Genomic DNA, 72,089 nt, shown 5'->3' with positions numbered 1-72,089 from the left:
ATGAACTCAACAAAACTCCTCAACTAGTAAAAATAGATGTTCAAACAGCATGAAAGATATAAGGAAAACATAGGAAACACTTATAAGTTTACAATCCTCAAATAGTGGAATGTCACAGAGCCGAAATCCAAAAGCTTATTTCACATATTAATCACAAGGTAAAGAATAACACCATCAGTGGTCGTCTAGTTTACATAATATCAATGTAGAGACTTTATATTAATATAACAAACAATAAATGGATGATAGCTGCTAGGATCTATTTATCCACTGTTACTATATACATATATATTCTTATTACATGTATATTCATATTCCTTTTATTATAAACTCCCATTTGACCTATTGACGATTCTGATACAGTTTACTATTCTTCAGTTATGCCCAGTTTATTAGTTACAGTCTCTCACAATCAAAAACACTTTCTGGTTTGATCTTATACAAATATCGTCTTCTATTTTATGATATGATAAGGTCTGATTTACTTGTATATGAACTATGTATGTCCGAAATACATAATTCATATAACGGAGACTGATATTAGTGTTCTGAACTGAAGCGGTTTGATTAGACGAGAAGTTACTATCTCGTCAGAGGAGCAATAATAACTCAGAGTTGACTATGAGTTGCTCATACTCGTTTATAGGTCTATGATCTGTACACCAATTCTATGTTCTCATTGGTGACTTATATCACGTGCTATATACTCTGAGCATAAGGACATGATATAAACCATCTTTAAACCATATGCCTCTACAATTTGGAATGAAATACTATTCGAAATTTATCTTTAATAGTATAATATGTCATAGAGAATTGTCATAGATTCCAAGAAATAAATATAAACTATTTCACTTAATAGTTGATTTCATGAGTCAATTAAAACTAGACCACCATGTAAAACCTGGAAGAACTAAATGACCGTTTCGTCCAAGTATAAGACTCCTCAGCAATGAGCATCCACGATCCCGCTCACGGGAAGGTAGAGCAACTTCGTCGATTGGTTGAAGTTAGATATTTGAACGCTTTATTCGTTTCCTAAGCTATTCTGGTAACCCGCAAGCTAGAACTACGCAGCGACCTGAATTCGAGAGAAAAGGCGCAAATTAAGCGAAAAACACTTTACTTCAAAGGTTCATTTTTGTACAGAAAAACACGGGTATTTATAGATTATTAGCATTTGTCAAATCAACATAATATTTTGACCAATCCGCTAAGTGACATATTATGCTACTGACCAATAGTAGCATGCCACGTTAATATTCTAGAAAGCTCCATCATGCTCTGATTGACTGAAACTCTTCGGCTCCTTTAGGGCCACTGGAGGCTCTATTGTCGTTCTCGGAAGCCGACTCAACATATATCAACACCTTTGCATGCTAGTTCATTCGTCTAGGGGTTAAGCGTTTGCGCACGAGACCAATAGGTCCCGGTTTCGAGTCCCACGAGCGGGATCATGAATAAGTGCTGCTGAAAAGTCCCATGCTTGGACGAAACGGCCGTTCAGTGCATCCAGGTTTTCCATGGTGGTCTAGCTTTACTTGATTCATGAATTCAACTATTAAATTACTAAGATCTCCACAAAACCTCTTTGTGATAAACTATTTATTTTCAGATTAAAATCTTGAATTTAATTTTATTATTTGTCAAAAAGAAGTCTGCAGAAAAATAATTGGAAGATATAATTTCAAATTTAATATGATTCACTGATAATAGACTTATTACTACTGAAGTAACTATTCCTATGTATTTGGTGTTCATCTTATTGTGCCAATGAGGCATGGCAACTTCGACCGACGCATATATATGTTTGGTGCTACGTTGTAGATGACTGGTTGAATTAACTATATTGGAATTAAAGCTAATTGGGTTTAAATATAATTCAATGGATTGAGATGGTTTAACTAAGGCATAGACTTGATGAATTTCTATTAATAATGGTATTGGGTGAAAATGAAGTTTTCGTTAAATTTGTAACATCTTACAATGACACAATGAGAGAGGAGATAATCAAGCCAAAAGAAAAGCAAAATATGAGAAATATATCGAAAGAAGTTAATAAGAAGGAGGAATTAAAAAGGAAAGAATAACAACCAGTTATACTAAGCAATACCAAACGCTTAAGATGTGCTTCGAGAAGACAGAGTGGAATATTACGTATGAAGGAATACTGAGATTCAAGATTTAGTGAAAGATAAAGAATGAATTAATTTGTACTCTTTTGAGTGATTCTGATTCATGTCACACAATATTTTTAACCATTTAAAGCGATTATCATACTGGCACTAACAAGCTGGTCTGTATCTACCAATATGGTTCAACCAGATGGATAATGATTTCACAAACTGATGTCACATTTTGGTTTGTCCACTCAATCCATTAGCGCTCTTTTAAGTTACTTCTGCATCAACTAACACCTCTTATCCGTACAGTAGATGGCTAGACATAAATAAAACATGGCCTAACTGTCTCGATCAATGAAGATGAGCTATCTCATCAACCATTATCTAATACTGTTATGATTTTTTTATTAGGGCTCATCTAATATTATTGCTTGGTAGTCTTGGACACTACTTCACTCAACAAGTCCTCGAATAAGAACATGTTTGAACAGGAACGTAATTATAGTCAAAACAACAAGGTTGTATGAAAGTAGGAATCACAATAAGAAAAATGTCAGTATATTTATAATTTTTACTTGAGAAGATTCCAGAGTCTTCTTCAGTTATCCTCTAGCTCTGATTCCTTAAGAAATAGCCAATCAGTGTGCATCGACAAAATCCTTCACGGAGCATACTTTAATTCAATCTATATCCCGCTGACGAATGCCCTAAACCGAAGCTCAACAGAAAATTCAAAATTATCATTCTTCTTCAACCAAACTTGTTTACAAATTACAGATTTTATACTTTTAATGTGATTAAAGATTTGGGTTAACATATAAGTAATATATGTTAATTTATTGTGTGTTGTTTCATCAGTTCCATTCATGAGACTCTTTGTCCAACGGTTTATTTCATATAAAATAACTATGATGGAAAAGCACTGACAATTAGACGCTACATATTTAGAAATTTCAACATCTGATTTATGATAGATGGATTTTAGCATAAATTTAATACTTACAAGTATAGTACAGTCTCCAATGTTATTATACGCTGACGATGTAAAAATTTGGCGAGTAATAACTAGAGACAAAGACGCATTTACTCTTCAGGCGGACTTAAATAATATGATAAACTGGCCTAAAGAGTGGCTAATGCCTATAAACTCGGAAAAGTGTGTCTACATGCACTTGGGGGATTCAAAGGTTAATACGTACAGCATAGGGGATGTGTCATTACCCGTAGTCCGGTCTCATAAGGACCTAGGGGTGACAGTGAGCAATGATCTTAAGACGACGTCCCATTGCTGGGAGGTCGCAGTTAAGGGGTTTTGAACCCTCTGGGCTTTAAAAAGGACATTCACTAAGCTTGATACTACCATGTTCACCACAATGTACACATCCTTAATGAGAACTAAGCTTGAGAACTGCTCTCAGGCTGCAAGCCCCTGTTTAAAGGGTGACTCGGATATACTAGAAAAAGTACAGACGGCCGCCACCCGTGCAATTTCAGAACTCTGGGGTTTACCATACAAAGAGCGGCTTGAAAAGCTAGACCTCTTTACTCTGTCCTATCGCAGACTAAGGGGAGATCTAATATTGATGTACAGAATACTGAGAAATGATTTCGGACCTAACTTATACTCTCTCTTTCTTCCCACTAGATCGGGACACCTCAGAGGACATAGCAGGCGAGTAGAAAAGCCAAGAACGAACAAAATACCCGTGGCATACAGGTTTTCACACCGAGTCATCAATACTTGGAACCTGCTGCCTGAAGCAGTGGTGTCCGCACCTTCAATTGACTCTTTCAAGAGAAGACTGGACACTCACAGAAGCATACTAGAAGAGGAATAACATAGGCCGTAGGCCTTCTCTCCTTACTACACAAATCTGAATCTGAAATCTGATCATTAACAATATATGTTAGGCAGTTGGAAGCCATAGACGGACATTCTCATGACGAAAGTTTTATTAAAATCAAAAACGATCTAAATTAAACCACCATTGGAAATCTTGAGACATTGAACTACAGTTTTGTCCCAATATTGAACTTCACAATAGTATTCACTCATGACATCACCGAGGGTTAAACCCAGGATCTTAGGTCTCACTTACGAACTCTAACAGGTTTTTAATTGTTATCTAACATGACTCAGGTTGTAATTTTAATGATATATTGAGGTAAGTAATGCTCCCTTTGACTAAAACATCGATTGAAATCGGTTTAAGTAACACAAATAGTACCGGCACTGTCAATATTCCAAATATACCTCCACACAATAAATTAACTGATCAATACAATGAACCAGATCAATAGAAGACTGTTAAATGATCACTGAATAGTCATTATAACTAATAATGTACAAAATACAACATTATTAATTATTGATATATGTTAATCATTTAATATACTTTACTAAACAGATCGAGTATATATCAATTCAACCAGGCATTTATTATCATTCTGTACCGAATATATCAAATAATGAAAAGTCTCATCAACTTATTCAATTTGACCGAATTGAGCAAGCTTCATCAGTAGATGAATTTTATTGTCAAATAATAACGGCAAGTTTCTTAAAATAGAAAAGGAAAACTTTTGACATTTATTTATATTTTAATTTAATTTATTTGATTATATGATATACTCAAACTAATTAATCCAACTATATTAGAGTATGGGCATCAGTTTGTACTTACCCCCGAATGCACTGGTACGGTCAAGGGTGAAAAGAGTCCGCTCTCCCTTGCCAAATGCTTTCAAATGACCACGCGTATACAGCCACTTCCGCAAAAGTCCTACTCACTGCCTTCTCGTGGTGGGAGTGTTTACAAAATTAAGAGGATGAAAAGCGAATATCCGGCGCTTTAACTGGGATGGTGGATACGAAGAGTTCACCTAAGGGAGTTGAAAAACCCTGATTCCGAACCATTGGTGCACATGGGCTCCAGGATTCTGATGGAACAAAAGGCGCATGAACCCACTGTTGGCCACCGGTTGCCATGGGACTGCATCTCCCGACGTTGAACCACTGCTTTGTGGATCAGACGTTTAAGTCGAAGGCTCCGTGTGTGGCCTCCTAAGAAAACTTGTCAAAAGTGAGACAATATCCCATGATTAAAACAACGACGATGCTCCATTCTGAATACAATGATATTACATACACAGATCATTATGATCTGATATAGTTCTCCCAAAGTAATGTGTTTTTCATGAGACTTGAACGTTAATGATGCCTGAATTCTATGAAAGGGAGTGAAAAACTACTTTGAAACTAGTGTTTAATTAATTAAAATGCTTGACTAAACGCTTTCCGAAATACTTAGCAAAGATTTTTCAACGTTTCAACATTTCCTAAACAAAATATTTCCAGTGCTTTTATAAAACTCGATTTATTTCTTCATTGCTCACACATTTTCGCTTATTACACTACACTACTCATCATTACCCAGTAGTATAGGTTTTTTTCAATCAATTCTAGGATCCATATGATCATCTATCACATTGATCAGCTGCAACAAACTAGATATTCAATCTATCCATGCTCTAATTCGACTGTTCCACTTTACTTTTCTGCTTGTGTCGGCATTTCATCCCCTCAGAATCACATATATAGATATATTTTGAATTTAACCTTCGTTAAATCATAATTTTAAGTCTTTTATTAAATTTAATGAATAGGAATTATTGAAATCACATGCAAAGCAATACTTTCAACATTATGAATCAGTGAATGGTTCAATTTCATTAGATTTCTATAAGTTTGCATTGAATTCATCTAATCTAACAATTGGAACACGTTTATCTCTTAATAGTCAATTAAATAAACATGATGGAGATTATCTGATAAATTGTATTCAAGTATTTTGGAATGAAATTGCACCACGTGTTATTGCTTGTGTTGATAATAATAATCTTGAACAAATTGTAAGTATTTTTTGTGTACAATAATATGTGTATACTCATGGAGAAAGTATAGTTGTTCTCGAGTGGAAGCCTGCCTTTTGGCGAAATTCTCCAGTTTTTGAACAACGAGAAGCGTATTACGCTCATATGATTTTGAGATGGTGGAGAAGATTTGTAGCTCAGGTAGATGATTTTGGTGGAGTTTTGTTCTCTTAACTGAAGTTCGTGCTGGTGATGTCGTTCAGAAGAACGATGAAAGCTCCACGACCAAACCATCCAGCTCAGAGAACAAAACTCCACCAAAATATGTGTATACATTATGATGAGTTAATTACATGTACACTATCAAGATAAGTTTAGAATACGAATTTCCATAGTTGGGTCCAACTGAGTAGAAAGAGGAATTTAATTCACCATTTTTATCCCGAAGGATCAGGTGAATATGTTTAACTGATACAATAGATGAGGAACTATTTTAACTTTGACAAACTCTTATTAAGAATAGTTATCCAGCTAGATTTGTTGATAACAACTTAACACTTAGACATCACCCTGAAAAAGCACTGATAGTACAAAGGAAAACTCTTTTTATAAATATGGAATTTAAAATTGTTGAATAAAACGTTCTACTCAGCTAGACTTCGAATTGTTTTCTCAAGCCGGCCTACCATTTATGGATATGTTAAGGACAAACCTCCGCTTTGAGCTAGATCAATGTGCATCTATAAAGTTACTTACTCCTGTGGGAAGGTTACATTGGCCACACAAAGCGATCACTTTCCAAACACATATCAGAACACTATCCGGCATGGCTTTTAAAAGGAGAATGCAAAACAATTACTAATTCAATACAGAAGCATTTAATCAACTATGGACACATAGCTCCAAAGGAGTCTTCTTTTAAAGTAATTAACACAGTCAAATGGACTGGATCAAAGAGAAGTCAAATCAAAATCTTATGCACTGCAGAGGCATTGAAAATCCACGCACTTAAATCTGAACTTTGCGTGCAAAGACGATTAGTCCAACTTCCGATCATTCCTTTCGTAGAAAAGAACATTTTCTTCGCTGAATCCTCTTTATTTTTATTCAATGACACAATAGGTTATATTAAAATTAGAACAACCAAAGTTCAACTATTGAGTAACTTTGAACCAAAGTTTGGTTTATTATAGATGATTGAAAAATATATCCGAGGTTAAAATTTGAAAGATTTAACCGACCAGCAAAATATATGTACAACGTGATAACAATCTTTTTCAGTATGAGCAAAGATGGATGGTGACTGACATATGCCACATATGCCAATAAGAAACTAATCAATTGCAATCCTACACTTCATTTGGAAGATGCAAGTAAACAATACTAATGTGTGGACGAGAATGATAATAATTGGTTGTTTGTTTAGTCAGACTTTTAGATAGTCTGATAGGAATTAAATGAGTTATACATTCTCCTATCCTCATTATTATTGGATCGTTGTTGGATTGTGTCGGTTTGTTGTCGGTTTTGGCTGTGGAAATATATTTACGTTCTAGTCAGGCTAATCACATGTTCTTGATTTGAGTTGTGTTGAAGTCCTTTGGTATAGACACTGGGAGGGAATCTAGTGTAGATATTCGTCTAAAGAAGATTAACATCCCATTCGTAAGACGAAGAAAATCTGAGCGTTATAACAAATACTTCACCACATCGCACAAGCAAGTGGCTATCGGGACTCAGTAGCTAAGTGGATAACGCGATCTCTCTTGACGAGAGTGGTAATGGGTTCAAGTCCCAGGGTGAACATTAACTCAGATGTAGGTATATCCAGCTGATGAGTCCCAAATAGGACGAAACGCGCATCCTGGATTCCACCACTAGCCATTATCCATCTTTGCTCAGAATGCTTTTGAATTAAGCCAATATCGAGACAATTTGCACAGAATGTACCTATTACCAATTAGAGACTGATCGATTGCAGTCCTAAACATCTATGGGAATTTAATGATACTTGAAGCTTTTCCTGATCATCATCATCATTCTTTGTTCTTTTTTGTTTTGTTTAGTGCAATACAATCATATCAAGTGAATTAGTCAAAAATAATAATCTCGAATTAATATCTCAATTTTACTGGGATAAAATTAAAACAAATTTGTTAGATGGAGGACTCAGTAGAAAGGTTAGTTATATTGATAAATAAAGAAAAGAAAAAGAGATTTTCCTTGATTTCTGTATTCATTTGAATATTTGTGAAATATTAGGTTGACTAGTAACTGCATGACTTTTGATTGACCAATTGTGATTAGGATAGTTTTCATATAAATAGTTGCTTAATTCCTTAATATGCATTCACATAGTCATTTGGTATTTCTGAGTTCCTTGAGCTAGATGATTTAAGTGGAGAGCTTTCATTGTTACTATGACTTTACCACGTGATTTATCCGCCAATCGGAACACGATTTATACAATCTAAGCACTGTACCAAGCCAATGATGTTGAACCAATATGAACAGCCTAGCTTCCTTATTGTTCCTTTGTTCTCCAAACCCATCCAATTGAATCCAGAACGACAATAACAGTTCGCACTGAGAATCATTTATTCCAAACATATTTGGTTTTTATAGCAGTCAAACAGACCGCATCAGACCATAAAATAGTAAATAACATTTATACACAATAAAGCCGAAATGTGACTGTGAACGTGGGAGACGGTAATCAATAAACTGAACATAACTTGAGAACAGTAAATCGTATCATAATAATCCATAGGTCAAAATGAACCTTATAATAAGATGAATATAAATAAACACAATCTAAATACTGAATAGTTATACCATAGGAATATATAGATAATATTAGTTCATTAATAGGTCTCAGAAGTTACTCGTAATTTAATCTTCGCTAGGATATAACAATTGTCATTTTGGATATTTTCAGAGACTACTTCATATAAAAGTGGACTTTCTAGTTATTTCATAAATATTATATTGTATCATTTTGATGGCCTTATTCATGATTGATTGTCTTCATTTACTTTTAGACTTATGTTGATTATCAGTATTGGTTTACTTCTGGTTTTGTAATTGATTGTGTATAATATTGATTGTTTATTGTTATCAGTAAATGACTTGATTAGAATTTGGATGTTGATTGCTTAAACGAAACTATCAATTCTGTAGCAGTACTCATTATAAAACTTTATCAGAACAATAGATTATGATGTGTTATATTTTCTGATTTTAACAAATCCCTTACCCCCTTCATTCATATACCAGTTTTAATAATATCAGCTCATTCACCTACTCGTAACAGTAATTTTCATTACTCAATATTTATTTTCATCCATTATTTATACTCTTAGTTGATACAATTGTTTTTGATGGAGTTTTGTTCTTTGAACTGAATGGTTTGGTTGTAGAACTTTTATCGTTCTTCTGAATGACATCATTAGCACAAAGTTCAGGTAGAAGTGTGTGTGTTACATCGGATTTCAATAAATATTCCTATTTAAAAACAATAAATATGAATTAAGTTAAGAAATATTGTTTTCAATTAAGTCATTTTCATGTATTTGACGTGTTCTTACGACCTGAGAATATATTACGTGATAAAAGTCGCCAATGAGAACATCGAATTAGTGTCCAGATCACAGACGTATAAACCAGCCCACAAAGCAGCCCATAGTCAACTCTGAGTTATTATTGCTCCTCTGACGAGATAGTAACTTCTCGTCTAATCAAACCGCTTCAGTTCAGAACACTAATATCAGTCTCCGTTATATGAATTATGTATTTCGGACATACATAGTTCATATACAAGTAAATCAGACCTTATCATATCATAAAATAGAAGACGATATTTGTATAAGATCAAACCAGAAAGTGTTTTTGATTGTGAGAGACTGTAACTAATAAACTGGGCATAACTGAAGAATAGTAAACTGTATCAGAATCGTCAATAGGTCAAATGGGAGTTTATAATAAAAGGAATATGAATATACATGTAATAAGAATATATATGTATATAGTAACAGTGGATAAATAGATCCTAGCAGCTATCATCCATTTATTGTTTGTTATATTAATATAAAGTCTCTACATTGATATTATGTAAACTAGACGACCACTGATGGTGTTATTCTTTACCTTGTGATTAATATGTGAAATAAGCTTTTGGATTTCGGCTCTGTGACATTCCACTATTTGAGGATTGTAAACTTATAAGTGTTTCCTATGTTTTCCTTATATCTTTCATGCTGTTTGAACATCTATTTTTACTAGTTGAGGAGTTTTGTTGAGTTCTTCCATCCAACCGATTCACCATGAACGTTCTTATCTTTTGATTAACTAGCAATATAGATAAAGCAAACTAAGTTTTTAGGGTAACTTTTATTTTAAAAATCCAAATAATCTTATTTGTAAATTGTCTGCATGTATAATTGTCTTAGATATGGACCCTTGAAGGATGATGTTGACAGGTTGAATATTTAATCTATTCACAATAGCTATCCCAAACATGTTTCTTACTTATTTGTAACCATGACACAGTATACGATTTGTCATGCTTTACCAACTATGCTAGTTTCTGTATATAACATAATCACTGATTACGAATTTTTGTGTGGATTCTACACATGACCTAAATTCCTTTAATCTATTCTGTTGAAAATAATCTGTTGAATTGAGTTATATTGCTTTGTAGAGCTGAAGGTCTCATATGAGACTGGAGGTTCATCACTGGTATTGTGGATGATTCGACATTACTTTGGCAAGTTTCGCTAACTGTTTATAGGCAAAATTGGTTTGTTGGTTAACCGATTTCATTCATACTAGTGGTTGCTTTTCAGTGTTCTCAAGGGTCACTGTCATTGGGACATTGTAAAGCATATAACCATTGCTAACATTAATGAGTTTGCCTGTTGTGTAAGCGAAATATGTCAACTTTGGCCTGTTCATTCTGTGCATAATTGATTGACGCGATCAATGGTCGGAATAATTATACATGTGATGTAAATGTATATATGAATGATGCGAATAGTACACCAGGGTGCTAGATGCATGTGTGGTTACGCTACAGGATTGAGCTGTACTATTACAATTATAGCGTTAAAGCCTATACGGTGTCTGGCTCTTCTGCGAAACGGGATAGAGTTGTACCGTTTGGGTTGTCACGTGAAAGTCTGGATAGTGTCCGGTTCTCATGGAAATCAAGATAAAATTACTCTGGCCCACAAGGGTTTATTATAGAACTGTGAACATGTTTCAATGTTTACATTTTTAGTTGATTTCATCCCAGAAATATCATATGCATTACTTGTGGTTACTAATATGTAAGTACAGATTTTCGTTTCTTTTCTTCTCTCTTTTCATCAAACAAATTACAGAATATGTTAAAAAGAGAAATGAACCGAGAGAAATTACTAGAATATTTCCATAAAACCTATTTAAATCCTATGAAGAAAACTACCATATTTATTGACGTAAGTTGTACTGATGACATTTTTGTCATAGAAGAAGGGTATTATCTAATTAAACGAATATCAAGGCATATCTTAAACTTCAGTTTCGTTAGATTTTCTATTGGTCAATAAACTTAATCTTTAAAATTATGAAGGTTAATGCTGCCCCCCCCCTTCGACTAGAACTTTTATTACTAAGAGTCAAAATTAGAAACATAAGTTGGGTAAAATATTTCAGTAGTGTTATTTCTGACTAGGATATTAGGTGAAAGGGATTCGAATCACACAGAAAGTATAGATGGTGTCAAGATTGTAGGGAAGATTTGCTGGTTAATGTTAATTTCAATGAAACTTTGATAAGACCTCAATACAGATTATAATTAATTATCTAAATATGTGGAAGGCGAGTAATAAATCAAACAATAATAGTAAAATGATGGATTGAATTAATTAGAAAAATTAATTATGAAAGAAACGAAATATGGTGTTTGGATGATACTATAGAATCTCATATATTGAGCGCTAAAAGTTAATGTGAAGATATTATATTTGTATGATAATGGAATCCAGAATGCACGTTCCGACCGATTCGGAACTCATCCCAGATTTGATGTTCCGACTAGAACCAAAACCCAATATCATTCGCTCCAAACACCCAAACGTGTTATCCATTGAGTTACCGAGCTAAGATACTCATAGGCTTGATCAACCGGAATGAAAGTATCAGGAAGAGTTTGTCTTTTATTAATTGCCAACCCTATATCAAATACACTAAAGCTTATAACATGACCCTATACCGAGGCAATCTTCTCCGGATTCCTATATGACAACATGGGCTGTTTAGTTACAGTGCTGAATATCAATAATGAGAATCTTCAAATACTGACTAATCGAGGGATAGTTTACGAATTATGAATCCTGTAGTTAAAAATACTAAAACTATAAATAACAGTAATAATTTCTACTAAAAATAATGATTACAGAACGTACATCAACTTCCAGGCATTATATGTCAGTTACAAATCACTGAATGGTTACCTTGTAAGGAAATGTAAAGTGAATCATGTGATCATTCAGTTTCCAAATTTCATATCCAAAGTACATAATGTCGAAAACTCGATTTTTCTGACTTAATATAATACCAAAAGACTGACAGATATTTGTCTTATCCTTCTTTTCTAAGCCATGGCGTGGATGAGATATCCATCAACAACCAAAAAACCAGTATATACTACTCAACAGTTTGTTCTGTTTAGCTTTATGATTATAAAACGTGTTCCTTAAAAATAGAGAATATATGCAAGATACTAGTATTTGTTCACAGATACCTTCAAAGTAGTGTTCGCGTATGTTTAGACCACTGAATGACCAATGACGGTGTTATATCCACGGTACTATGTAAGGTTAACAAATCGGTTGATGAGATGAAGAATCCTCACAAACTGAGCTGGTTATACTATGTGATATGCATTTCCACCCATCACCTACCTCTATGAGCTACGTTTAATATTGAAGAACTAGGTTAGAAGAAAATCGGGGGCACTCAAAACAAGATGTGCGATCTGTTTATGACATTTGGCTTGAACCATGTTGATAGGTTTAAACTATCCGGTTGAATTTTATGCAATATTTACAACTAGTTACTCGAAAATTTGGGTGACATGACTGAAAACCAGTAACAATAAAATAAAACCTTTTTATATTTATCTTCTCTAAGATTCTGGGTTTAAAACTTATCTTATATTTTTCAATCTACTCATGAATTTAATCTCAAATCATGTTGTCTGTACCTGATACTGATACGGTTATTACTAATATCTTTATGAATTCGTCTTGATAATCTCTGTTCACAGTGTTGGTATTACTTTGAATCTTGAATGAAAGACAATATATCTCAAGTTTCATGTGGTAGAAGGTTAACTGAATGACTGAATGAATTTAGTAAGGTGATGTAGTTAAGTGAAGGCGCGGATAGGAAAAGCAAGAGCAGTATATCTACAACTGAAGAACACCTGGAACTCAAAACAGTTGACAATCAACACCAAAGTCAGAATTTTCAATACAAATATCAAGACAGTTCTACCGTACTAGGCGGAAACTTGGAGAACTACGAAAGCCATCATCCACAAGATACAGGTGTTTAATAACAGTTGTCTAAGCAAAATACTTTGGATCCGTTGACCAGAAACTATCAGCAACAACCTATTGTGGGAGAGAACAAACCAGATCCCAGCGGATGAAGAAATCAGGAAGAAGTGCTGGAAGTGGATAGGACACACATTGAGCAAAGCACCCACCTGCGTTACAAAGCCAGCCTTCACTTAGAATCCTCAAGACCAAAGGATGAGTGGAAGATCAAAGAACACATTACGCCGGAAATGGAAACAGATATAAGAAGAATGAACAACAATTGAATAGAACTAGAAAGGAAGATCCAGGACAGATTGGGTTTGATAATGCTGCTCGGTGGCTTATGCTCCGTTGGGGGAGGGTGTAATAGGCATAAATAATGAGTATGTAATTAGATATGAAAATAAGAAGCCCATGACCTTCATCGTATTTTCTCTATTTACTTTATGAATTTTTAAATTTCCATTAATTTGATACTTTAAGTTTGTTATTCATAATCAAAATCTCTCTGATTTTCACTTGTTTCAGTTTAGGAATATAGAATCTAATGAATTCATGAAATCATTGAATATTACTAAAATAAACGGAACAAATTTTAATCCCAACTTAAATTCTTATTTAAAAGATGAAGATCTTATGAATACATCTTATGAATTTTCTAGACAAACATCAAATGATTTAAGAACAATACAAAGGATTAAAACAATAAAACAAATTGAATCATTCCGAACGGAGTTTAATAATTAGGCTAATCATCATTTACATAAATATAATAAACAAACTATTCATAACCATTGATCAATTGAACTGGGTTCTTTTTCTCCATTGTTAAATTATTTCTTTTCATTTAAATGAACAAATGGAATTTGTCAATTTTCATTATTTATTATTGACAGTTGAACAAAATGACTTTTTTTGCGTGCGCCCGCGTGCGTGCGTACGTACCTGTGTGTATGTGTGTGTGTGTAATTTTTACCTATAATTTTAAATGAGAACAATAATTGAAGTTTTACATTAGTTGTTGTTTTCATAATGAAGGGAAATTTAGCTATTAACAACAGGACCATGTTAGATCGTTTGATTTCTTTAGCTTGTGGTAGTGTCGAGTCGCAGTTAAATATGGTCATCAGTACAGATCGATTACGTGCCAATTACCAGGTCAAATCCCTCCGTAGGATAAATGTTAAAAGGACAGTTGTAGATTGTAGTTAGGATACATTTGCTGGTGATCTTGTGGTATCTAATTTATACCGAGGTCGTGCCAAAGTTTACAGGCGATACCACCGTGCGTACGCGAGTAAGTTCATGGTCACAAACAACGAAAAAGTGTGTTTTTGGTACTATTAAACAAAATGATACAGTAAAGCAACCACTGGTACAGTTGATGATAATAATAAATGCTTCCATCACACCAATTGCGTTCTCTTCATAAAAGTAGATCACTATAAGCTAAATAATTTTGCACAGGTAAAAGTTCATTCATTCTTCACATATCCCGAGTTTCTTTAAACAATGAATATCAATTGTATGTAAAGCCTTAAATTATTCATTTCTACTATGAACGTGTCATAAAACATTAAGACTATATATGTAGGTTTATTTTAACTGACAATTAAACAGAGAGTTCATATTTAGAGGGAAAATCTTTATTGCATTTTCAAAAGCAATCACACATACTTCTACAGTTTTCATCTAAACAATTATTCGAGCACCTTACAGAATGACTCTGATTATTCAGAGAGTAGAAACCAGTTTTATATTGATGTCGCGTTTTTCAGTGACATAACTCTGTCGTTAAGACTGAAACCAAGCCACTAAACCAAGTTGTTTATGATGTAGCATTTGATGGCTGAAGGCAGTCAACAGGAAGTCGTTAGAGTTAGCTGATGCTCACTCAAACTTTGTTACCGCATTCTAATACTTTCGGTGAAATTCAAATATCCACGTTAACCAATAAACTATTTCTTTCAATTCAAAACCAAATTGGAAAAATTTAATCTTCTGATATTAGCTATTTATATAACACGAAATTGGAAAGAACAGACTGTTTTGATTCTTATTAGTTCCAATTATTGTGTGACATAAAAACAAGGCCAAGCTTTAGTTGTAATGCACACTTTCTACAATCCATTTTGATGAGTAATTGTGCAGACGTAGTGATAATTAGTACTAGCCACGATGAGATTAGTAATTGTAATTCTGTGGCATTTATACTAACTAGGGGTTCCTTCCTACTTCAGTGGGCGCTTATTACAAATTACATATATAATACATCCAAATGTGCTCATCCAGTTCTGCCTACTTTAAATTGTACTATTTCGGTAATTCGTAGTTAACTCATTAATTAATTCACAAATTTTAATTATTATACAAGGTTAGTCTTTTATTGATACTTTTGGGGACCTTGAGTACTTGATAACACTGTGTTCTGTTTAATCACCATCCATTATTATCGTTGCCTATCAATACTGTGTTCCGTTTCAACTGTGTTTTATTATCAATGAATATGGTTTTCTACTTTTCATGTTGATGGAAAGAGTTGATATTAACTGATTTTGAATCCATTTAGCCACATGTTTCATAACACTTGATTACAATGCTTAACTAATCCTCCCTATGTACGAGTGTTCGCGCAAATTCATCACGTTTTTCTGATCGACTCCATCTTTTCATTCCTTTGTCGAAATTCGTAAAAGCGAATAGTGTGATATTCAGTAGTATTTGAATTATAGTGTGAACTAAGAATCTGAGAAATAATGTAATCGGATCAAGATAACCACAAACGAATGTACTGAATTTAGAATTCGAAATCAAGCACTCAACAAGTACAAAGGTATTGTTAGTTCATTAAAACACCACATGTTTCTCAAATTGTCATCGCCCTTACACTGACTTGTAGTATTAATCGAAACAGTAAATCATCGTTCTAGACAAAAAAAGGAAGCAAGTGTTAGTCATCCCTAGCAAATGGCTGCTGACTAAGTAATTGTTTTTCCGGCAAATTCATTTTCAAAGCTGTACAATCGCAAATATATAAACTTATTTTTCAGGACGATAGTAATCATTACAATAATAATGATAATAAACTTCCGTTAGACATGATGACAGTGAGGTAAAATAGAAAAAGGTATAAAAAAATTTTAAACAATAAAAACCTAATGACCGTTTGATTGGTAATGGCTTAAATATCCATCAAAGGAAAATTATCATTGGGACAAGATGGCTCAACAAGATAAGATAAAATGTTGAAATTGAGGTTAAACGCAATCAGGAGGATCGTAGAAGCAGAATTAAACCAGTTGCGGACAATTTAAGGGGAAGCAGGTGGCTGTAAAGGAAGAAGAGTATGAAGAAAGAAAAAAATAACGCGGCATTAAGACCATGGTAGAAGATGAGATTTTTTTCAGATGTATGGCTATTGCTATGGCAATACATAGAAGATGCAATCTAGTTGTCTTTGGAAACCTATTTACCTTGTGGATAACTGTGGACGCAGTCTGTCTTACTTCAGTAACCTGTGTTCAAAAGGTGTCCGATTATTGAACTTCTTATTGAGCCGTTTCCTTCTCTTTTTAGCCAAGCCGGATAATGTTCTTGAATTCTTTCGGATAAAGTACGCATCAAATAACCTGATTTCACACGAGCAGGTACTATGGTAAATGTGCATTGAGTCGGTAAGATGACATAATTTATCCCTAAGATTACTGATGAACAATGACCAGCTAGAAAATACTAATCGCAATGTTGCTGCGAAGAATGTTCTTTTTAAGGAGTCAGAAATCTTTCTCTTTAAGAAGCTTGCAACTCTATCACCCTTAAAGTCCATATTCATGTATGATGTTCTCTTTTTGACTGAAATTGTTTGTATTTTTGGTGGTTTCAGTTTTATGTTCTTATCAATCAATATCAAAGGATACCCGTTTTCAATGAGCATTTCCTTCAAGAAGCTCAGTTCTTCATCTATAAGTTCGGAACTGTAAATTCTTTGTATTCTTGTAGATAGTGATTATATTAAGTTTCTATTTCGACTGTTGGGGACGCAGCTGTGGAAACGTGATAGTTGACTATTCCACATGAGTTTCCTTTAGATAGATTTTCTTAGAGTTCCATCTTGTTTTCTTGTCATTTCCAAATTAGGAAAGTGAATATTTAGTTTGTTTTCAGTTTCAAGTGTGAAAGTTATTGCTTCGTGATAATTACTTAATGAGTTTGGAAGATAACTTGAGTCATATTTGTTGTTGCAAATGATAAAGATACCATCTACGCACCTATAATCGTTTTAAGTTGGTTGTTTCCTAAACTGACCATGAAGTTGTAGCGTGGTGTCGAGTTGAGATTAACTATGAACACCGCTAACAAGAAACACGTGCCAAGTAAATCAGAAGGCGAAGGCTGAACGTAACCAAATAAATCCATAAAAACCCCGAGAAGCCAAATATCAGAAGGCAGTTAATGGACCAAATCGAGATATATTCGCTGGCGATCTCGTGGCATCGAAAGGATACCGAGATCGTGCCAGGATACAACCTTGGTTACAGACTGTAACCGAATTCGCGTGAAGTCACAATCAAAGTGTAAGAATCAGAATGGAAGCACAATATAGCTGTCATTAGCACAGTCAAACAAAAGCACATGAAAACAAACACTGGTACAGTTGGTTATAATAATAATTATTTTTATTAAACCAGTCGTGCTCTCGTGATAAATGTGAGTCAAATCGTGAGTGTGAGGCAACGGGTAACGATCGGGAATGGTTTTCGCGTTCAATCGCCGATAGTCACCAGTTGGACGCCAATCGTTACTGTCCTTTTTAGGGACCATGTGCAACGGAGATGCATACGGGCTACTTGACGGTCGTATGATTCCTAAGTCTATCATATAGTCGAACTCGTTTTTCGCTAACTTTAGCTTTTCGGGAGCTAGTCGTCGTGCTTTAGAAAATACAGGTGGTCCTGTAGTCGTGATGTGATGTGTAACGTTGGTGGTTACACACGGTAGATTCGGTTGCGTTTGATGAATCCCAGAATACTTTCGAGTAGTGGCTGATAGATTGGGTCTATCATATGTTTAATTGTGACTGGGGATAATTTGCAACCAGTAAAAGAAGTTACGCAAACGGACAGACTAGTGTTTCCGTCTACTAGCCTCCGTTTGCGCGTGTCGATGATCAGATTATGGTGTTGTAGAAGATCCATATCAGTGATTGGCATAGAAACATCTGCAACAACGAAAATCCAGTGAATGGGTTTGCGTAAACCCATGTTAAGGTAAACGTACCTTTTGCCATACGTAGCGATCGGTTTTCCGTTTGCCGCCTGTAAGTTTAGGGTTGATTCGTGAAGTCGGTCGTTAGGATTTGCTGGGAGAACGCTAACTTCTGCACCAGTGTCGACGAGGTAGCGAACTCTCGTTGTCACATCTGTGACGTATAACAGACGGCTATGTTCGCCGGCTACGGTTGCCGTTAACGCGTGCCGGCTTGGAAGTTTCCCGAGTTGTTTTTCGAGTCACTCGGTTTCGTGTTGGGAAAATTGCAGGGTTTTCTGCAATTTCTGGAAAACTTTCCATACTGGTTATGATACCAGCACCAGTCGGGATTATCTGTCTCTCGTGGTCTAGAGACAGATCGCTTACGTGAAATGCCTCTACGTGGTGTGCGCGATCTCTTACGGTCGGTACGAAGACTAAGATAATTCGTGAGTGTGACATAACTCGGTTATATCATTCTGAGTCGTGTGAGGCTTTTCTTTGACTGAAAATACCTCGGTAGTAGAAGGTTTCGTAATTTCTAAAATGCGGTCGGCAGATGCAGCTAGCTCGTCTAAGCTGTTGTTCTGGAACGAGACCAGAACTGCTTGTACCTGTTGGGGAAGTTTTGACAAGAAGAGTTGTTTGAATAGACCTTCGTCGAAAGTTCTTGGGCCTATCACCTCTCTCATCCGTTGCAACATGTCCGTCGCAGAACCGTGTTGCAGGTCGATGTTATTGAGGAGTTGATCTAACGTTTGTCGATCGGTTAGGTCTCCTCGTTTAAGAATCGAGCGTTTTAAGATTTCGTAAGGATTGGAAACATCACTAGTAAACATACTATGTGTTACGTACCTGTTGAATTCACGCGGTAATGCCTTGACCACTGCGAGGAATTGTGCACGTGTGTTGATCACGCCGTGCTCGGAGAAGTCGGCTTCTGCGTAGCAAAACCAGGTTTCGATGTTGTCGGACCAGAAAGGCATCAGTTGAAACGAAGGCGGGGACAAAGTCTTAAGCTTGAGTACTTTAGGTGCCTGTTCAGTCATGATGAAGTATGAAGTACGATAATGAACGAGGGGGAAAATATATATATATCCAAGAAAAAACACGAAAAAAAATCACAATGTTTAAAAAAATAAAAAATAAGGCAATGATATATAAAAATCCCAAAAAGGAACAGACTCACAGTTGCAATTGGGCGTACCAGATCACGTCGGTCTCACCAATGATGATGTTACAGGTATTCAGTGTTTGACAACGCTTCTACCAGTAACACCTTCTAATATATTCCGTTCTCACCCAGAGAAATCAAAAGACAGAGTCGAGGAGATCGGAAGAGTGTATTTGGCGACTACCAATATATCGGAATTTTCTGATCTAAACTGGCTAGCGATTGCGGTAGATGTTGAGCACGGCGTTACCACACGTGATCTGGTGCGGATGCCTGACCGAGCGCCTTCAGCTAGATAAGTCCACTAAAACATATGGTCAGCATCCAATGTCGAAAACTTAGAGCTATTTATTTTGAGGATTTATTTACCGCTACAAAGTTATCCTCTAATAATGGACCAAGTGGGGATCATGTTGCTAAGCCATACTTCTGTCTATGAATTACGTCGATGAATGTAAAGTGTACATAGTAAGAGTTCCTTAAAATAAAGTCATGGCATTCTGTCGTTAATCTCATTACTATTTACGTACTTGCAAAATAACTAATGGTCTCTGTGAGTGGAACATTAGTGGATAGTGATTCGGCATCTAATGATAGCATAATTTTGTCATTTACATTCACATGCTTAGTGAAATGTGACTTACCCTAGACCATAAACGGACTTAAAGATTAACAGGGTGAATTTAAGGTTAAGATAAATTGTTTGTGTGCACATAACTGGTGTCTAAATTTACGAATAACGAATGCCTAGTAGTGTGATAACTGTAGATATCCAGGTTTCCTACTGTCCTGTGACAAACCCAATCACTCAAACGTCAAGATATATATGTCCACAAATAACTAATAAGCCAACTAGATATACTGCGTCCGAGTGGCTGGGCTACCATCCATGGGGCATTATCAAATGTCTGGAAATTACCAGAACAATAAGAAGAGAGCGCGAAATCAGTCGTCACAAGTTGTTAGACATTGGATATTGGACTATATAAGCGCAGGTTTTGTCACTGTCGTTACAGTCCCGTAAGCTGAGGTTTTGCGTTTTGTCTAGTGAGCTAAAGTTGATGTCTGTAATATATGTCCACACGCGTTTAAAAACTGTAAATTTTCCATATTTACTAAAAACCTGGATTGGGCCCTTCGAGAATGTCTCGGTGTTCAGAAGTAAGTTGGACTATAGCTAGCTGATATTTATCGCTTCCAAACATCTCTGTAATATAACTCAGGCATATTCCTTACCGAACACTCCCAGTTATGCAACTAGTAAAGGTCTTCGTTTAGTTTCTTCCGCAGGGTTATCACTGCGCATCATATTTTCCCCGATTGCACCTGGTGTTTCTATGATGGGAAATCTAATATTTATTTAGCTAAAATCTCCTTAGAATTTTCAGAATTACTACAAAATTGTGGTCCAGTTATTTCTATTGTTATGTTTGTTGGCTTGTCATAAAAGTCTATTTTACACACGTTTGTTTCCAGATTTTGCTAATGTGAATTTCGTCTCGTCGTTAGTGATGCTGATTATTGCATAAAATGGAACACGTACGCCATGGACAAGAGTCGTGGGCTCAATTTGATGACGATGATAATTCTATGGTTAGAAAACCCTTATCATTTCCTATTTGTACTTCTCACTGTAAGTATTATCCAGCCTACATTAAATATTATTGTATGACTTCATGAACTTTCTCCTATACTATCTTCATAATACGGAGTTATGATCAGACCCTTTTTCACAGGAGATAATGACTCAAACTGCCCCTGACAGCATGTAGTTTTTGAATGACCTAGTGAAGGTTCAGCATTTCACTTCGAATGTTCATTCTTTATGTTTAGTCGACTTTGATTACATCACCTCTCAATCTTGTGTCAATATTCATACTAGCTAATTGGAAAAAAATAGCGAATAGCGAGAATATTCGGACGTGTAAAAGTGTCTGGCCAAAATAAGCAATATTAGCAAACTATTGTTGGAACTACGTTCTCTGAGCTGGATATTTTCATCTCGAAGTTGATTATCCTTCTGGACAAAATGATCAGCATCAACTCTGGGTAGAAGTGAGTTCTCTATAATGGAGGACAAGATTTAATCGATTGTGAAGAAATCTGAATAGCTCTATTCTATCCTAAGTTTGTCCTGATGTCCAGAAACATAGTGATGTCTTCACGATTAAACCATTTAGCTCAGAGAATGCGACTTTACCCAAAATGTCCTCCTGGGCTAAAAAGCTTCTCCACCTTCCTAACATGGATAATTTGAATGCATGAAACTACCATTGCCACAGTCCATGGGTGAACCTTGTGTAAACACCATTATGGTCTATACTGCTATTCAAATTCTAAATATACTGTAGTGATAACTTTCTTATCACCCTCAACATCCGTCTAATCTCTCTAAGAGATCTAAATGCATTGGTCCTTCAGTCTTACATCGGCATAACGATGCTTCGCCGACTCCATAAACCTTTGTTAGCTATCACCATTATTGGCACTGGGACTTCAGTTTGAACCTCTGTAACTTATTTTAATGACAACAGTCATATCAATATCTTTATACGACTTTTAGAAATCCAAGAAGATACGCTAGCGAAACACTGTTGATTATATTGGGAAACTAGTCAATTTCGAGTAGAGATCATCTGTTTATTTTAATTTTTGTTTGACTATCGACGTAATAGAGATAGTACTACCACATAGATTGCAATTCTGTGAATCTCAAGTGCTAAAAAATATAACTTAGTCACCTGTTATATTCACGCCTGTATTAAATTTCGAACCTACCTTTGCCTCCGATGTATTTATCCAAGCATTTGACTCATTTCGGAATTAGGTGTCAGTGGTTTATTTCTTTTATAAACCAGTGGACTTCCTCGTTTACTTAGTATGAATTTATACTTAGATCTACCAAACTGTGGTAGTTCTGTTTGTATACTTTACCTTTAATCAGTGGGTCATGATTTCGTGCAATGTTTCACGTAATAAGGCTGGAATGACTCGATAGTGTTATTAACCTTCTCACTATGCGTATCACTCATAACCAGGTACATCGCTGTACACTCTATATCTCTCTATATATTTATGTCCCCTACAAAACGCGGTTTTAGATAATTTCCGCGACTGATTAATGTGGTGATAGTAGCAATAGAATGAAAGTTGGGGATTTTATAATATCATAGCTTCTGAAGCAAATAGTTTAGAGGCAAAGTGTGAAACGTAACTTCGGAATTTTATAGAATCTATAAAGGATAGCACAATCTGAGTTGAATAAAGGGTTCTAGACAGACAGAGTAAGTTAACTAGTAAGGTTTTAACCTTGTACCCATTGGAGGTTCTAGGTAATATAATGCAAAAATCAAGTTATTTTCTGCCTTGATGTGTGCAATTTTAGCAGAGATGAGGTTAGATTGAAAAAAACACTAATCTAAGTGAAAATAAACTGTACTTTCACTTCTACATTCATCCTTCGTTTAAGCTGATTTTTTACATGTTGAACTCACTACAAGTAATTCTGATCAGCTGAACAATTGTTAACATGTACTTTTTAAAAGAAATACCACAAAGTACTATATTCTTTAACTAACCCAAACCTTGATTCTCCTATTTATTCACTAAATGTTTTTATGTCATATGCATGACTTACTTGTGGAGCTTAATATAAAATAAAACAGTATTTTAGTTACACATTTTTCAACGAACTTCTTGTATAACATCGGTCTATAATGAAAATTGTCACATTAACTTAAATGTCGTAAGCCACTTAACTAAGCAAAAGAAACTGAACATTACTTTTTATTCAGATTCTCTACTGTGTGGCGCATATATATCTGGTGCCCCCTTGTACCAATATATATGTGTTCAAATAAATAATAAATGAAGATTCTCTACTAAAACAATAATGTTTATATTTGGTGAAGTACTACATGTGACATAAACGTAGTTAACAACATAATCACTTGACTTCAGGCCGCACAGTCTGCTTGAAAAATGATAATGCTAACTGTCTCCTCAAATTAAAGTAGGTGAAGTGGTACTTGAACCCATCAAAACATTTAGACCAAACTAAATTGGTTGCAAATATTGTGATGCATTATGACATTTTTTTTCACTTCCATGCAACTTTATTATCGGCATTTTGAATATTGTTTGTTCCCATTCTTTTTATTTAGCTTATTTCTCTACAGAAGCATCATCTTTCATTAATCAACAGCAAACAATGGATCCACATTTTCCTAACTTGGGATCAATCAATCAGAATCTAGTGTTTCCTTCCTCTTTGAGTCAATCAAATGAATTACTTATGCTTAAGAATCCTTCAGATCCTACATCATCACCATTTGCTGCAGCTCATCACCGGTCACCAAGATCAATAAGTGTATGAGACACATCGTTTTGTTAATTTTTTGAATTGTGTAACTATTGTACTCGTATGTCTGCTATTATTTAAAAAATAAGGGATAAATAGGAAATTTGTTTCGAAAAACATTGAATTCAAATATCTATGTGAGGTAGTGACTGAGTGTTTTAAGTTAAGTACACAAACTTGTAGTTCAGGATTTTCCATCAACTACCTCTGACCACCGAATACAAATTATTTTTAATTTTGATCAAAATTCTAATCTTCGTTGTCTATGATTATTATGAGATAAAGTCTTGTGATGATCTCTATGATGTTATTTTTATATTGAATGATAGTAAAGGTTGAACATAATAATGGATTTGAACCTTTCCCAAAGATTATATAGTCGCTTTCTTTCCGACGACTTTCACGAACCGAAAACTTTCTGTTGGCTCATCGTGTATCCTATGCACTACTTTTTTCAAATATCTAATGTTAAATACATTATGTTGCAATCTCCTGTGACAGTTTTACATTATTAGATTAATGTGTGGCCGACTGTAAATGTACACGTTTATGTAATTTGATCACTGCTTAGGAGACAACAATACTACCTGTCTAAACTGAATTAAATGGTACAGAACTTGAACTTTTGACCTCAGTTAGTCGTAATTAGCATACACCCTAACACTTATATGCATCGGTCCAACTTGCTGCACCATACCAATACAGCGAGACGAAATTATCTGAACAAATCCCGGTGTAGTAGTAGACGTAGTAACCGTTCCAATAAGAGTAGAGGAGATTGAGTATGGAAAAAGAATGAATTCCAGAAAAAGAATGAATTCGTGAAGCATAAGCGTACAGAATAACTACGAGACTCAGGAGTTAAAGGGAAAACTAAGGGCGAATGCATTCGCATCATTGCGACCGATTCATGTCATCACCAACGTTTCCAACCTTTAATATCGACTTTATTGATTTCTGAACATTTATCTCCACAGTTCTACATTATTACGGTAACATACATGTACCTTTGTAACTCAATCTTTCTAAATGATGTATACTGTCACTCTTGAAATATTTTGATATCCTTGTCGATATCAAACAAAATGTGTATTTTCTTTCACTAAGAATATTCAGATTGTCATAAGATTTGTGAGGATTGTAGCTAAGCATTCCAACGGAAAAGCATATAGAGATGTGGTTGATATCATGCAGTAGTGTAGCTACATCACATTAATATCTATCGGCCCATAATGTCTTAAAAATTTCGTAGCCTAATGGTTTAATATGTTCTAAGATATGAATTAGAATAGAAGCCAATGGCGAGCATACTGTAGTTTTCTGTTATATTATTCATAACAGTTAAATGTATTTCTGACTAAACGGAACCCGCCTTGATTGTTTTCTCAACTAGATTGCACGATTTTTTATTTGTTGGTTTACTGTTTATGTGACGTCTCCCCCTTCTTTTTCCTTGCAATACTATCATTTTTAATTGCGTTGCACAACTACAACAAACATTTTTATGTTGTAAATAAAAATACTTTAGTATTATTGTAAACCGCACAATATTTACCATCCATAACTGTTTGCCAAATATTACATTGCCTTGCATTTTCATCGGTCATTAGAAAACAGTCTATCATGGGAATTTAAATAGTCACTCGGATATGAATTCATCGCATTGTACAGAGATACAATTTCACAGTCATCAATTGAATAACTGGTCTAGTTTTAATCAACCAACCGCTCAATTCAAACAACAGTCCAATACTACAGATATTACTCCATTAGTTAATACTGCTAATACGACTACTACAACTTTCTCTCCCAGTTTAAATATTTCAAATGATGATTTTGCTGTAAGAAATCAACGTATTGTAGATCCATGGGCAGTTACATCTGATCAGAAAGCTTATTATTTATCACAGTTTCTCAGACTACAACCAGATATTGGTTCAAAACTCAGTGGATTGCAATCGAAGACATTCTTTGAATTATCAAATTTACCATCTTCAGAATTATCAAAAATTTGGTAAATATTGTCTTCAAGTTCGTTTATTGGTTTTTCGTATCATTCATACATAAACCAGCTGAAATTATTCATGGGACGATTAAGAATTAGTAATAAAACTCTTCAGAAATGTATTTAGATTGGATAGATTGTGTAAATAACAGTAGGGACTAGGATTGGGGCGTTTCGTCCTATTTGGGGCTCATCAGTCAGATGTACATATATACCAGAGTTAATGTCCTCACCGAGAATCAAAATAAGTGCTTTCCACTTAAATCGCCAACACGTCATCCACTAGGCTACTGAGTCCAGATATCCACCACATTATTTAATGAATATGATGTTTAGATCATTATTAGTAAGAGTTTGAATTATTTCTTTAGTGATATTTAGATATGAATTCTAATCATTCTGTTGGCATATGAGCACCTTGTACAGATTCCCTTAATATGGCCATTTTGTCACAACATTTTCTAGAATAGGTATATTACGGCCAATATCGGTATCCAGAACAGTTTGTATACTCAAATTATATACGTATGTACGTATATATTATAAACGGAACGTCAGAAATTTAATTTTGTTTACTCATTGCGATATTACTTGTGCACTTTTGAATAAACCCAATAGAGTCTATACAAGTCGATTTAACTAATCTATGCTAAACATTTTTACTTCCGATAAGTTCAAACACTTCATACTCTGTATATGTCTTGTTTCAGGTAAACTGATCTTGTACCGTTATGAGGCTGTAGATAGTAATAAGTAATATGTTTCACCAGATGATATATTTAAATACTTTAAAATTTGTACTTCCAAACAATTCTAAAACTTCGATATTTATTCGTCAATCAAATTTGTTTTGTGTATACGTTTTAAGGAATATTTATCAGATAATTATTTTATGGTATCAATTATATAGACATTGTAGTGCGCGTACTTCTAATTCAGTTGATTGATGCTAAAAATGTTAACCATATTCAATTATAAATCAGTGGTTTAAAGGTTAAACACCTACTACAGAACTTGAAGATTCTGGGTTTGATTTTTATGGGTCATGGATACTAACTGTTAAAGAACAAAATGCTGGGACGAAACAGCTGTCCATTGCTTTTTAATCTTGAATGGTTGTTTGACTAAAGTCGATCTATGAGATAAATTATGAAATTTAACAATTTACACAAACTGATTGTACCAATTCAATAATAATCGTTATTATTTTTCGCTATCCTTTAATACGTACAGTCAATTGAGTGTGTACTCAATCATATTTTGTTATTTTGACGTTATATTGCAGTCTCTCTGATATTGTTCACAGCGTAAATTACGCAACATAATTATTGTTTTGTATTGAATACTATTAATCCGAAAATTCCACTATAAATAATCAGTCATTGTATTTCATCTTTAGGGAACTGTCTGATCTTGATCATGATGGACAATTAACATTGAGTGAATTTTGTATTGCAATGCATTTAGTTGTGTATCGATTAAATGGTGTTCCAATTCCTAATAATTTACCGACAGTTTTATTGGAATTAGTTGAAACTAATTGGTTATCTACAAAATTGTCATCAACATCATCACCAACTGTAAAAGTAAATACCACCACTACTGCTACTACTACCAACGGTAGTTGTACTAATAATTACGAACTAACTAATTGTACATTGAATTCTACTTGTCAACAAAATCATATCAGTTCAGTCAGATATAAATCAATAGATATGCCTGATTCATGTCAACATCACGATAATCATCGTCTATCATTATTCTTATCCTCTTCATCACCAATTTCATCTGTGTCAACTTGTCAAGTTAAAACACTAACGACATCATCAATTCATGTCAATACATCTCGAACTGAAATGATTCAATCTACAAATTTTACAGAGTTGAAACACCCTCATCATGAACCAAATCAGCAACAACAAAGACGTTGGTCTTTATCTAGTCAAAGTGATGTTAGCAGTTTATTAGCATCAGAAGAAGGAATGATCTTATTCGAATCGAAAGTAAATGCAAATGCACAAGTAAATAAGTTTATAAATTAGAATTGTTTCTTTTTCAAAATTATATATATATACTCGGGACTAGATAATATCCTCCGATTATAAAGGCTTAGACCGTTCAAAGATAATCATTATTACTGAATGGTGATTGGTATAAGTTGATATTAGAAGGGTGATTTATTAAGGTAGCGTAGGTATAAATGTTATTTAGATTTTTAATTTTTAGCAACACAGTTTAGTATGACCTAAATGTGCAAATTCCGATGGTTTAGTATCCTGCGTAAATTGTCTAATATAAATCTATTTCCGCAATTCTTCTACCATCTTGTGCTTTATTGTTACATACTGTTCCGTGGATCTTCACAATAATATATCCGATTCTTAATTCATTTAAACTCTGTCCCTTTTTTCGAACATCAATTTAGTTATGACATTTGCGACCGGCACAAACGCTAATACAGTTTGTTTGATTCGTTAAAAATGAGCGCACATGAATTTAAATTAATGAAATAATTTTATTGAATTTCATGCTAGGAATTGTATGAACCTGAGTAAACTAAGGCGATAAACTCCTGAGTGCTTCTTCAGTATACCAATAAGGATACTAGTCTAGCGGTTCCGAATTTCGAGTTGTCGAAAGATCAGAATTTGTTTTTTTTTACCTTGTCCATTATAATCTAGAATGGAATTTTCGTCTCTCATAGTTATCTCGCATTCAGACTGTAAAGTTATTGGTCTTTGGTGGTTTCCAACTATTGAGTCACAAGTTTGAACACACTCTGTCTAATGTAGTTTGAACGGTATCGCTAGCCCTCACATTAAGGAATTTTAGCTTGAACCCACCAGTTATCTAAAAACATACTTGGTAACCAAGTTACAATAACTATGCCACTCTTTATCTCCTTTTTATCCTCCCAAATAAGGGATAAAATAAATAAATGAGCCAACTTATTCACCAATTACTTGGGTATGAATCTTACTTTAGATATAAGGGCTAATGATACTACCGGTTTGTCCATACTGGAGTGCGTGAAACAGAGTTAGGACATGAAACTGAGTAGTTGAAAGTTGAGCACTTCAACCACTAAGTCATGAGTTTTAATAAGTTTCTGTTTTTTTCATCTTTCATCTTGAAATTTTTTATCTCTGTCTTTTACTTTCTGCCAGTTAAAACATCCTATCCCATTAAGAGCTAAAACATTACCATCAAATGTTATTCCTGAGCTGGTGAATTCAATGATGAGTACACCTCAAGATTATTCTACCGTAGATCATCAAAATGATTTTTCGCATACATATCAACTTCCATATAGTAGTAATAATGATAATAAATTTTCTACTGCAATTAGTAATCCAATGATTGAATCAACCCCTCGGTTACAACCACAGCCGATTACAATCCATTCATCTCCTATATTATTCAGTAGTCAACATTCCGATTCGATAACATCTCCGTCGTCATCAGTAATACAGAAGGCTCCACCTCCTCCACCACCACCTAGAGCTAATTTGTTACTTGTCACTAATATTGATTGTGTTCATAATGATAATATGGGACAGAAATGTGGTGTTTCACTAATTGAAGAGAAAGAGGTTAGTTGTATACACCATATTAAGCTTGTTTTAAACTAACATTTTTAGCGTTTTTTGTGTATCGATAGTTCCTTATCACTATGTTCGTCGATCTGCCATGTTACCTGATGTAAAATGTGGGTTAGATAGAAGATAGCGGTGACCGGAATAAAACATGTTATCACTCTATAAGTTTGTTGTCTGTTGAACTGTTTGATATTAGTAGGTTGAGGACTACCTGATTAGGATCCATGCAGTTATCATTATCTATGGTTGGAGAGATCGGGTGACTTTTCTTAGAGTTGATTACAATAAAACAGATACATTCACTCTTTGGTTTCTTTTAAATATTGAGTTCTATTATTTCTTACATATCATACCTTTTTCTTACGTCATTTGGAACCATATTGTCAATATATAGGTTTTATCAATATTATTTGTTAACTGACTAGTAACCCTATGTCATACTATCTTAGTTGAATATATTTTGCATAAATAAATCATTATTTCATTACCTTCACCCCTCCGAAAATAAGCAGTTAACAGAGTCTAGTTGGTTGGCAGTTCTATTCTCTAGAATAGATTCGATTGGAGTATTTGAGATCGGTGCTCTAAGCAAAATTGACAGCTTAGTCGAGGTTTTATGACCAGGTTAATTGATGAAGCAATTAGAAGATGAGCTGTACTAGATGAAAATAATTTTGATCGCAAAATGATGTAGAGGATCTGTAACTCAAGTGGATAGTTTCTGTAGTATTCACATTCTTTAAGCTAGATAGATTAGATTAATTGCGATGATTTTGTTGTCGATATGAACAATTCATTATCATTAGCAATTTGAATGTAAAAGTAAGACTTCAAATTATTTCACATGCATTAAGTTAGTTCGTTTTGGTGATCTTGTTTGTGACTGATTGTCTTCTCAGTTTTCATTATCTTCATGTCTCTGTGTCCTCGTCGACTATTTAATTCGACTTAACTCTGATCATGCTGACTTTCCCAGCATGGAATGATAAATCAGATTTATATCAGTTGATTACGTATTGACATTAATCCTATACTTCTCGAATTTCTCCGACATTTTGGAGTTTTTCTATTCGATTGCTCTCTCTCCTACTACTTCTTATAACTGTTAGAAAACAACATGGCCTAGAACATAGAAAATCATTGACGGAAATCCCTCTCTCTCTCACTCGTTCATCTATCAACAACCTGAAATATTAACATTTAATTAAATCGGTACTTAGTCAGTTAGTCATAAGCAACGTAGAACCTGCCACATATGTGCGTTGGTTTAATTTACCGCACTGTATCAGCACAACAAGTTGATTTCGACTACTGTTTAGAGATGTGTGGGTGGTTGTCACTTCCCAGCTACCCATTCCATAAAAGGATACTTCTTATCAAGGGATCCGTAAGAGGTACTGTTTTAGAATTAGTCTTTATAACTATGGGGCGTAATCACAGAACTCATAGGATAACTCCTTGTTCTTGATGTGCTAGCTTTGTAATTTAAAAGCTTTAGCTCCAGCGTTGAAATCCATGAGGCAAGGTAAAGTATACTATTTGTTTGGGACCAATCTTTTATAACCATCCCGTTCCGTTGTGAAAAGGCAACGTCGACGTTAGTGCTGGTTACCTAAGATGAGCGTCTTACTACCATTACAGCGTAATACAGTTAGCTCTATGACTTTGCCCAGAGACCTTAAGTTGATTCTTTTAGCCATGTGCTATTCATTCTTTTGATGTTCGTCTCCAATTCTCGGCTTAATGTGTTCTTTGGTCTGCCCTTTTTCCTTATGCCTTAAGGATTTCAAGCTAGGGCTTGGTTTGTGATGCAATTTGATGATTTCTGAAATATGTGTCCTATCAACTTTTAGCACCTTTTCCTAATTTCCTCCTATTTAAAAGTTTGTTCTTCTCAACAGTAGGTTGTTGCTGATGTTACCTGGTCACAACATACATTAATTAAGGTTAAAACATAGGGTATGAGAAATAGAAAAGAAATATGTTGAACAGATGCTATTTTGTAGGAATTATCTTTAAATCATTTTACAATCTAACGTCTATCATTTTTCAAGAAGAAAAGAGATTTGTGACAATTGATAAACACAATATACACTGAGCTAAAACAACTGAATTTAGACCACAATCTAGAATTAGGACTACCACTACTACTATTAGTGTTCACACTACTAATACTAAGAGGTTTACTGCTTAGTTATACTTCCTCTATGGTTTAATGCAAAATAAACGAGTCGTATAGCTAATAATTAAATGTAGGACAAGTGTTTCATCTTCTTTGAGACTCATTCACTAAGTTAATCTACATACACCAATGTTGATACTCATATTCAAACTTGATTCCAGTATTTCTCCCTTCAAAGTTCACCGGATTGATCAGTCTATGTTAAGGTGTTAGTCTGTAAATAATGTATATATATGTCAAATAAAAATAATCAAAATTTCATCCTAAATATAAGCAACAGGATCGCTTTAACCCTAACTAATCATATAATGAGATACAATTGAGCAATTCACTTTCGTATAAAATAGTCAATCGACATGCAGCAAATGTTTAAGGCTGAAATAACTAATAATTAAGACGTATTTTCATACGATTTTCTGAATTTCACTGATTATTTAATAAGTGTTAAACTGTTCATGCAAAGTAGACAGTAAGGTACAATTTTCGTGAATAGGTGTATGTATGGAAAACTCTATTCAAAGAATCTATTCCTATGTGATTGATGCATATATATATATATATATATATATATATATATATATATACAGTCCTCTAACACTTTCAAATTTTACTTGTCTTAATATTAACCCACTAAGAGAGTTAGATCAGAATTCATATCATTGTTAGTACGGGTTGTTTAATCCAGTTTAATTATTAATTCATTATTATTATTTCTTCTATATGTATGTATCTTAGTAACAAAAATGTTTATATCTGTTTCGTAGTGTTGATTGGCTAAAACTCTGAACCAATTGTAGAATTGAACTATAATCTCGGAATTTGCTTATCTCTGTTGATTTTGTTTGTTTTTTGTAATTTAAACGGGTTCATTCCACCATTGTTTGTCACCTGCAAAAGACTACTAACAATGGTGTATTTCCCAGTCTAAAGTATGCTTAACAATATTCACACTCAACTTTTATTTGTAGGTTACTAGGGTATGTTTATAAATACCTTGGAATCACCGCACGCGTTTATGTTACGGTCAGTGACTGAGCGAACAATGCTGACGTTAGTTAAAGATAGCAAATAGTTTGGTGAGGTCGTGAATCTCCATCGGCTGAGTTATTCAGAACATGTATTACATATATGTCTAACAATTACCTAAGCCCGACGTGCGATGTTTTTTGGTGTTGGAGTAGGCTAAATGAATGCTAGACATCACCAAAACAAAGTCCAAGTCATTGACGATTGAACCAAGCCATGTATAGAGGTACAGATTACCTAGTTGGGACCCACGTGATTATCGTACTCAATCGTCGGAGACGTTGATTAATATGGTTTAGAACCAATCTCAATTGAGTAGTTGTATTCCTCCTTTATATTCTTTTGAATCCTATAATTATTTTGTACTTTTTACTTCATGGACTATTTTTTTGGGGTCATATTGTCGTCTGCGTTTAATTTTTTCCTACTATTACTGATACTCTTACCATTTCTACTACTACGATGGAATTTGTTTTGATCATTTCATCTCGCTTTATTCATATGATGTGGCAACTTGAATCAGTGTAAACGATTCTACATTTATTATGAATAACCATCAGTTCAATTAATTACGATCACCTAATTTTTCTTTCATTGTTATTCTCCTATGTACAGGAAATTGTTCCATCTCTTACAACAAAATTCAACTCAGAAGAAATGAAGTAAGTTTTTTCTTGTACTTAAATTATAATGATAATTCGATAATTACTATTACTGTATTATGTCTTGAAATCAGTTGACCATTATCGTGTGCTAGATCACCAATCATAACCCTAGTTTTAATTTGGTTGGTTATTTACTCTATAGCTTTAGTGTCTATAATTCAGCTAATTGCACGCCCGCTCAAAACTATTGGCACTGAGCTGACAGCTGGTTTCTCATTGACCTACTATTCGCCAGCTCCTTTTTATACCCAGCCTTTGAATGCAGAATTAGCAACCAAATTCAACTATATTTATAATTCAAACAAAAGTGGTTTATATACAGACATACTGAACCTCATCAGACCACCGAAAGGTGGCTGTGAATGGGGGGAGACTGTAAATAAATAGACTGGCATCAAAATAGGAATAGTGATTCCTATGACAGTAATATGTGAGTAATGAATAATGAATAATTATAATTCGAGAAACCAGTTTCAACTTCTACAATATTCTTCCCGTTACAGAGTACTGAAATCATATCTTTGATGTAAAAGAAGTCAATAAAAACACTTTCTCGTTTGGTACAGTATTACCCGTTATATGCAATCTTAAAAAAAAACAGAATTATCATTCTTATTCTATGGATACAAAAAACAATTTTTCGCTACCATTTTAAATATTCTGAACAGTATGGAAAAAACTATTTCAACTGCCTATGGTTTGAGGATAGCCATTCTTTCTCTGTGTTCAATAAAAGTGCAACATCTTGCATTTTCTCATTCGTCTAATGAATGAGTGCTGTATATAAGAGTACAATTATCCACTGAGGACTTCATTTCAACCATCTGATGTTATCAACATATCTCCACTTAAGTATAACTCAACTTGGCAGAGGAAAAGAAGCAAAAACAATGAAAGTTACAGCTTGAAATGAAAATCGTACACTTATAATTCAGTGTTTACACTTTAAATGAATGAAAACATACTACAGATCGTATATATATATATTGAAAATTGAAAGACAGATGTGCTATAAATTTATGGACACGTATCTTATCACCTGATTGTAGGTATCATTATCAAGGTTTGACTTGATAATTTCGAATAAATCGAGCATTGGATAGATTGTTATAAATAAATATAATACAGTTGTAATATCTCAATGAGTAGAAAAATTAGATATTCTGATGTTTCGTGACTCAGTGTAAGCCATTTCTTCAGAGTTTGCTCATACAAACTCGTATAACTCAGATTCCGGATTGTGATTGACTGATTTCTAAGATATACTTTTACCAAAAAAGAAAATAGCCAACTCAATTTTGAGTTTTACTCAAAAATTGATTAATCCATCTCTATTAAAGGTATATGTTTCACCGAATATTTCTGTATTATTTTTCTTATCTTCACAGATTAACAGAATCTCAACAACCATATATTACTTCATTAAATAATAGTAATAATGATAATAATAATGGTAATGATAATGATAATGTGGATATATTAAAACGTCAATGTGATTCTATTAGTCAAATTAATGAACAATTAACTACAACATTAATAAAATTACAACAAGATAGAATAGCATTGAAAATATTTCTGGAACGTTTAATGCCATTAGAAACAATTTAAGTGTTTATTTTCAATTTCAATAACAAGATCATTATCGTTTATCATTTACAAATCACTAGTCTTAATTGTTAGCTACATTGCTGACAATGTGATAACATACATACCAATGTACGCATATATAAGTCCATATATATATATACTATTCTATTCAATAAAAAGAATCTATTCAGCCTTGTTACTCTCTCTCTCCTCCTCAATATTGCTTTATTTTTCTCTATATATACACATTTATTATGATCATGTATTCTATTATCTACTTTAATGATCAACTTTAAAGTGCCTAAAGTTTGTTGCATAATCTTTATCCTATCCTTTCATGTGTTAATTGAGTAATGAATACTATTTCTCATTCAATACAAATAACAAGTGTATTATTTACAATAATTACCAAGAAAGTAATCCTTTAAAAGCATTTTTCTTTCTGCACTTCTATTTTGTGTGCCATTTTGTTACATATTATGTGGGTGTATGTGTTTCTACGTAAATTTATCCTTATCTGGTTGAGATTATGTTTTATTTTAACTGAAAAATACAATCTATACTTAATGATTAGATCAACTCACTTTCCTATTGTTACTTATGTTTGCTTTTCATTAGGTATAATTCATTATCTATTTTGTTGCCGGTTTTTCTTCTCTTCAGTTGTTTTCTCTTTAAATGATTGGTTTTTGGTTCTTTCATGTTATAGTCTATTCTTCCTTTGTTGTTGTTGAAACTACACTGTTTTGTTTTATTCTCGTGAAATTGAAAGGAACAATTGTTTGCTTCTGTGCTAATGTATTATTGTATTGGAACTTGAACCAATACACATACATACATATATGCGCCAAGTTCAAATTCATTGTCCACTTTACTAAGTGTATACCACGGACTGAGTGGTTTATGTGTAGTCTATTGTCTCGTCTATTTATTTACTTGATTTAAGAAAATAAATTTGTTATGTGTAGAATTATTTTCTGTTCCTGACGAATATGTGTAATTGTTATTCATGTTTTACGTTGTGCGGTCATCCGATACCGATACGCATACTTCCCCATACTCAAACGAGACCTAGTGAGTGAAAAGAATAAAGGATAACCAGGAAGCTGCACTGGACAAACCTAATTCAAATGTGTTCAACTCATTGGTATATACATATATGTCCTTCAAATTTTTAAGTGTTATAGCCCAAGGCCGCCAATCAGAAGCAGCGAATTATCGATCGGACCAAGGACGCGTAAAACACGTGCGAGTAGCCTAGAGTCCTGATTGGTCCTGCTTCCTGCCTAGCCCAGCCAGTTAAGTCCAAAACACCAGTCTCACCCTCTGCAATATGAATCCTGATATTTCAAACATACTGAGTTTATAAACCAATCAAACAGACCACAACGTAGCATAATATAGAAAATAACATTTGTACAAAATTCGGCCAAATGTGGCTGTGAATGTGGGAGGCAGCGACTAATAATAGACAGGGCATAATTTAAGAATGGTAAAACGTATAATAACGGTTCATAGGTCAAAATAAAGTTTATAATAAGAGGAATATGAATAGTTTAATTATTTAACAATTATACGATAAAAATATACTTTTAGTATTGGTCCCTAAAAAGGATCCCAAAGTTACCATCCATTATGTTTATCGGGACCTAACATTAAGCCAGACCTGGACAAATAGCATGAACGACTTTCGCTGACAACCGTCTTCTTTCAACTTCTCTCACCCACCATTTGGCCTTGATCAAGCATGTGCGCGGAAGCACATAACGTATCTGGACTCGCCATGAGTATTATAACAATAATTTTGTAGACTGGTATTGATAAAAATGTAAAATCTTTTCTGCATTGACGAAAATGAGGTTATTTTGTGGATTCGACTTCTTTATATCAAGCATATACCAGATTCCTTTTAGATAAAGTATTAGACACCAAACTATTGACTGTTACCAAGTAATCTACATTCAGTGCTATAATGAATAAGGTTCCTGCCAGAATCGATTCATCGAACACAGAACGTCCTGGAATTTTAGTGGGAAGCCATAATCGATGGAGTTCAAATGTGTCGAATGTGGGATAGTGGTTACCCACCGAAAACAGTGAATGGTGGTCACGCAATATCGTATGGTGATTGAAGTTATACAAAAACACCATTGAATCCCGGTTCAATGGTCTACGGGGTAAACGTTCTCGTGAAACCGGTCCTGGGTTCAATCCTCGTCGACAAGTTTGTGCGTGTTGAAGAGTCGCATATCGGGCCGAAACCGCTGTTTACAACCCTCAGGTTTTCAATGGATAGGTAGCATAAGTGGGTTCATAATATCAATAATATCCAATCACTTCCACAAATCTCTATACAGAAAACTATGTAAGGATTTACAATAAACAAGCATCATATATTTACCTATATTTTTATCACGTTCTTTTTTTTAAAAAAAGGCAAATATAACTAGGAAAGCGATATTAGTAATTTACGTCGAATATAAAAAGTCAAAGGTTTGATAATACACTAAAAAATCATTTAAAAAAACGAGAATATGTTCATGTAAACAAAAGAAGAAAATCATGAGAAAGATTGGATTGTCATCCATTGAAATATAATCGTTGTACTGAAGTACGATGCTCCAATCGTAGTCATTGATATTTCTGATCCAATACAATAGAATTACATTCAATAACAAGTGTATGTATACATAGATGTATATTACAGTTTATTTAATAGATCTCATAGAATATCATGTACAAAATATTTGTTGTATATTTCTAATCATAATGATATATTTTACTGTGCATTTGTCAACTTTGATCTAAACCTTTGACAGCTAATGCACCAGCCCATTGTTCAGAACCACAAGCTTTTCTCAAACGTAATCTGACTTTATTATTTTGTATCTATTAAAATGGAAATAAGTACGAGAGATGTATCATATTAAATACGAATATATTATTGATATCATTAGGGATAACTGCTAGGGTGCTTGTACTTTTCAGATAATAATGGATTATTAGGGCAAGGCGAAGAGTTTGGATATCCGAGTAGTGATAATAGTAATACGGAGATGAGGCTCCGTATGTAGAAAGCAGGAGTGAGCTATGTTAATCTAGGTCACCTTAGATGTCGTTGAAATAATTGTTTGATCATAAAGCGTGGGACGTTATGATTAGAGCATTTTGTCACTGCTTCTGTCAAGAAAAGATGTCGGATAGTTTTATATTCAATTATCACTTTCTCCAAAGAATTGTTCACATGTGATAATTAGCTCAGAAGAGATAGTGAAGATGGTAACCTTACAGGTGCAATCACCTTGAAACACTTAATTCAGTAGTTTGTTTTTATTTCATTGAGATAATGAACCGGTCTAAGTTAGACCACCATTGAAAACCTGGAGGCGCTGGACGGCTGTACCGTCCAAGTACGGAATTCCTTAGCAGTGCCCATCCGCGACCCCTCACATGGAAATCAACCTCAGGGTTTTAGAAAACCGATGCTATCTGAAATGCTATAAATACCCTAAATTTTTTGTACATTAACTAACCTTGGAGTAAGGCGTTTTTCCATATTTCGTGCCTTTTCTCTCATATTTAAGTCGTCGTGTAGATTTGGTCTGAGGTTAATAAAAGAGCTTAAGGAAACCGATTCAAGTGTTGAGTCAGAAGATTTATCATTATTTTAAGACAATAAACAACTATAAACACAAGAACCTGTTCCAACTAATGAGTTGTCATTCTTTCAAACACTCACTTTACTATTTATCATAAATGTTTACATTTGTTTTTAAAATTAATTAATTTTATCTACTAATCTCGTGTATTTACGCAATGTTATCAAATCTTTATGGTCTAATATCCGAGAAACTGAACAAGTACCACTTTAATGGTTGGCATATTTTCCTCTTCACCTATCCTTTGGAGAAAGAAGAAATAATTAACACAGACTTCATTCATCAAATACACATAATATTTACCTATGGAAAGAGGTATCATAGCAGTAGGACTAATTGTAAATAGATACAGATGAAGATGAATGATCGCTGATTATTATTTTAAAACCATATATATTTTTGGATATTTACAAGTCAAATACTTTTAGAAAGGAGGTGATTTATTACAATTTTGCATACTTAAACTACAGATTCGGAATACGACAACTATCCATCCTCAGTGTTCAATAAAAGTACAATATCTAGCATTTTCGCGTTCGTCTAATAAATGAGTGCTGTATATAAGAGTACAATTATCCACTGAGGACTTCATTTCAATCATCTGACGTTATCTATATATCTCCACTTAAGTATAACTCAACTTGGCAGAGGAAAAGAAGCAAAAACAATGAAAGTTACAGCTTGAAATGGAAATCATACTCTTATAATTCATTGTTTACACTTTAAATGAATGAAAACATACTACAGATCGTATATATATATATATTGAAAATTGAAAGACAGATGTGCTATAAATTTATGGACACGTATCTTATCACCTGATTGTAGGTATCATTATCAAGGTTTGACTTGATAATTTCGAATAAATCGAGCATTGGATAAATTGTTATAAATAAATACAATATGTTTCAATGGTTAAGATCATGAGTCAATTGAAGCTAAATCACCATGGAAAACCTGGAAGCACTGGATGACCGTCCACAAAACCCAACTGATATTAATCAAAATATACTCACTAGTGACTGGCTTTAAGACGTATATCCTGGAGTTCTATTGAGAAGTAGTGACCAGTGAAGTTCAATCAGGTTTGTTGAGGGATAGTAACTCACTGAAGACAATGGTGGATGTGTCGCTCAATTTCGTGGATTAGTTGAAGTTAGACATTAACACCGCTGCATGCTGGCTCAGTAGTCTAGTAGTTAAGTGCTCGCGTGCGAAACCAGTAGGTCCTGGGTTCGAATCCCGTGAGGCGGGGTCGTGGATGCGCACTACTGAGTAGTCCCGCGATAGGACGAAACGGCCATCCAGTGCTTCCAGGTTTTCCATGATGGTTTAGCTTCAACTGACTCATGGTCTCAACCATTGAGATTACTATAATATCCACAAAACGCGTCTGATATTTGTAATATCTCAATGAGTAGAAAAATTAGATATTCTGACGTTTCGTGACTCAGTGTAAGCCACTTCTTCAGAAGTGTGGATTACTCGTTTCTAAGATATACTTTTACCAAAAAAGAAAATAACCACTTTAAATGAATGAAAACATGCTAGATATTATATATATATATATATATATATATATATATATATATATATATATATATATATATATATATATAATGAACATTAAAAGATGGATGCGTTACAAAATTATGGGCAAGTATCCTATCTTCAGAATTCTTTGCTATGTAATCAAACAGAGAGTATTTTGACTGGAGAGAATATTACTACTACATTAATATATTAATTAAACTTTTAATAAAGAACACATTCCATGCATAAAAACTCACTTTAAATGTACAAAATGTTGGCATAATTTTCGATGGAAATTGACGTACAGAATATTCATAAGTATAATTAGGATTAGTTAATTCGCATAGAACATTTAATGAACTAAATGATTAAATAAATAAATAATGTAAATACACTATAGAACACAATACTAACAGAAAACATGATTATTAAAATCATACTCACTAGTAAAACGATGTTATATAATCATTGTTAAAATTAGAGGGATAGTAATAATGCAACTTAAATGAAGGGGAAGGGACGAGACCGATGTGCAGTGAGCCCAAGTTTGCAGTGGTGATCTAACTTAGACCAGTTCATGACTTTAATGAAATACTTATTAATACATCAGATTTATGTATTCAGTTATGAGCCACATGTCCAGTGTCAGCGCTAGTGGTATTAACAGGTTGCCCAAACTAAAGTATGTAGACTGGGATTCTGACACCCATGGCCACCCTATACTTTTAATCATTAAAATCATTGATCTATGATTACCATTATTGTGATTATGGTCAAAATTTCATTAAACAATAATAATAATGATAATAATAATAAACTAAGGATAGATAATATTGAAGTGAATAATAAGTAGATGCTAACTTACTATTCACCAAGCTCCACTTTTAATAATCCATTGCCTAATTGCTGACGAATACTTGCAGATGTTGTATTGAAAGAATCACTGTGGAAATTCCCTGAACAACCGGGTTTAATAAGTCCACAAAATCCTCGACTAGGCGCCTGTAAACCCTGCATAATCAATGTAACTTGTACATCATTGGCATTTAATTCACTTGCTTCAATATATGGTTGTTTAGCCTTGGAAAATAGTAGTGAAAATTTAGAAGCATAAGATTACATTAAACACAGTAAAGATAAATTTAGCGAAAGCGATCATCTTTTTTTGAAGAGCACCAAAAGAAAACATACTATAACACCACAAACAATTAAGCGACAAATTGTAAGACGGGAAAGATTGAGGGGCGGACAAATAAACACACACAATGCAGAATATGGCACAACAAATCAGGAATTAGGAGATAAAAAGTATGGAATCTCATACTGAGTATAACATTTACAGGAAGGTACCAAGTAGATATATCTACGCCAATGTGAATAAGTTTGCTTTATTCGACCATACATCGTAATTATTAGTAGTATAAAATAGGTGAATAAGAAGAACAAGTGTTTAGGTGAATGCTTTCCGTAGTACTGTGTTCAGTGAGCTGTATAGTTTAATTGCAGAGATCTCATTGTTATTCCGGACAATATCGTCACCGCCTACTTCATGTAGAAGTGAGTATTTCAGTAATTCCACAAGTATTATATTAATTCGTTCTGACTGGCCTTGTTTGTAATTTGTAGTCAACATGAATCTAAGAACAAATGAAGACAAACAATCATGAATAAGGCCATCAGAATGCAATGACATAACATTTGTGGAATAACTGATGAGCTCACTTTTAAATGAAATGGATAATGTTGTTGTCAAGATCGACAATGAAACTTCTAAAACTAAACTGATTAACTTCGAGAACACAATGCTGCCAATTAATATATTTTGCTCTGAAGGATCAAAGCAGAAATGTAAGCAGAGGAAACCTAGACCATGAACATCAGGAGCTTCATATCTAGTCATTGGGTAAATAGGAATAAAGTCACACTGATTAAAAGACCAACAGTAAATTGAAACATTGATCAGTTACAATTATATGCTACTACTTTCACTACTTTCGTTTAATGATGATAACTTACAATGAAAATATCTAGAGAGAAAATAAATGATTCACATAAAAATAATCCATTCACATGTTAAGATTAATAATTGTTGTTCATGAGATAAAACAGTCATAGAAAATTAACTAAATTCTAACTAGGTGACTTAACCAAGATTAAGTAGATTGGGATTCAACTCGGAAACCCGTTCGATAAAAAGGCTGCTCTATAAAAGTACTTCAGAGTTTAACCGTTTATGAAGAAAATAATCAATATGGGACACAATAATGCTGTGAGAATCAATGCTCAATAGTCAAAAATTTATTAGTAAGGGTTTGAAATGAGCATCCTGGGTTCCACTGCTAGCTACAATCCATATATCCTGGTAAGAAAGACATGTAATGACATGGCTATACTGATGCAGTCCACACAAGATGTATGTACGCGAACGAAGACTGATTAAGAATTTCGTACCAATGGAATAATTTGAACCGTTACAAATAATGGTATAAACATAGCACCCATTGAACAAGCTAACAGGGATTTGGACTCAAAAGCTTAGCGGATAATGAGTTCGCATTTGAAGTGAAAGGTACCGGGTTCGAATCTCAGTGTGGACATCTAGTGAGACAGAGGTACATTTCAGTAAGGTCTCCTAAGTGGGATAAAACGCACATGCTGAATTTTATCGATAGACACAATCTATCTATTCCGAAAAAAATAAAACAATCTTAGTAAAAAAGTTATTTTCATTTCAAAATGTATGATTAATAGTTAAATCAATCACTGGTTCGAACCTTGCCCCAATTATATACAAAATATCTGATCACTCTTAGCCGAATATATAAATTCACAGTATTTTTTAATTAGATATATCATAACAGTGGTCATATAAATGAAGAATCGTTGGCGGCTTACTTGAATATCTGAACTACCTATTCCTATCATCTAGACATTTCATCAAGTTATTTGTTTTTTTGTTTGTTAACAACCTTTCACTATACAGGTTACAAAAAAGTACAATCAGAGACATTGTGGTGGCTAGCAGCATGTATCGAAAAAAAATATACTTTATTCAGATATCGATACCTGAACTGATAACTATCTAATTGGCGACCACTCAATATTTTTTGTCAGGATCGATCAAGAAATAAGAAATGGAAACTTGTTAAAATACTTTGTTCTGAGAATTCTATATTGTACCAAAAATATAATATTCAATAAACCCGTTAATAATTATTATTATTTTTGTTATACAAATTATTTATAAGACAGTCCATTTAAATTAGTCAACTTATACATTAAGTGATTGTAACATAATGAAATTGCTAATTAAAATAGATCAACGTATTAGAATAGTATGAATGGATTAATGAAAGTAGACTGGCTTAGCACAGTTTTAGATTCTTTCTTTTTTTGATGAAGCTTTATGAAGATTAGGTTACTTTCTATTTGATGCTTGTTACGGATTGACATTAAATGGGATATTAATAAAAATCCGGGGTGAATATGACAGTTGTTTCATCCTAGTATGATATTCATCAGTAATCCGAGGTCTAAAGAGCACTGGGTTAGATCCCTAGTGGATTCATGTATTTGGACTGGTAAGAACAATGAAACAACTGTTGAATCCACATTAATTTTTAATAGTACTCAAATTCATGGTGAAACGTAAAAAAAAATGTTTGCAACTAACCATTGAACAAATTAACAACACTTGATCTGACAGTTTCAAACTAGTACACCAATCAACCTGATATCAAACTGTGAAGACCACAATTTATAAATAGATACTCTATCAGTGAATCTATATAGAGTTCAAACAAATTAATTTGTTGTTGAATTTCTTCTAATCTTCATTTCACAGGTGAATCAGAAAACTTTTATTTGCGTGAATCTATCTACTAGGTCAGTCATATTTTGTACAATATAAATTTTTATTCTAAAGAACTAAATCTAACACAGAGTAGTTAATTTACCAATCTGAAAATACATAGTTTCCATTTGCATTATAACAGATAAAGGACTCCGCGATGTCAGACAACTAATGTAACTCAATAAAGTGATTAAGCATACAACTGTACTCAGTCACTAAAAATAAATAAAATAGGCACACAAAAAAGCCAGAACCTGAAGTTCATTTAGTTTCAAATCAGATTTATTTTAATTGCTAAACAAACTCTCCCCTGATTAGACATAATAAAAATGGCACATGTGTGTTAAAAATGCAAAACAGAATCTAAATATAAAATATTACCAACAAGTTTTTATTACAGTCAGATAGTGGCTAGCAGTGAACCCTAGGAAATGTGTTTCATCCTATCTATAGCTCGTCAGCTGAATGCATATGTATCTCAGTGCTGATGCTTACACCAAAACTTTGACCTAGTGACATTTGATTGAGCCCAGATAGTCGTTGAGTATGTGTATGTGTGTGTGAAACAGTCAACACCAGCAACGACAACGAACAAAATTAATGATACAAGCGAACTACACTCAAAAAGGCATAAAATCAAGAAGTCACGAAAATTTCGTTGCCTCTTTTCTTTACAATAACGAATAATTGACTTTATTTCTCAAACGTATTACTACTATTAAATGCAATAAATTTACAATTCTGAATTTTACATACACATACACAGAAATACAAAATAAATACATTACAATGTTAATTGAATCTTATCCATCTTTTGTTTCTCTTTAGCATCATAGACATTCTTGTTTATCACAACCAGTCAGAGAAGAAGTAAATCAATAATCAGTCGAGTAAGATCACTGTAACTTTATTATACACGACATTCCATACTTCTATATGAATTTCTTTTTTCGCATATACATTAAATATTAAGTAATTTTATGTAGTGAATTGTAGAGAGATTGTTGAATCCTGGAATATTTGTTTGAATTAGATTTGGATGAACACGAAGTTGATAATTAAGTATAGTTGGTGTCGTTGTATGATAATTCATGTTAGCAGTATATGATGAAGTATTTGTCAATGATAGATTATGGTTATTGTCAGGAATACCAGTTGACAGTAGTAATCTCCACGGTTGTTCAGGATTCATAAGATCAGAAGATAGAAACAAACCACATGGTTTAACTCTTCCATAACATCTATTATCGATGTTCATGATTGATTTTCCATCATCATGATATACATGTGTAAACATGTCATTTGACACATTAAATGTTGATATATTCTGTTGGTAAACATCTATTGAACCATCGATTTGAATTAGTCCCATATATTTGGAAGTATTAGGAATATTTTCAGTTGATGTTTCTGGATAATTATGCGTAAGGACTTGAACAATCTGTGTGAGGTGGGATAAGGAAAAAATAACAAATTGAATTTATGAAAACAAAATGCTATGAAAACGAATATGCCAAGAGGACATTTTGACCCGATCTATGGTGATTCTTCAATTAAAGGATAAGTTACCGGGTCCTGTCACATTTATGTGTATCTACAAATCCAGCTGCTTCTGTAGAGAAAGCCATATTGTGCGCACTACCAAACAACTGAGCCAACGAGTTAATGAACATCCCTCTTCGAGGTTAGGAAAGGGTATTGTCAAAACAATGCACAGTTTTGTTCTATCACACTTGATAAATAGCGGTCATGTAGTGGACCATTTTAAGTTATTTATCGTATTCCTACTAGTTTTCCTTATGGGGTTCGATCTTGTCTCTTACACATGACAGAAGTTATAGGAATTCGAGCCAACAATCTAAGTCTTTGTATTTGTAAGAAATTTGTAACACCTTTATCTCTCTCTTGGCCTTAACAAATGATTTTATTTATTATCATTCTCTATACTCTTTCTTCGTTTGTTTTTCTTTACCCCCTCCCACTTATTTTTCCCCTAGGTATATGCTTCATTGTCCAATTATCTGGACACTTCTAATTACATAATCTTACAATCTTTTATGAAAGTTATTTCAGTGTCTATATTTTTCTAATCATTGACCTATTTCCCATTACGTAACATTGATTCAAGCGTTTATTATTCTTATCGTAGCTAGTACGCCTGTCATCATACTATCAATTTGTACTTTTCAATTATTATGTTTATTTATGTAATCTATTCTATTGTTACCATTAACTCATAAACTGACTTGATTGGTTTAATAATTTCGTATATGCATATAAATATTACTGTACATTAGAGTAAAGCCTAATGAGAATGTAATCAAAAACAATATTGTTCACTTATATACGTTGTTCTAATTCACTGTAGGTATATACACGAAGATGAGAGCCAATTTTTTGAACATTATGTTTCTAATCATCAATGTTAACAGTCAGTCAGTTACAAGCAACATATCATGCGGGACAGATGTGCATTAGTGCAAGTTACCAAACTATTAAAGCACGGTGGAATGGGATTATTAACACAAGTTTCAGAGTAATGAAAGTGGTAATATAGTAAACGAAGATTCATGTACGGTAAACCAATATAATATTTTATGCAAAATTGCACAGTAACCTTTGTAAAATATGAAAATCATCACAGATTAAATACACAATTTGCACATATTCCTTCAGTAAGCCTTTACATACTCCATCGTTCTTCTAATTCTGTTGTTACTCTGACTGGTTTCCGTTTTCCTTCCTGTTCTCTTCATTTCAATCTTCTGCTGGTAAGCATTCCACTTCAAATTCCTACTACACACTACTAATATCGATCCACAGATGTAGCGCACATCACAATAATAGTATCAATGATATTAAAAAAACATTAGACATGGATGGTAATATGGTTCGAGAAGAATGAACTCATGAAATAGAAAAACATAATTCTAAAATTCAAAAATCTGAAGGGAAACAAAGAATGAATGAATATGCACCATTGACTGATTTCGAGTCATGTCACTGTTGGGTCGACTTTCCGAGAACTGCAACGGAGCCTCCGGAGGTCCTAAAGGAGCCGAAGAGTCTTAGACAATCAGAGCATGATGGAGCTTTCTAGAATATCAATGTGGTGTGTTACTATTGGTCAGTAGCATAATATGTCTTTTGGCGGATTGGCCAAAATATGATGTTGATTTAACAAATGTTAACATCTATAAATATCCGTGTTTTTCTGCACAAAAATGAACCTTTGGAGTAAAGTCTTTTTCACTTATTTTGCGCCTTTTCTCTCGGGTTCAGGTCTCTGCGTAGTTCCAGCCTGCGTGTTACCAGCATAGTTTGGGAACCGAATAAAGCGTTCAAAATAACAAGACTTATCAGTCACCCGATGCCCTCAACTACTGGTTGTAATTAATAAATGGACCCCAAACCAACTTCATGGACTGATCCTATGTTTTGATTTGATCATCTCTAGCTTTCTTTCAACGTGCTTACATACATCAATGAAACATTTCCCAAAGAGATAGATAGTGGTTGGGCATACGTAATACATATATATGTTTGAGTCCTGAAACTTATTTAGTTCGAACAACTGAATAGTGTCTCATAGACTGGTAGTATATAATTTATAAATATTTAGTTTGATAAGCGTACATTTTTCCACACACAGTGAGCTAACTGGAATTCAACAATCAGATTGGTATATATTTTACTTACATAATTGACTAATAACATAACCATAAAAGACTTAAATGTAATGAATTCAATCTGACAACTAATTAGGAGTGTGAATTATCTGAGAATTCCAAGGTTCCCACTCCAAAGTTATGCAATATCTATAACGTCATTAGGAGGTGAATCAAACTCAGCATTCATTGGTTCCAATTTCTTTTTTTTTAATTTATGATACAGAGTGACGACCACCCTAAATGATACCTGTGTTAATTAGCTATAACGACTCAACATCTTACAGCTGGTGAAGTAGTAGGTGCACATTGTTGATGAGTTCAAACTACGGTGGAATGAATGTTTAATGAGTGATCCCTGAACTTCAATACTTCTTCAACTAAAGCTATTCTGTGACAAAAACTAACTCGATATAGAAAAATATAGATTAAAATATAAGCTTATTAAATATGCATACTTGTTTACATCTATGTGAGGACGATTTGAAAGTTTCATTTGCATTTGTAACATCTACATTTGTTAGTTCCATTTTAGGGTTGCGAATATCATAAACCCATAAATGACCTTCGTAAGTTCCTAATAGCAAATGATTTGTTGAAAACCAACTGAGTGCTCTTTAAATTAAAATAATAAAACACATATACATATAATTGTAAATAAAAATGATTTAAAGCACAAAGGAATAAGTTTAGAAAATCAAGTAAATTTAACAAATACAATCACAAAAGACTAAGATCAGTATTATTATTAATAATCGTTTGAAATAACTTGTTCGTGATGTTTATGAATGAAATTTGATCAGTCTCTGTTAGGATTTGTGCATCCAATGCGGATCGCTTCGACAAAGCTATTATATCATAAGTTTTTATTGAGTAGATAGATTCTTGTTAACAGTAAAATCTAAGACGCTCTTTTGTTCTTACATGGAATTTACTTGCTGCATATTGATGTTTACCTCGGGACTCGAAATTAAGGCCCTCGAATTCAAACATATATATATGAGCTTCTAAGGCCAAACAGACGGTTCTAAATTTTATTTCATTGTTACCAAGAGTTTGAATTATATCGTTGTTGATAATCAGGAATGACATTTAACTAGTTTCTGTTCGTAGGTTTTCAATGGTTGGCTAACAAAAGTCAGACAGTGATTTGAAACTTCCATGTCTTGAATGAGCTGATGCTCTCAGTGGGATTAAAACCAACGTCACTTATTTTTATAGTCCAAGGCGTTACCACTGATTCCCAATTGACCTGAAAGACAGAAATACTTACACGTATCAACCACTGAGAAGTGGTCGATTTTGTGTTTGTCTAATCATTCGTGCTATTCAAAATCAATCGATTCATTTGTAATATGGTCATTAGTAGTTAGAGGGAAACTCTCCTGTATCAAATTGCGAGAAACTTAGGCCCTTGATTTTATGTAGACTATCATATGACACTTACAACAAAGTATCATCTTCGATCCTTACATCAAAATATTACTTTAAAAATGTTGGGGTGATCCAGGAAATTGCTTGCAAAAGACAAGCAAGCATCAGGAAACACTAAGAAGCGTTTCATCTAATCAGCGTTCACTTGAAGTCTTAGCCAAAAATATCAAGGAAGCGAAACGTCACATGAAGAGGCTCTGATTGGCTGGCTGCTACACTGCCACTATGTTTAGTAGCATTCCAGAATCTTCTGGTAACCAAAGGACATTTAAAATATTATAAAAACCCTGTATTTTCTGTATTAAAATGAACCTCGGAGTAAACTACTTCCCGCATACTTTGAGTCTTCTCTCTCGTGTTCAGGTAGCTGTATAGTTCTAGCTTGGGGGTTACAGAATAGCTTATGAGACGAATATAGCGTTCAATCCGCAAGACTTACCAAAAAATACCCATCTTTTCTCAACACCAACCATAATTAAAGTAAGATAAAAACAACAAGAGAAATATACACACATTAAAACTCACGTTGGTAAATCATGTGTAATATTTGAACAGTCACTTGACTGAATTACAATTGGATTAGATACATCATTGACACGAATATCCCATAAACAAATTTTTCGTTTCACATCTAATGGATTTAAAGTTGACAATAAAAAGTTTTCACAATTATTTTGATGATTTATCATGTTATTAGTATTACTAGTAGATAGTAAAGAAATATCTGGAGTGAAAGCGGAACCGTTAACAGGCCATGTTGTAGAATTGATAGACCATGATTTAATAGGTATTAAAGATGGACAATCCCATAACTAATTTGAAATGAATAAAACAACAATGAAAATCGAACAATTTAATATTGAATGAAGAATAAGAATGAAGAGGGAAAACAATTATGTTCTATGTAAGCAAAGTGAAGATTAAATACTTACTTACTTACTTACACCTGTTACTCCTCGTGAAGGAGCATAGGTCGCTCACCAGCATTCTCCATCCAACCCTGTCCTGGGCAATCCTTTCCAGCTCCTTCCAGTTGTAATTCATCCTTTTCATATCTGCTTCTATTATCCGACGTAATGTGTTCTTTGGCCTTCCTCTTTTCCGCTTCCCTTCAGGATTCCAAGTTAGAGCTTGCCTCGTGATGCAGTTTGACGATTTGCGTAATGTATGTCCTATCCATTTCCATCGTCTTTTCCTAATTTCCTCTTCAGCTGGAAGTTGGTTTGTTCTCTCCCACAGAAGGCTATTGCTGATGGTATCCGGCCAATGGATGTTGAGTATCTTGCGTAGACAGCTATTTATAAATACTTGTACTTTCTTGATTGTGGTTGTTGTAGTTCTCCAAGTTTCAGCTCCATACAGTAGAATTGCCTTGACGTTCGTATTGAAGATTCTCACTTTGATATTGGTTGAAAGTTGTTTTGAGTTCCATATGTTCTTCAATTGTAGGAATGCGGCCCTTGCTTTGCCAATCCTCGCCTTTACGTCTGCATCTGAACCTCCATGTCTATCGACGATGCTTCCCAGATATGTGAAGGATTCTACATCTTCCAGAGTTTCGCCATCAAGGGTGATTGGATTGCTGTTCTCCGCTTTGAATTTGAGGACCTTGGTTTTCCCTTTGTGTATGCTGAGGCCTACTGATGCAGAGACTGCTGCTACATTGGCTGTCTTTATCTGAATCTGTTCACGTGTACGTGATAGGAGGGCTAGGTCATCTGCGAAGTCCAGATCGTCTAATTGGTTCTGAGCTGTCCATTGTATTCCGTGTTTTCCTTCAGATGTCGAGGTTTTCATAATCCAGTCGACCACCAGAAGAAAGAGGAAGGGAGAGAGTAAACAACCTTGTCTGACTCCGGTCCTTACTTGGAATGCATCTGTCAGCTGTCCTCCATGCACTACTTTGCACTGTAGTCCGTCGTATGAGTTCCGGATAATATTGACAATCTTCTCAGGAACTCCGTAGTGTCGAAGAAGTTTCCATAATGTCCTCCTATCTACACTGTCGAATGCCTTTTCATAATCAATGAAGTTGATGTATAGTGACGAGTTCCACTCAACTGATTGTTCGACGATGATCCGTAGTGTTGCAATTTGGTCTGTGCACGACCGATCCTTTCGGAATCCAGCTTGTTGATCTCGAAGTTGGGCATCTACTGAATCCTTCATCCGGTTCAGCAACACTCTGTTGAAGACTTTCCCTGGTATTGACAGTAGTGTAATGCCTCTGTAGTTTTCACATTTGCTCAGATCTCCTTTCTTTGGAATCTTGATGAGGTGTCCTTCTTTCCAGTCCATTGGCACTTGTTCCTCCTCCCAAATCTTTTTGAATAGAGGGTAAAGCATGCTTGTGGTTACTTCGACGTCTGATTTCAGTGCTTCAGCTGGTAGCAATTAAGTAATTAGAATAACATTCGTGTAATTTCCCGTTGTTAGATGCAGACATTTTCAATTGAAAATTATATCTACTAGGTTGTACTAGGTTGACAACAAGGTCAACAAGAACCAATCAACATCGAGGTCTACAGGACAGGCTGCGAACCACATGTTGAGAAATTCGAACACTTGACTTCTACCTGAAGTTTGTGCTGATGATGTCGTTCAGAAGAACGATGAAAGCTTCACGACCAAACCATCCAGCTCAGAGAACAAAACTCCATCAAAATGAGTCCATCTATTTCATTGTGAACGATCCTGAAACATCTTATCGAAAGTCTCGAAACAACTACTGATAGCGGTTGCTTCCTTTATTTTTACAAACTTCAAAGTAAGGCATTAATGGTACTATTTTCTTTCTGGTTCATTAGAGTTCAAGATTTGCAGAATAGTGGAACTCGATGTCAGCTATGAAATCACTTGCGAAAAACAAACAATCAACAATGATAATCTCATTTATCATATTTTAAACGATAATAGCTGTTCATATCGGTCATTGTACAACAGAACTTAGTTTATTGTATACTACAGCCAAGTTATTTACTCATTAATTAAAAAAACGAAACCTTAAAAGTAATTTTAGAATGAGAAAACTTTCTATCAGAAACTTTTGAAGTTGGATAGACCATACTAATATTTTACCTAAACTCATTTACTAAGCACAAGTTTATGAATATAGTTGACTGGATAATGCGGCACACCTCCCCTCTCCACCTTGCCAAAATCTAATTAAATAGAACAATGTTCAATCCTGTGACCTATATGACCAAATGAAGCCTTAACTATCATATACTTTTTGATCAGGTTCAAAGAGATATACACGCATTGGTACATTTTAGACCAATTAACATTAATGAACAAACCAAGAAATGAAGAAATTCTTATATAAAATCTAATATGTTTACAAAATATATCATTATTATTTCAATTATTGAAATATACATTATTCGCTTTCAACTCTTGTTCTGATTTGGAAAAAGGTGAGTAAAGTGTTGGGATTAAAGAATAACAAACAATAGAAGAGCATAATAGATTCTAGAGTTTAAAGCCACATAATTTCACATAGCTGATTAATTACCTCTTTCATTAAGCTTATGTGAAATATAACACAATTTGAAATAATATAAATTTATATCATATCTTAATATTATTTAATGATTGAGTAATAGATTTCTTAAATTCAAAGTAGAGCTATGTAAACAAAGGTTTTATGTACAATGAACTGTTTAAAAGAGCTTATGAAATCCATGTAAACACATAGACAAGAATAACAATTTAATCTGTGTTCAAGTTTACTTTTCTGTAAAATAGTCTTAAATGTGTATTAAAATACCTATACAATACATATATATATTCATTGCTTTATTTGTACAAGATAGTTTAGTTGGTGGGTGAGTGAATGTAATCTAGAAGTCACGTAGTTAAATAACTAAATATTTGATTCATTCATTAATACAGATAATATCAACAGTACCATTTTCTTAATCGCACTAGTTCACTCTCATTTTTATTTTGTATATTGTGAGATTTACATGCATACATATGTATGTGTACCAACTAATTATTTAGTTTAACCCGTATTTTAGCAAAGTAAACACGTAAAACTTGACAGAAACACAATCAATAACAAACTCATATTGTTCTAAGAAGAGAGATAGTGAAAATTATGAACAGCAAGTATATAGTTTTATTGTTTCGGTTCATTGAAAAGTTAAAGTGTAAGACATTATTGTTAGATAAGATGACAAGGTGTTTTACCAGTTTTCATGAGCTGCAGTTAAAAACAAGTTTGTCTTCCTAAACCTTGACTCCAATGGTGATAAAATAACTAGAAAGATTGATATCGGATTAAATGTTATGTCAAAAAGAAGGTATTCAGCCGTTAAACTGATCTCTCTGTATCAAACGAATTGATCATTGAGACAGTCAAATGTGAACAAATTCTCATCGCATGTTACATTTGTATCTACCAGTTTACATTTGTCCCAAAAGATATATATATATATATATATATATATTGCAAGAACAGAGAAGAAGATTAGTGTCCGCATCTTTGGGCACATTCTACAAAAGCTTAGACTGAAAGGAAAGAATGTTTTCAGCAATGTGATTACTTGTCACTTGTTTAACAGTGAACACGGTTGGTTTTTCAAAGTTTTTCAAGATAATTAGTAAACAAATGATGTTGAATTTACTATCTTTTAATGAAACAAATGCTACAAGAAGAAACTAAATCTATGCATCCGAAAAACACGCTCAATAATCTTGCTCTTCCATAGTGACCTTAATCACAAATGTTCATTACGTAATTGTTCTGTGACACTATTTATTTATTTATTTCAACACATAGATATTGGTACAAAGAGGCATCAATTACATATGCGCCACACAAATCTCATTCGATATGTGTGAGGGCTGTAATACTGCCCGGGTGCCCAAACCGAAGCAGGGCACTAGTTAAAAGACGTTACAAAATAAAGTGAATTTATATTATTCTACTACATTTATTATTTTTGTCTTATTTAAATGATCTTACTGAATGAGATAATAAAATTTGCAGAAATAATTTCACATAATGAACTAGTTACACCTATATAACTATCAAAAGCTAAAATGTCATGAAGAACTGTTTTATTTGAATTGAGTACATTTGCTAACGAGCCAATCAGATTTAAGATAGCAGCTATTTGAACTTTTAACTGATATCCAAATCTACATGACGAATACATTGTATCTTATCAAAGACTATGTAAAATATATCAATATTTATTACGATGCTCAAAAATTAATATACATGGGATGACTAAAGAATAGGGGCCATGATTAATTGATTTTTAAAGGTAACGTAAAGGTTTTTGATATTCAAAAATCAAAAAATTAGCTGTATAAGTATTTATCCATAAGGCTTTCCTTCACTTAATCCCTAACAATTACTTGAAACTCGTAATCCTAAATTACAACACGAACTCATAATATTAACCCTAAACTCCTTGGGTCATTGAATCACAAATTATTCGTTTACATATGTTATAAAAAAGAAATATACAATTCTAGGTGGCCGAAAGTAATCAGTTAGCAGGGTAGAATGAGTACTAAAGGACTAGACAAGATATTGGTTGCCAATCAGTGGTCAGTCAATTGGAAACAACCCAGTCCTGTAGAATGCTAGCCACGAACCTTAATAGTTCAGTAGTGACATTTCTTGGAGTGAGGCTGAATAATACGAGTTCGAAGCCTCTAGGGAGCATCAGTTCCCTCAAGGTTGCACGTACGCCATACTGATCTTCTCCATCATCTCTTACAAGAGAATAGAATATTTTACATCTGGTAAAGATTTTCAAAAGATAATTAATGTGCATCAGCTTACTTTTACACATCCAGCTACATCTAATGTTATGATATGAGGATTCGTAGATCCTGAGGTCTGAGATGATATTACTTTCTCCAACGGCCAATCATGATATGTAGCAGAATTGATCGTTAATGGCTATTGAGAAATAGATGACAACGTAAAGTACAAAGGAATTACGATTAAAGGACAAATAATAATTGCAATTTTAATTTTTTATAGAAATCATACGATAAGAGTGGTCAGAAGTAATTTTTCCTATAGAGACAATAGAAAATTGACTAAACTGCTCACTTATTTTATCAAGCATGAGTTTTAAGTAACAACTAACTAGTTTGATTTCATACCAATTATTACACACAAACTGACTATAACTTGCAGCCCAATAAAACTTTGCGTTGATTAACTTGGATCATTTTTATCTTTTTCATAGACATTATAGAGACAGAAGATTTTTCCTTCGACTTTTTATTAGTCGACTGGAATAAGTTTTTCGATTCCGTGACCTAACCCCTCCTCAAATGATGGATTGTTGACTGATGAAGGCCTATTGGTTCTTGTTAACTTATATAATTTGTAAAGCAAAACCACACTTTTGGTTGATTAGTAAAATAACCGTAATTAATGGTTGATCGGTTATATGGCCTAAAATTAGTCATAGTGGTGCAGATGCACCAACACTTTGTTTTTACTAGTCAGGAAGAATACCTCAGTGCTTTTAGTGTTCGATTTACAATCTCAATAGTCCACAAGTCCGAACCCCACTACACCTATCTCGATCTAGGCGAATGGTTAGTATCACTAGCGCTCGAACTTAGAGAGCAGTTCAAACTCAAGCCCGTGAATTCGCTAAATGATTTAGTAAATAAACTAATCAGTCGCTGTGTATTAACCGATGTCATGTTGCTAGTGCAGACTAAACTGAATCGAAGAAATTTTAAATACTGTCACTATTTCAAGTAACATGGAATCTTTAATTTTATCTAAATCATAAACACGAGATTATTTTACACTTCTTTACCCCTATTTTTACTTGGTTTTTAGCCTCCCTTTATCTCTTTTATTAACAATGTATTATTGTGATTATTTGTATTTCTTCTATTTTTTGTGAAGTGTGGTAGATCGAAGCAACATATTTCCGCCAAGTCTATATTTGTTTGTCTTATATTTTCAATGTTGAATATTGTCAACGAAGTAAATGAAGTTATTTTTATAACTAACAAACTTGGATCTATGGTATAACTTTCAAACAAGTCAAATGTTTACTCCACAAAAACATGACAATTTACTCATATTGTACAAACACTGTGATAACATATCTACTTTATATAGTTAGCCACCACTTTACTTCTATCCGTCTAATAGTCTGACGAAAGAAAAATGAATATATATATATATATATATATATATATATATATATATATATATATAAATTAACAAAATAGATGAATACCTGCATTTGTGACTGATGAGAATGGGCTAACACCTCACGTAGTGTAATCAACTGAATAGAACCATCATCTAAACCAATCACAACAGCATCTGTTAATTCACCGCAACTTAAATTCAATGGTGCTATTGATGCGACAGATGAGTCGAAAGAAGTCTCCGTAACAACTTGATGAGAGATATCATCAACTACAGTGGATTCATCTTCATATGCAATACGACCAAAATAGTTTTTACAGTTCTTCAGTTTGTAAACGACCAAGCCACCGCCCCATAGATCCCCTATGGTGGACAAAAACACAAATGCAGTGTGTCAGTGTAAATTAACATTATTTATAATCAAGGAGTCATATCCGTTCTCATATGACATGATATACATACTGTCCAACTTATTTATCTTTTCGGACTTTATATCTACAAATTTCAGCGGTGATACAATAAATTATGGACGACTCAGAAGAGTTTATCATTGTCTTAATTCAGACAGTTTATGAAAAGCAAATACTCATGGTTTCTAATAGTGCTTATTGTGACTTATTCTGAGCTTCCTAAGCTATAATTGAGCACGAAATATCTGATAAGATTAACTCAGTAAATTGAAAGTTCATTATGAGCGTGGTAACATAGTATTTTGATAAGCCAAAGTTGGTCAAGATACTTTGTTTACAAGTGATTGTGATGAAGGTAAGACTAAATCTGATATCAGTAAGGTAGACAACAAAGTAGCAGGCACTGGTGAAGACGATACTTCACTAGTTTTAGCGCCAGAACTATGTCTATTCAGTAATTTGAAATATTCCCATATTCTAAAACCTAATTTTACATGTAGTTCACTGCAAAAACAGATTACTGCGAAAATTTTCAACCATGATAGGCCTTTTATTGCTGAAAGGGAAAAATAAATTGACCCTTACTGATAAAAATGTGCTTTATTTTATTTCCCCGTATTTTACTAAACCTCGGCCTCCTTTCGCCAGAAATGTTTAACACCTTAAGACCAGCTCACCAACTAGAACCAACAATTGAAAGGTACAAGATGAAATGTGAAAAATAAGCCGTGATACATCTAGTCACATCAATCACAAATTACGATATAAAAGTGGTTTGCAGAAAAAACTCAACACCACAAAAATTATTTTTGCATCTACGAAGGTATTATTTTTTACCTGATATGGAGGAGGATCCTATGAATAAATTTCGATTACGTACTCCTATCGCTGAAACTACAGACGCGTATTTAGCATGTGAGAATCCAGAGCCCAAACTTATATCATCGATATTTATTTCGTGCATCGTAGCGGACCAATATGAAAGCACCGCAGTCCTTGACCTTAAATTGCAGTACTCAAAATGGTTCAAATGGTTGTGGGCGGAATAGAAGATTTCGCTTAGCAAGGGATTACCAATGCCTCCTGGAAGCAACCTAGGTATGTTAACTATATGGAGGAAAAAGAAACTGGTAAATCATAGTAAGATATTATCCTTGGTCCCTAAGAATAAGTCAAGTTGCCTTTTAAAGGGCTCCTAGGAAGTCGCTTGGACTAGCTCAGCCGGCATCGAATTCCAGCATTTGACAACTCTTAAAGATTAGAAGTTGTGCCTACAGTTCGTTCTGCTGTGCTGTGTCTCTATTTTATGGGTATTACCCCTTAGGTTTGTGCTGGAGCTAAAATTAAGTAGGTGTTTAAGGGGATGTTCAGAAGTGTTAAGGATGTTGTAAGCCATTAGAAGGTCACCTCTTAGATGCTTATACTCTAATGGGTAAGTGTTTAGCGAATGAAGGCGCTCTTCGTAAGGCTTGAATTTGAGTCCTCAAACTGATTTCATGGCTTGCCGTTGGATACGTTCCAGAGTGTCCTTATCATTTTGGAGTGAGGGAGGAAATACTATGTCTCCGTACCTTAAATGGGAACGAATGAAACTGTCCAAAATGGTATGGAGATTCTTTCCGTCAAACTGACCGAAAATGCGCTTCAATGTTACCAGTACAAGGTTTGCTCGAAAAGCATTTTTGTCACAGATAGAGTAAGACTTTGTAGCGGCAAATAAATCCCCAAAATAAATAGCTCTAAGTTTTCGACATTGGATGCTGACCATATGTTTTAGTGGACTCATCTAGCTGAAGGCGCTCGGTCAGGCATCCGCACCAGATCACGTGTGGTAACGCTGTGCTCAACATCAACCGCAATCGCTAGCCAGATTAGATCAGAGAATTCCGATATATTGGTTATCGCCAAATACACTCTTCCGATCTCCTCGACTCTGTCTTTTGATTTCTCTGGGTGGGAACGAAGTATATTAGAAGGTGTTACTGGTAAAGGCGTTGTCAAACACTGAATACCTGTGACATCATCAACTTCAAATAGTAGGATGCCAGCACTCTAAACCTTTTCCAACTTGGGATACTTCTAGAGAGGAGTTTCTTAAGTTGTAACTGTAGTCTGCAACATGTCGCAGATGGACTACTTTACACTTTGAAGTGTTAAAGGTTAGTACGTTGTCGTCTGCCCAACTTTGAAGTTGAGTCAGATCCTCCTGAAGTGCCAGTATATCCTCTTGGTTGCGTATCACTCTCCAGAGTTTCACGTCATCAGCAAAAGCAATAAGTCAGACGTGAGTTGTTGTAGAAGATCGAGAAGAGAAGAGGTCCTATTACTGAGCCCTGGAAGACCCCACTAGGACATTCCATAGCCTGAGGGAAAGTGAAGTTAACCCTGACCTTGAAAGGTCGATTTTTAGATTTGAAGGGAGCCAGTCAATTAGAAGTGATTTGACAACCCAAAGATTTGAGCTTATTGATAACACAAATATGATTGACCCTAGCAAAAGCTCTTGAGAAGTCAAGGTAAATGACGTGAACTTTCCCATCGCAATCAAGGGTGGTTATCCATCTATTCACCGTGGTCATCAGGTTGATTATTCAAGAATGACGCTTCCTGAAACCATGATGTTGGGGTGAAAAAAAGTTCAAGCTTAATGGATAGTCATTGTAAGATCCATTTTGAATGTTTTGTGTGTTGTTGAAAATCCCTCCATGTATATACTTGCACTTTGTTCCTAATGATCCCCTTAGTTGTACATTGTTGTCTTTTGATTACATTTGAATTGTAAATACTTGTATTTTTTATTATAGTTTTCGTTTTTCTTACGCATTCACTAAGTTTGTGTTTCTTCCCGAACTGCATCTGTGTTGTTTTACTGGACACTTGTTCTTGGCGGTAGCCATATTGATTTGCTTCTCCTTTTGTGTGTTCTATCCAGTCAGGATAGAATAACGTTCATTTGTTGTGACTGATTTTATTGATTGAACAATTATTGGTTGAATAGCCGGGTGGTACTATTTGTTTAGAACCGCTATTTAATCGATTACTTGTTTTGATTTCGACGGGAAAGGGCGCGTGTCTAACGTACCTGGAAGGCTATTCAGCAGTCCAAACCGTAGTTTGGATCTTACAGTCATGTATAGCATCGCATAACAGGGACTCCATGATTTTCGAAGGTATGAAGAGAAGAGCTACCGTTCGGTTGATCGAATTTGGAGTGATGTAAGCCAAACTCCAAATCTCCGGTAGTTCGCCTCAGCTTAGCTAGTGTGAGAACATCACGCTAAGTCGTGTTAACAGGATTGAAGCTGCTTCCTTCAGTATAGCAGAATGAACCAAATACGGACCAAGGTTAGTGTCTTATCTTAGGTGCTGCAGATTCCGGTACATCAAGTCAGCGCTCAGGTTCACTTCGGAAGGTCATGTGCAATTTCAGATGAAGCTTACATCAATATAGTTGGTGCGGGTTGGTTAAAATGTCTGACAGTATCGTTGTGACCCAGAAAACGAAGAGTGTGGTTCTTGATGGTTGTAGGCTGTTTGTAGATCCGGGGGATCATTTGAGGAACAGACTGCTTTGTAGAACATAAGATTGTGTGCAGTAAGAAATCCTAATGAGCATCCACGTCAAGTTGATGGTGGACATCCCAATCCACCTGTTGTAGATAGTTCTATAAAGCTGACACATTCAACCGCTTGAAATTCCAGCGTCTGTTGTTGGTGATATGTCTTAGCTCAGTTTCGCCGATGAAACTGAAGGCTATGACGGCGTGATCGCTCCTCCCCACGGATGCCAGGATTGAGAGGTTGCCAACTAGGGATTCTTCATTTGTAAATACTCCGTCTAAGCGTGATGGCATCTGACTGTCTCTCCAACGAGTTGTCGACTTCACATTTCAAATGATCCCAGATCCTCAATGAGGTTGAAGAACCGAGCCTCAGTTGAGTTTTCATCTCTAATATACGTATGTTCCGCCAAATAGACTTCAGGAAAATTGAATTCCCCAAGAATCAAGATATGAGTGAATCCGAGACGCGTAAAGCGGGATAAACCTTCCAGCATGCGATTGCCGTAATCGATGTCAGCAGTGGGCTTCCGGTAGATGACTTCAACTAGACACCTCGAGGTGGGAGACATTCTTACTTAACACCATACGGATTCATCTAGATTGATAAAATCTTGTTTGTGCACTTGATGCACCTTCTGACAGGATCATAAGTGTAGGGCTGTTCCAACCCCAATTCCTGTTTTTCTATCATTGCGAAACAAAAACATACCGGGTATTGCCAGCTCCTGGTCCGTAAACTGAGAAGATATCCATGTTTCAGATATTCCCGTCAGATGACTATTATTAGCACCACTGAGTTCATCTATTTTATTCGGTAAACTCGCGACGTTTGTGTATAATCAGTTTATGCTTTCAATTTAAAACATATAAGCATCTCCTTCCTGTTTGTCTGTATGAACCTTACGTGAATTGACAGGTAGCCTACCTATACGAGGTTTTCCGATTTGATAGCCACTGTCCTTTACACGTTTTTTATGATCAGGACAGTCCACAAGTGGAGTGGTCAGCTCCAACTTGCCTTTGTGCTTGATCCTGGCGTCATGTGGTCTATCCGGATGCACATAGATATCAATTGGCAACCGACGTCTGTTGGCAGGAAATGTTTCCAGAGTTGCAGCCACCACATGAGAGAATGGGAAAGTTATCTTCATTCAGTTCCCAATAATGATAATAACAGCGGGCTGTTCTACATGTGTCCATCTTTACAGCTTGATTGCCAGCTACTCCTTTAAATTGTCCACGTTACTTGTTTGGATACGGCGTTTCACTCATTGACCGCTAGGAGTCCCAATATGAGTTTACTTGATCGCAGTTTTTGAATTTTCGTCCTGTGACCCTAAAGACGATAAGTTCTAGGGGAGAAAAAAGATAAGACATGCTGACGCCCTCATGATCAGGATACAAAATGCTAACATTAAGTCACTTCATGTTTTACGATTAGATTATAGGGACAGTTTTAAGAGCCTATCGTTTAATATGCTCTGATATTTTAACATCTTTAATGAGACATTAACTAACTGCAAACAAGTTTAGAAACGGTGTTCTAAAGCTATGTATTGATCTTTAGTGCATTAACTACTACAAACAATAGTTTTTCTTCCTAAAATTTTTAATGAAACACTCGTGGACCTAACTGTTTAATAGTTTGTCGGGTGTTGGCTCTGCCTTGTCTTATAAATCGGGGGGTTTGGTACATTTGTTCAGTTCAACTACCACCCATCCTGGATGACTGACATTTTAAATCGCTGACGCAAGCTATTGTAGTAATCGAACGTTTAACCCACTCTATCCCGATTTTTTAATGTTTAAGGAGTTTAATTTTCGGTATCACATTGTGTCGGTTGAAGCTTACGGCAAGTAAAAGGTTTGCAGACTACTTCCGGAATGGGTTTTGTATCGAGGGGTCTCATGATTGAAGAACGTTCCCAAGTAAACGGTCACAGCTCCTGCTCTGCCCTGAGAAGTTCTCTGGTCACTGCACATTCGTGGTGAACTCAAAGACTTGACTAACAGTGAAGAGCAAATAGCATCCACATGATGCAAACACGTATGTCGCCATTTTATAGTCCGAATTCTTTCCCTAGGGTATGCGTTGAGACTGAATTTAATTCAACCTTTGGAAAGAACTCAGGGATTATTTATGATGCTACGATGAGTGCCTCCGTGTACGTTGTTTGAGACCATTGTTATTCCTCTTGCATTTAAATGACCTTCCTGGTTTCCTATCATCATCGGTCTTGCTATATGCTAACGATGTCAAGATTTGAAGAATGATAAAATGTAAAGGTGATAGATTAGAGCTTCGAAACGACCTGGAGAAATTATCCCATATGATGCTCGACTAAACTAGACCTATTTTCATTATCATATAGAGGAATCAGAGCCGACTTGATCATAGTTTTTAAATTACTTAGCGATAAAGTTGATTTTTAATATGCTTTGACTTTTCTTGCTTTTCAAGACAATGAATTTACGTGTGCATTCTAAAAACGTTCACAAGACCACAACAAATTACTTGTCAGCTGACCATCGACTTTCTCACTGAATCATCCGCTGATGCAATTCATTACTTCAATACGTGATTGAAGCTTATCTGTCGGTGCATTCAAGGGACGTTGTGTCAACTGATAGACCACGATTGCCAGGACTAACACAGGTTGCCTAGCCTTCTGTCATTTGCAAACTTAAACTGAAATCAATTGTAACGATTGGTTTCGTCTTAAAGAACAGTTATATTCAATGAGGTTTGTAAAAACAAAATATTAGCGACAATGTTTTCTTTATTTGTAACGCTTTATATGCAACCACATTTGTATTAAATATCTTTTGTTTCTCCGCATCATTTTGCAAAACGAACATAACATTTTGGCGGTTTTAACACACGAGCCATCGTTTTTATTTAGATAAACACTATCTCCGTCGTCTGTACCTCTACTTTATTAGACACGTTCTGTGATTTAAGATTATAATACTGTTTTAACACCCTTTTAGACCACTCTACACTACGTCAGAGTTTTGGCCCAAATTATTATTGAATAATACTGTCGAGTTTCTCTTTATTGTCACGCCGTTGATGTCATCACATGCAGAGCAACTTTCATTAATCAAGTGAACTCACTTGTAACGGAAGGAAAACGCTGAAAATATCTCAATGGCACCTCATTGGACAGTACTGTAATTTATTTGTCTTTCCCCATTGTCTCATATTTTAACCTTTGTTCAAGTCTCTTTTTAACCTTGCATCATATTCTTCAGTCATCCTTACTAGCTCTTCTATTATGTGGCCTTGGATAAAGATTTATTTTGTTACTTAATTTTAGTGTTGCATGTTGCTGGACCATTGGCAATAAGATCGTGTCTGAATAACCTCGGGGTCACGATTTAGTCCCGTATATGACTGTCGGCGTTTGACTGTCTATGACAAATAAAAATGGTTTCCCATTCCAACCTAAATCAATTTATGTTATTAGGTAAGTCATGTGAAGGAAATGTAAATCAACATCTTACTGTAATACATATTATGGTTACATAATTTTACTTCAAGTAAACATAGTGTTTACAATGAACAATGAAAATATTTTAAAATGTAAAACCCATGATAGTCTGTTCGTCATGATTTATGCCATTTACCAATAATACGTTTAAAATAGTAACGTATTGATTACTTTTGAAAAAAGCCTTTCAAAACGCATAGTGATCCGATAGCGGACCAATATAACCCAAACGTAACAGATGACATCTGGAATAAAAAGCAAAAGATAATGTTCAATTATATAAATAAAGTCGAAATTACTCGTTACTGTTTTATGGATGCATTTGAATATGAATTAAATTCTGAACTACTATCATCTATAGAGCCAGCAAGAGGTCACTAGACAACTGTATCGTTTTAGTATGGAATTCCTTTGAGTTTCACATGCATGATTGGACGTAGCATGAAATTCAAGATATTCAAGTCTTTCTAAAGGCACCAAACGTTTCAATTAATGAATTCAATGATCAATATTTCTAAATCAATATATCATTGGGCATAGTTTCTTAAAAAGTCTTATAGAACCCCTTTAGATGTTTATTGCTAGTAGTTAGTCACATGGCTTATAAATATTAGTTAAATTTGGGAATATATATAATAGTATCCAGCTTATTTAACTGATTTTAAAAACATTTTATAAATCACTCAAACTTTTTTAGTTTCGTGTGCTTGAGATTATTCATGGATTACTATATCGTCAAAATAATTTCAATATAATATTTATTTTCACGATAGATTTAATAAATTTTATAGTCAATAAGGGGTTTTGTACATATTTCGTGTCTATAGGTAACCCTCGTGCTATTGATAGAAGAAACCAGACAAGTAGTGAATAGGTCTTTATTTCAATCTTAGCGCAGTCACTGAGGAGCGTGGGATTATCTGTTCAGACAAACAAAGGCTCTCAACATTCAATATAAGATAATAGGGAATATAACGCTTATACAAAACAAGGAAGTGAATGAATACTTGAACAATACTGTTTTGGCATATGCTTGGTTGTTTGAGGTCAACTCTTAACCAACCAACCTAAGCTGTTACACATATTCTAGTATTTTTAACGGTTGAATCCACGGGTCTAACGAAGCTGGACCACTACTGAAAACCTGAGAACACTGGAGGGCCGTTTCATCCGAGTATGGAACTCAGCAGTGCTCATCTAAGGTCCTATACAGGGCACTCGAACCTAGAGCCTTCGGTCTCCCACACGAACTCTTAATCTCTAGGTTACCGTTTCAGCATCCGACGGTGTTAATTTCCAACCTCAATCAATCCATCATCTTGCTCAACTCTTCATCAATTGTCTAGGGTGGATAAGTGTCTCCAGTCGGCACGGATTGGACTCCACTGGTTAAGGCTTCTCATTAGAACTCCACGAAATCCATCTTGAAGCTAGTCACTAGTGAGACAGTTATCTGTTGTAACGTGCGGTGCCTAAAGTTTGATAATGATACACGGTGTGCTACGTGCCAACCCTCCAACTGACTAATTGAGCAAGAACAAAAAAATGAACGAGAAAGTGTATTGGGTTACCTGATGAAATATAAAAATACTAATTCATATATATATATATATCACTTTATCTTTAGGAACTTGACTCATTGACTCCAATGAAATGCACTTGACCTTTGGGTTAGATCTGGTTGCTGTCAATTGACTTTTGCTACTTCTGAATAGCTCTACATATCATTATTCCTTTAAGACAATGGGTGAAGGATTGCTCAAAATGGTGAACCGATTGATGTTAGACATTAACACCATTGGATGCCTGGTCGGTGGTCTAGATGTTAAGCGTTCGTGAGAGAGACCGAAGGTTCTGAGTCTGAGTGCCCTGTGTGGGACCGTAGATGGGCACTGCTGAGTCCCATCCTCGGATGAAGCGGCCGTCGAGTGCTTTTAAGTTTTTAATAATAGTTTAGCTTAGATAGACTCGTGAATTCAAGTGTTAGGAATTTTATAGTGTAAACATCTAAGTGGCATGTATAACAATGAACGTATTGTCCGTAGCTTTTGTTACTTAAACTAGTTTTCTGAAGAAATGCTTGAATTACAACAATAATAATAACAAATTGATTTTTATACCGTCCTAAAGAACAGTTTCTGATTGCAACAAAATAGATTTATCCAATTTATCCTTAAACATCACTCTTAATTTTCCAGTATTTTGACTATAACAGGACTTTCCATAATAGTCATTAAGAACTGACAGTAATAAATTTTTGGTTATTATGACTTTTACATCAAAATAGTTTTATACATTCCGCATAAAAAGACAGAATTTGAACGAGTGCAAGTGATACGACGCTGATGACTATAACAAAAATATATGGAGCTGAGTTCAGTCTCAAAAAGTAAGAGGTGACAGTTGTAAGCTTTGCCTTTTAAGATGGTGTTTTAAATCCTTTAGGCTCATTCATATTATTTACAAATTTGACGATAAAATGGTTTATTGAGTTTACTAAGGTTTACATATTTAAACATCATTTGACATGAAGCCAAATGAATATTTTTCAGAAAATTTTAAGGTGATATTTGACTTACAATACTTTCACAAGGCATCTAATATAAAAATAACAAACAAAATTTTGTTGTTTTACCAAGTAAATATCGTAATAACATGTGATGATTACTTTATAACTGATTATGTGAGTTTTCAACTTACCCGACCCGAGACGCGAATTTCGGGGGAAAATTTGGCACATATTGGGGAAGCCGCTATAGCAGACTTTGGGGAAATGGCAAAAACCCCAAAATTCCCCTTTAAACTTGGTCAAGGTTATTTGACTTTGGGGATTTCCCCAGAATTTTCCTAAAGTCCCCCAAACATTGGTGAAGGTCAATTGACTTCGGAAGTTTCCCCAAAATTTCCCCGAAATTGGAAGCTCGGGGCTATTATGGTCATTTGAAATAACTTACATGTTTAAGAATAGGTGTCTTTTAAAACTTGTTCAGTGTTTTCATTCTCAATCTTCCAAATAAGGACGCTTCGCCATAATTTGTATTGAGTGCATATATATAGATTTTGAACCCTGATTATAAATTGCTTGATTCTCTCGAGAAAATTGATTATTTATTTAAAGAAATATAAGTAGTTTTAGTTATATTCATAAGCAGATATAATGTAAAATCCATAACATGTTCACTTTCGAATAGACTGTATTCATTTCTAAAACATTCTATGCAAATGTTCAATTTGATGTATTGTATCCCTTATTGAGAATGTGGAAGGTATTATCTTATGAACTGGTACATAGAAAATTATTTTGATTTCAGCTAATATCTCAACAAAGTGCGAACAATGTTAAATCACTTAGACTAGTGGTCACATTACAACTTATTGCACCTTAAGGACGGAACAAAATTGACATTATTCTTAACACATGAACCAGTCAATTATAAATATCTCAGTCCTGCAGAAGGTCAGACCCTATCACAGTAACTTGGTTATAACATCTCATCTGGGTAATAACAGTTGGAATCGTACATAGCATCAATTTCCTTAAAAGAGCAGGTACGTCTTGTTTACGAATATTAATTAATATGAAATCTAAATTCATAGTCCTATAACTCATAATTCCTACCACCAAACACGATATGAAGTATTTTGATTTTCTGTAAACTTTTAATTGGTGTACGTTTGAAATTTCCACTGATGTTTGATGTGCGTGACAATATACTTTTTAACATGCATATGTCCAGCACTATTTTTATTGGTTTACCTTACGTTAGAGCTACATGTACTGAAATATATCAAAGCTTTGAAACCCCTATTATAATTTGGCTTGTCACCGATTATCCCGATTTCCCCAATAGTTAAAATATTTAAGTAGTATGCTGTATACGAAATTTCTTTCATTTCTCTGTACAGTATTCACTCTATACATCTCATTCTAAACTCACGGTTATTTGAAAAATAAATTATCACATAAACGTACCTGAAGTAAAGTCGTACCTTCCTAACCATAAAAGTTATGAGTGGATGACTTTAATACTGTGCACTTCAGGTACCAAACTAAAATGTTTTATACTAAATTTCTAGGTCACCAGTGATAAATATTAATACGCTGAAGCTTATAACTAGTGGTAAATAAGTCATAAGAAATAAATGAACGTTAAATATTATACTACTCAATTATTGTAGTAATATAAGAACGAATTCATAATTGTTTATTGATGAAACTGTGTCACTCTAGTTTGTCAATCAGTCGACTAAAAATGTACTGTTTTAATATTGAAGCATGAGTAAGTTTTCTATGATTTCAGTAATAAATGCAATTAATTAATTCTTTTTCAGAAAAGCCACTTGGTTTCGTGAAGAAATACATTTCCTTTCAAGTTCTTCATTGAATCCCAAAATGTTCCACTTATTCGAATAGCGAAGTAGAAAAAGTAGCGTTTTGAAGTGTTCTCTATGGATGTTGATTGTTATTGTGCTGACGTTAGATTCTAACTGAATACGATCTTCGTTACTCCAGTAATGAGTCGACTATTCACAAAAAAATATTTTCCAGTATTCAGCTCAAGTATAATTAGTTTGGAAACAGCTAATTTCTGCTCGATCACCAGCTTACTGAAAAGGTTACCTGAGAAACTCTACGAATTAAAGTGATATTGTCACTTACTCGAAAAATGTCCTGTAAAGCACAACGCCAAAGAAATCAAGAAAATGTTCATAAATTTCATAAGTTCTGATCATTTTGTTTAATCGGACATATGAACTGATCATCAAATAACATTGTGATGCTTAAATATAGGGTTCTGTAGATTGCTGCATTTCACTGAAAGCATGAACCAAACTAAATTAGACTACCGTTGAATGATGATTCAACTTAGGTTGGTTCTTGATTTCTATGGAACTTCGATGTTAATTTATTTAAGTGAATAATTAAATTGGAAGAATGTCAATTGCTAAGCGATGGATAAAGTTAATATTATAATTTCTAAGATATTCAACATATTTTTCTTAAGATAAGATCTCATACTTGATACACACATATATCCTACTTACGTTTGATATGGTTTATACACACTTGTGATTACTTGTAACTGATATTCAGTAGTGTAAATATCAATAACCGAAAGGCAAATCATCTTAACAAATATTAAAAAAAACTATTCAAAACTATTGAAATGACGGGTGCTAGGTTCTAGTCTAGTCTTAATTAAGAAAAACAGAAATCCTAGAATCTACCCAAAAATGCAGTCACTTACATATCATGGTCTAATAAAAATCATTATTTATTATATGTTATCATAATGTTTAGGTGACTAATAAAATCACTACTTTTATTAGACAGTTATGAACAAGCGTTAGTGTTTTGTCACTGATAATTCCAATAGAAAGACGAAAGTCCTTCTGATAATAAAAAACTCTGGACTTACATTTCATGTAAGTTGCCATTCGTCAGCAAGACTTACTTACAGTAAAAGACGTTTTCTGTGTATGACACGGTTTTCAACTCTATATGGAACATTTATTCCTTCAACGTTTCAGGAACACCTTGCTAACAAGTACCAACTAACATGAAACGTCTGCCTACTGTTTCATGTTGACCATCTCCAACCAACATAGTACAAACGGTACTAAGTCACATGAAATAATGGTCATATTGTTACTTGGTCCATGGACTCCCATCAATAATAAAGGACTAAAAAAATATCAAGTAGGTTTCTGCTCAATGATCAACCAACTACAATCAGGTGATTTATAACTCATAACACATGAAACCCAACCTGTCGATGAGAAGAAATTGCGAAATATTTACCATAGAAAGTTACTCTTGGTCATTTCTTTAAAAAGTTAAATTATTTTAATGAATTTTGGTTGAAACATTTAAATTAATCTAGATTTAGCTGGAAAGTACTGGTGGGCGGCCTATTCTCATCGACGAAGTGTAACAGGCGTAAGTAAGTAAGATTTAAATTTTACATCGAGAAATACACACATAGATCAAAGGACCTATTTAGTTCGATGTAAGAGATGCCTATTGACATGAACACATTCTAATCAAATATATCAAATGGTAGTAGAGAATAAAAATATAATATTCAGTTATTTACTGGACAAAATGACATACTTTTATGCAGTACTACCAAGAAAATAACATTTAGGTTAATTAAGTTAAACTTAGTTTAACAAATCTTATGTCTACTCATGAGCATACCATTAAACAGTAAGTAATTTTTCAATTAAACAAGACACAGACGGCATTTAAGTCACTATAGTTTGACTAGTAAAGTTTAAACATCTTCAGTGTAAAACTGAAATCATCGATATTGCCCGATTTTGAATGTCTAGAGGTTAAACACTCCTCATTAAACAAGAATATCTTAACTATAACCCCTTGAAACAGTTGTAAATATACACTGTATAGAAACTAAACAATAGATCTGTAGCGGTAAATAAATCCCCAAAATAAATAGCTCTGTAAGTTTTCGAAATTGGGTGCTGACCACATGTTTTAATGGACTCATCTATCTGAAGGCGTCTGGTCATGCATCCGCACCAGATCACGAGTGGGAATCCCGTGCTCAACATCTACTGCAATCGCTAACCAGATTAGATCAGACGATTCTCGATATATTGATAGTCGTCAAATATATCTTCCAATCTCCTCGATTCTGTCTTTTGATTTCTCTTGGTGGGTACGAGTTATATTAGGTGTTACGGGTTAAAGCATTGTCAAACTCTGAATACTTGTGGCATCTTCATTGGTGAGCCCGACGTGATTACTAAAATGCGGTAGGCAGATGCAGCTAGCTCGTCTCAGGCGTTGTTGTGGAACGAGACAAGCACAGCTTGCACCTTTTGAGGAAGTTTCGACATGAACCCTTTAGTTTTCGATTGTTCTCATACTTAATTCAAACTATGATACAAGGTTAAAGTCAGTTTATTAACAAATAAACATGATACTACTTTATAAATTGAGTTAGAATCTAGAGTATTTCAATATTTCGTTTAATTACGTAATGAACCCTTAATGTAAAATAACATATTACTAAGACAAAGAAACAATGCTATGGATAATTGACTATTGTCTTCATGTTAATACAGATTTATATAATATAGTGTTAGATATCTTTACTCCTTTAATTAATGTATCATTTATGAAATATCTAAACAATGAGATGTCAAATGACTGTCAACAAAACACAAAAAAATGTAATTGACAGTTACATTATATAAAATAGGCGTTTCTGTTGTACAGATTATTGTTTCGCTTGTTTTGTTTTTCTAAACACATCAAAAATGTAGCGGTACATTACTTTGAATTACTTTGAAAACACACATAAATCTCAGTTCTAGGAATGTTTTACAAACATGTAAGTATGAATTGGGTTTGTTGTATTATTGTTACAAATTTTTTCTAATCTTTCGTTTTGAAATTTCTAACTTCTATGTATACGAAGGGGATTTCGTGGATATTATAGTAATGTTAATACTTAAGATCATGAGTCAATTAAAGCTATACCACCGTGAGAAACATGGATGCACTGGATGGCCGTTTCGTTCAGTTATGGGACTCTTCAACAGTGTGCCCCGCGAGATTCGAACCCAGGACCTATCAGTTTTGCAAGCGAACGCCTAACCTCTAGACCAATGAGCCGGGAGCGCGGATAAGAACTGCTGAGGAGCCCCACAATAGGATGAAACGGCCGTCCAGTGCTTCCGCGTTTTCCATGGTGGTCTAGTTTCAATTTACTCATAATTTCAACTATTAACATTCTACGTATTCATTCATGTCATTGTTTAAGGAACAAATGATATTCATAGAATAAGGGTCTGTGAAGATGAATATTACTTAAAAAATGTATGAAGTAGTTTATTAGATTTCAATAAAGAAAAGTGTAAAT

At 34.3% G+C, this 72,089-nt stretch overlaps 2 protein-coding genes across 2 annotated transcripts; one reads left to right on the top strand and one right to left on the bottom strand.

Annotated features, from left to right (window-relative positions):
- Positions 1 to 20,976: 20,976 nt before the first annotated feature.
- Positions 20,977 to 36,693, top strand: PAN1 (actin organization and endocytosis protein). Its single transcript, XM_012942535.3, has 8 exons — positions 20,977 to 21,026; positions 21,483 to 21,639; positions 24,170 to 24,375; positions 25,977 to 26,380; positions 27,771 to 28,392; positions 29,539 to 29,964; positions 33,794 to 33,840; positions 35,232 to 36,693. Exons 2-8 carry the CDS (start codon positions 21,537 to 21,539, stop codon positions 35,449 to 35,451), a joined length of 2,028 nt encoding a protein of 675 aa, XP_012797989.1. The 5' UTR covers positions 20,977 to 21,026; positions 21,483 to 21,536; the 3' UTR covers positions 35,452 to 36,693.
- Positions 36,694 to 36,750: 57 nt separating this feature from the next.
- On the bottom strand, positions 36,751 to 58,152 carry MS3_00000685 (uncharacterized protein). The gene is made up of 9 exons (XM_051208360.1): positions 57,978 to 58,152; positions 56,816 to 57,093; positions 55,381 to 55,500; positions 50,103 to 50,389; positions 48,602 to 48,758; positions 45,264 to 45,916; positions 41,488 to 42,259; positions 40,880 to 40,982; positions 36,751 to 38,319 (listed from the first exon to the last, which is right to left on the bottom strand). The coding sequence occupies exons 1-6, from the start codon at positions 58,102 to 58,104 to the stop codon at positions 45,437 to 45,439; spliced, it is 1,449 nt and encodes a 482-aa protein (XP_051064852.1). The 5' UTR covers positions 58,105 to 58,152; the 3' UTR covers positions 36,751 to 38,319; positions 40,880 to 40,982; positions 41,488 to 42,259; positions 45,264 to 45,436.
- Between the last annotated feature and the right edge of the window lie 13,937 nt (positions 58,153 to 72,089).

This window comes from Schistosoma haematobium, chromosome 5 (genome assembly GCF_000699445.3).
Source record: "Schistosoma haematobium chromosome 5, whole genome shotgun sequence".
NCBI classification, from domain to species: domain Eukaryota; kingdom Metazoa; phylum Platyhelminthes; class Trematoda; order Strigeidida; family Schistosomatidae; genus Schistosoma; species Schistosoma haematobium.
Note: the sequence above shows the minus strand (reverse complement) of the source record. Positions and strands in the feature narration are given on the sequence as shown.

Excerpts from the sequence above, each read along its gene's own strand:
- MS3_00000685 (XM_051208360.1), bottom strand. The coding sequence starts at position 58,104 with ATGCACGAAATAAATATCGATGATATAAGTTTGGGCTCTGGATTCTCA. Across the intron at positions 55,501-56,815 it reads CTCATCAGTCACAAATGCAG|CCATTAACGATCAATTCTGC; the intron begins GTATTCATCTAT and ends ATTTCTCAATAG. Across the intron at positions 45,917-48,601 it reads CCTCACATAGATGTAAACAA|ATTGTTCAAGTCCTTACGCA; the intron begins GTATGCATATTT and ends CACCTCACACAG.
- PAN1 (XM_012942535.3), top strand. The coding sequence starts at position 21,537 with ATGGAACACGTACGCCATGGACAAGAGTCGTGGGCTCAATTTGATGAC. Across the intron at positions 26,381-27,770 it reads TCAGAATTATCAAAAATTTG|GGAACTGTCTGATCTTGATC; the intron begins GTAAATATTGTC and ends TTTCATCTTTAG. Across the intron at positions 33,841-35,231 it reads TTCAACTCAGAAGAAATGAA|ATTAACAGAATCTCAACAAC; the intron begins GTAAGTTTTTTC and ends TTATCTTCACAG.